We start from the raw sequence: 72,089 nt of genomic DNA on the forward strand, positions 1-72,089 counted from the left end.
GTAGTGTCTGTGCTGTGTTTACAAACTGTGATTAGATTTCATCATTAAGTGATGAATGATGTGTGGAAATAAGTCACAGTTACTTTTCCTAAATGTAGCAGGGATAAATTATGGAACTCAATTATTGAATAAGTTGATCAACACGAGGATTTCTTTTCCTGTTTTCAGGATGATAATTCTGAAACAATAATTGGACTATCCAGAAAAATAGGGTATCACTTAAAAAAAAGATTTTATTTGTTTATTCATGAGTGACAAAGGGAAAGACAGAGACATAGGCAGAGGGAGAAGCAGACTTCCTGCAAAGAACCCAATATGGAACTCAAACCCATGACTCCGGGATCATACCCTGAGCCAAAGGCAGATGCTCAACCACTGGGCCACCCAGGTGCCCTGGTTATCGCTTTTAAGCACTTCAGAAGGCAAATACTTCAGGAGTGAAACTAATGAAGTCAAAGAAGGAAGAAGTCTTCTGGGCTGTGGTAACTAGGGCAGCATTCTGAACAGAATCAAATCATAGCTGAAAACTTTCCTAATCTGTGAAGGGAAACAGGCATTCAGATCCAGGAAGTAGAGAGATCCCCGCCCCCCAAAATCAATAAAAACCGTTCAACACCTCAACATCTAATAGTTAAGCTTGCAAATTCCAAAGTTAAAGAGAAGATCCTTAAAGCAGCAAGAGACAAGAAATCCCTGACTTTTATGAGGAGGAGTATTAGGTTAACAGCAGACCTCTCCACAGAGACCTGGCAGGCCAGAAAGGGCTGGCAGGATATATTCAGGGTCTTAAATGAGAAGAACATGCAACCAAGAATACTTTATCCAGCAAGGCTCTCATTCAAAATGGAAGGAGAGATAAAGAGCTTCCAAGACAGGCAGGAACTGAAAGAATATGTGACCTCCAAACCAGCTCTGCAAGAAATTTTAAGGGGGACTCTTAAAATTCCCCTTTAAGAAGAAGTTCAGTGGAACAATCCACAAAAACAAGGACTGAATAGATATCATGATGACACTAAACTCATACCTGTCAACAGTAACTCTGAACGTGAACGGGCTTAATGACCCCATCAAAAGGCGCAGGGTTTCAGACTGGATAAAAAAGCAGGACCCATCTATTTGCTGTCTACAAGAGACTCATTTTAGACAGAAGGACACCTACAGCCTGAAAATAAAAGGTTGGAGAACCATTTACCATTCAAATGGTCCTCAAAGGAAAGCAGGGGTAGCCATCCTTATATCAGATAAACTAAAATTTACCCCGAAGACTGTAGTGAGAGATGAAGAGGGACACTGTCTCATACTTAAAGGATCTATCCAACAAGAGGACTTAACAATCCTCAATATATATGCCCCGAATGTGGGAGCTCCCAAACATTTAAATCAATTAATAACCAAAGTGAAGAAATACTTAGATAATAATACACTTATACTTGGTGACTTCAATCTAGCTCTTTCTACCCTCGATAGGTCTTCTAAGCACAACATCTCCAAAGAAACGAGAGCTTTAAATGATACACTGGACCAGATGGATTTCACAGATATCTACAGAACTTTACATCCCAACTCAACTGAATACACATTCTTCTCAAGTGCACATGGAACTTTCTCCAGAATAGACCACATACTGGGTCACAAATTGGGTCTGGACCAATACCAAAAGATTGGGATCATCGCCTGCATATTCTCAGACCATAATGCCTTGAACTTAGAACTAAATCACAACAAGAAGTTTGGAAGGACATCAAACACGTGGAGGTTAAGGACCATCCTGCTAAAAGATGAAAGGGTCAACCAGGAAATTAAGGAAGAATTAAAAAGATTCATGGAAACTAATGAGAATGAAGAGACAACTGTTCAATATCTCTGGGATGCAGCAAAAGCAGTCCTGAGGGGGAAATACATCGCAATAGAAGCATCCATCCAAAAACTGGAAAGAACTCAAATACAAAAGCTAACCTTACACATAAAGGAGCTAGAGAAAAAACAGCACATAGGTCCTACACCCAGCAGCAGAAGAGAGTTAATAAAGATTCGAGCAGAACTCAACGAAATCGAGACCAGAAGAACTGTGGAACAGATCAACAAAACCAGGAGTTGGTTCTTTGAAAGAATTAATAAGATAAACCATTAGCCAGCCTTATTAAAAAGAAGAGAGAGAAGACTCAAATTAATAAAATCATGAATGAGAAAGGAGAGATAACTACCAACACCAAGGAAATACAAACGATTTTAGAAACATATTATGAACAGCTATACGCCAATAAATTAGGCAATCTAGAAGAAATGGATGCATTCCTGGAAAGCCACAAACTACCAAAACCAGTACAGGAAGAAATAGAAAACCTGAAGCACATAATTTTTGACAAATCCCAAAGACTATCATTTACTACCCCAAATCTTAAAAAGTGTGAAGGCTAGTCAATTATTTCATTTAACACATCATTGCACAATGTAATTATTCATTTTATAATCATATTGAAAAATAAACCAAAAATTTCAACCTTTTTTGCCTCTTAAATTTTTCATATCATAATTTTTCTGTACACTAATTGTTGTGAGATTCATTTAATCTAAAATAGGTTTGACACAGGTGCTCTTTGCTTGTTTACTAAATGTGTTGGAATTCCACATATTCCAGAAACATTCTCACTTTTTCTTGAAAAACATAATTATTTATTTTTTCCATTTTTGGTATCTCTGTGAACCCAGTAAATGTTACCTTCTTCTGAGAAAAGCAATACCAAGAAGGCAATGATTAATGTTGATGAACTGGGGAGCTTATGCCCTGTCTAAAAGGTCAAAGTGCTTCTGAGACACAGAAGGTTGCTTCTGTGTAGGAATATAGCCCCCATATCACAATATCTGCCAGGTATTTTACTCCATGTCTGACTCCTGTTTGTACAGATGCCCAATATTTCGTGTATCCAGTTTATTAGCAAAGCACTGGATGACTAGTCCAATTCCTGGGAGCACATTCCTTTAAACTATATATTTGGATTAAACTATAATTATTCAACTATACATTTGGTTTCTTATTTCAATCTTTCAACTTCTAATATTGACCACAATTAATATGAAAGTTAATATTCTTTAGGTCAAATAAACAGATGCAGCCTTTGACAGAACTGCCCTTATTCTTGGGCAAAAGGGGCCCCTCCACTGGGCCACATTTGCCCCACTTGGCACTCCTGACATTTTGGGCTGTACAATTTCTTATTGTGGGTGCTGTCTTGTGCACCATAAGATGTTCAACCGCATCCCTGGCTTCCACCCACTTGTTGCCAGTGGCGTTACTCCTCATCCAAGCTGTGAGAACCAGAAGTGTCTTCAGACATTGCCAAATGGCCTCACGTGTGGTGTGGGGTGAATAATCGCCCCAGCTGAGATGCACTGCTTCGGAGTGCTCTTACAAATCATAAATACACATTGGTGCCTCCTCCACTGGGGATCTGGAGCTCAGTAATGGCACAGCAGGATCTAGAACCAGAAAGATCACTCTTGGAATATATAGCATTCAAGCCCCGGGGAAAGAGTCCATCACTTCACTTGCCCAAGGTCTTAGAGACAAAAGCAAATACTTTTTAATGTTGTTAGGTCTTGTGTGCTGTGCTTCTGCTGATGGTGGTGGTGGACACTGCTTCAGAGTGTTGGGAGGGTTAGACCAGTGGAGCTCTAAGGTTAGAGAAAAGACTAACTTGTCAAGCCCTCCCTTTCATGTAGCATGTGTGCAATGGATTCTTGAATGAATGAGAGTTGTTTCTTTTTCTTTTTAAAAAGATTTTATTTATTTGAGAGAGAAAGACAGCAAGCGAGCACAAGCAGGAGAAGTGGCAGAGGGACAAGGAGAATCAGGCACTGAGCAGGGAGCCTGATGTGGGGCTTGATCCCAGGACCCCTTGATCATGACTTGAGCTGAAGACATGTGCTTAAATGATTGAGCTGACTGAGTTGTTAACAAACCTAAATTAATTATTTCCTATTTGTCTCCTGGAATGGCTAGTAAATACTAAAGCCTTGCAGTCCCTGAAATGACTATGAAGCACTAGGAGAAATTCAAAAGTTCCTGAAATTGAAGTCACTATGGAAGGCTCTAATAATAACAACTTCAAACCTCAGCAGTTCAAACCCCTACTCAGACTAATTGTTCTAATGTTCCCATTAAGCCTCAAAGGGGAGAGTTTTCCTTTGAGGCCTGGAATTGCCAAAATCATAGACCTAAAACAAAAAGTTGCAAATCTTTTGAAAAGAAAAATGCTGTGAAGCGCTTGGCCTTAAGCAAACTGTGAAAGTGCCATTTGTATTATTTGAAGGCTTGCCTGAGGGTGTGCCATTCTGTCTGCAGTCTACTTTTGGCCTTCCGAGTCTGGAGAAGATAGAAACAAAGCTAAAATTAAGTTCGTCACTAAAAAGCCTGAAATGTTTGAGGCCGCAATTAAGGAGAGCACCTCCTTCTCAGAGAGCCCTACAAGAAAAATATTCATCACCCAGTGTTAATACTACTGCATCAGGGGTTGAAGATCTTAACATTATTCAGGTGACAATTCCAGATGATGATAACAAAATAATATCAAAAGTTGAAAAAGCTAGACATCTCAGAGAAAAAGTTAATGACCCCTTCAGTTGAAAATTTGCTGAAGCTATTGTTATGGGTTTCCCTGTGAAAGTGCCCTACAGGAAAATCACAATTAACCCTGGCTATGTGGTGGTTGATGGCATTCCTCTTGGAGTGTCATTCAAAGCCTCCAGTTACCTGGAAATCAACTCCATGGGAAGGACCTTAGATTCTGCTGAGTTCATTAAATTCACAGTCATTAAACCATTTCTAGGACTTGTGATTAATAACCAGTTAGTTCATCAGAGTGTGTCAAAGGCCCAGTGATGTAAGAATCAGCTGAGCCAAACCAGTTGGAGCTTCCTGCAACAGAAAAAATAAAGGAAACTGATGGAAACCCTTAGATTAAGCAAGAACCAGACCCTACATTGTAGATTCTTCCTTCCTAGTCTTGAAGTATCAGTGGGTCAGAAGAGCTATACAGACCTGTTACTTCCCCAAGCTGTGTAATATGCTTGTTGTAACAGAAATATCTTCCATAAAAACTTTTTCCTTCTTTTAGATAGAAATGTCTACTTTTCAGCAATTCTGTCAATTGAATTAAAGAGCAGAGTGACTGTAGATTTGGAATGGCTGGTTTACTGTGGAACGTATTATAAGGATTTTACAACAATGCTGGAAAAATGACAGGAATGAACCTCATCAGATATTTAATGTGTCAACAGGGCCTTCAACTATGGTGTTTATTTCCCAATCAAGTGACGATCTTACCTACTGGAACATCTCAGCTTCTGCAGCGAAGAAAGCACCTGTGATAGTCCAGTCCTTTAGTTTTTCTATTTGAAAAATCATTTAAATGATCCTTTTGTTCACAGCTCTCCTTGATGACTGAGTGAATAGTTAATATCTACATATTTGACTAAATCTTTTCCTAAGCTACCTATCATGGTTCATATGTTTTATTTTATCATAATTTAAAAACCTCCATCTGGATCAACTAACAGCCAGTAAGAGGTTAATATGTCAGCAGGTGGCTTACGGATAGAATACAGAGAATCTCTTCCACATTTATTTTTCATCCAAGTAAAAGGCATGGTGTACCAGAAGTTTATTTATTTATTTGTTTGTTTTTAAAAGTTTTTTTAATTTTAATTTTATTTTTTAAAAAGATTTATTTATTCATGAGAGACACAGCAGACACAGGCAGAGACACAGGCAGAGGGAGAAGCAGGCTCCATGCAGGGAGCCCGACATTGGACTCGATCCTGAGACTCCAGGATCACACCCTGGGCTGAAGGCAGCGCTAAGCCACTGAGCCACCTGGGCTGCCCTGTACCAGAAGTTTAAGATCAGTATGAATGTTTGGGCAAACTCAATGACACTAAACCCTCACTATAATGTAACCTAGACTGTGGTGTGGATTTCTTTGGAACACTGTCCCAGCTTGGCTCAGACTCAGGGGTTTTCATAGCCTTCATTATTTTATAACTCTACTTGTAACATTGAGGCTCTAGTGTGGGGAGTCAGGGGTCAATAAGCTAATTATGTACCCTCTGATATTCTGGACCATTTGTGGGAGAATCTTAGGTGTGTTGTGATTTCACTGACAATGAGAGCTGAAAAATACCAGCTATAAGAGAAGGTGGAGTATGTGATGGCCTAGAGTTTTCATTAGCTTTATCAGAATATTCACAATGGAGAATTACATTACATAGTAGCAGAAATGGGCATTTTATGTGTTGCTTATATTTTACCCTAAATTAAACTATAGGTATAGGGTAATAAGTAAAATGCATCTTTTCACAACACCCTCTCCCCTAAAAAAAAAAGAATAAAAAAGACTTGTGTTATGGCTTATCATGTAATCTACCCTGTAGAATGCTCTGTGGCACTGTAGAAGAATGCTTATTTGCTGCTGTTTTATGGAATGTGCTATATGTGCCTGTTAGGTCCGTTTGGTCTGTAGTATTTTCAAGTCTGCTGTTTCTATTTTCTGCATGATTTATCTGCATGAATTATCTATCCATTGTTGAAAGTGGGGTGTTGAAGTTTCTTACTATTATTGTTGCTGTCCGTTTTCCTCTTCAGGTCTGTTAATACTGCTTTATGTACTTAAATGCTCTTAACTTGGGCACATATACATTTATAATTGTTATATCTTCATATTAAATTGACTTTAAAAAATCATTTTATAATGTTCTCATCTCTTGTGACGTTTTGACCTAAAGTCCTGTTTGTCTGCTATAAACATAGCCACTTGTCCTCTTTAGGTTACATATAATGTAGAATGTCTTTTTCCTATCCATTCACTTCCAGCCATTGCATTCTTAAATCTTAAGTGATAATGTCTTGTAGTCAGCATATAGTTGTGTATATTTATTTTATCCATTCAGATATTGTATATCTTTTAGCTGGTGAGTTTAATCCATTTACATGAATTATGGATTCCAGAGCATGGTGGCAATGTGGTACTGTGGTCACATAAGATGAAGGATCTTATCCTACAAAATTTTGGTATTGGTGCTAGTGTGATCTTATTTATTTCCAAGGCCTTTGTGACAGGAGGACTTTGGGTTATGTATACATGTCTTTCCTCCACCACAGATATATACATTCATTTTGAACCTGAGCTATGTCCTAATCACTCCTGTATCCCCCATAGGATAATGCCTTGCACATGATAGAAAATTCCCAGCCTCCACTTCAGCATCCATAATTACCTCATGTCAACCTCTGGAAGGCTTTCCCTAGGAACAGTCTTCCCAGAGCCCCATGCATGTCCTTGTTCTTCAGGCTGTAGATGAAAGGGTTCATCATGGGGGTCACCTCAGCATACATCACTGTGGCTACTGAGTCCTTCATGGAGTAGGTGTGGAGAGGCTGCAGATATACCATACCAAGTGTCCCATAGAAGAGGGAGACTACAGCCAAATTGGGGGGGGGCACAAGTGGAGAAGGCTTTGTACTTGCTAGAGGCTGAGGGCATTCGGAGGATGGCTTTGACAGTGTGGACATAGGACATGATCACGAACCCTAAGGGGGTCAGGAAGATAAAGATGCCTGTGGTAATCAGCAGTATGTGAATGGTCTGGGTGTTGGAATAGGCCAACCTTAGCATGACATACATCTCACAGAAGATGTAGTGGATCTTCCAGGAACCAAAGAAGGTCACTCTGGTCATAATGAGGGTGTGGGTAAGGCCACAGATGACAGAAAGTGCCCAACACAAGGTGAGGAACAAAATAGAGAGTCCAGGGATCATGGCTGTGACATAGTGGAGGGGGTGGCAGATGGCCACATAGTGGTCATATGCCATTGTGGCCAGAATGAGGTTGTCCAGTGTCACCAGGAAGACCAAGAAGTAGAGCTGTGTTAGGCACCCTGCATAGGAGATGGCTTTGTTCTGAGACTGAAGGTTTGCCAGCATCTTGGGTATTGTATTGGTGACAAAGAAGAGGTCTGTGAAGGAGAAGTTGGCCAGGAAGGAGTACATAGGAGCGTGCAGATGGGGATCAGAGCCAATGGCCAGGATGATGAGCACATTTCCCACCCCTGTAACCAGGTACATGGACAGGAACATCCAGAACTGGACCTGTTGTTGCTCAGAACTATCTGAGATCCCCAAGAGTAGGAATTCAGAGACTTCAGTCTGGTTGCCTCCATCCATTTATCCAACTGTCTGCAACATCAGTACCATCAAATGTCTGCTAAATGTCCTTTGTTGAATAAAGACATTCAGATAAGCAAAATCAATGGCTTTCTTAGCATTAAAAATATCTTAATTTCATAAAAACATCATTAAAATAGACTAAATTTTATAATTTCTTTTTAAATAAGAAGGATTAAGAGACACAAAAAAAGAACATAGAAAGTCTTTATGCACCTAATCATTCCAACAGCTTCTAATTTGGCATACTCAATATTCTAGGGATTATGTCAATGTCATATGTGAAACGGTATCATACTGTACTCTTGCAGTGCTTAAAGACTCAAATGTTGTGTTGTGATAGTATATATTGCATACATTTTCAAAGACATTTTTTTAATAGTAAATTTATTTTTTATTGGTGTTCAATTTGCCAACATACAGAATAACACCCAGTGCTCATCCCATCAAGTGCCCCCCTCAGTGCCCGCCATCCAGTCACCCCCACCCCCATCCCCCTCCCCTTCCACCACCCCTAGTTCGTTTCCCAGAGTTAGGAGTCTTTATGTTCTGTCTCCCTTTCTGATATTTCCCACACATTTCTTCTCCCTTCCCTTCTATTCCCTTTCACTATTATTTATATTCCCCAAATGAATGAGAACATATAATGTTTCTCCTTTCTTTTACTTCTTTGAATGTTTTCCTTTTTTCTATGAATATACTGTTTTTAAACTTATAAACCTTATTTTCTATTTTAAATCTTTTTTATTTTTAATTTTTAAGCACTTATTTTAATTCCAGTTAATAAATATATGGTGTTAAATTAGTTTCAAGTATACAATACAGTGATTCAGTAATTCTATATACATCAGCCAGTGCTCATCACAACAATTGCACTCCTTAATCCCCATCACCTATTTCACCCATCTCCCACCCATCTCCCCTCTGGTAACCATCAGTTTGTTCTCTGGAGTTAAGCGTCTATTTCCTGATTTGTCTTTTTCTCTCTCTTTCTCTTTCCTAACTTGTTTTGTTTTTCTAAATTCCATATATAAGTGAAATCATATGGCATTTGTCTTTCTCTGACTAACTTATTTCACTTAGCATTATACTTACTTTCTAGCTCCATTCATGGCAAGATTTCATTTTTTTAAATGAATGAACAGTATTCCATTATATATATATATATATATATATATATATATATATATATATATATACCTCTCTTCTTTTCCATTTATCAATCAATGGATACTTAGGCTGCTTCCATACTTTGGCTATTGTAAATAATGCTGTGATAAGCATAGGGCTACAAGTATCTCTTTGAATTAGTATTCTTCTATTCTTTGGGTAATACCCAGTAGTGCAATTGCTGAATCATATGGTAGCTCTATTTTTAACTTCTTGAGGAACCTCCATACTGTTTTCCACAGAGGCTGCACCAGTTTCTCTTCCCACCAACAGTGCAAGAAATCTCTTTTCTGATGAACGGATAAAGAAGATGTGGTTTATGTATACAATGGAATATTACTCAGCCATTAGAAACGACAAATACCCACCATTTGCTTCCACGTGGATGGAACTGGAGGGTATTATGCTGAGTGAAGTAAGTCAATCGAAGAAGGACAACAGTGTATGTTCTCATTCATTTGGGGAATATGAATAATAGTGAAAGGGAATATAAGGGAAGGGAGAAGAAATGTGTGGGAAATATCAGAAAGGGAGACAGACATAAAGACTTCTAACTCTGGGAAAGGAACTAGGGGTGGTGGAAGGGGAGGAGGGCGGGGGGTGGGGGTGAATGGGTGACGGGCACTGCGGGGGGCACTTGACGGGATGAGCACTGGGTGTTATTCTGTATGTTGGTAAATTGAACACCAATAAAAAATAAATTTATTAAAAAAATAAAAAAATTCTGTAGAAAGATTGATATAGATTATGCAAGTTGAAAAAAGAGAGAAAATTAAGAGAGCCTCAGAGAAATGTGGGACATCATTAAGCACACCAACATATGTAGTAGGAGTACTGGAAAGAGGAGAGATAAAGAGAAAGAGAGAGAGAGAGAGTAAGACAGAGAGAAAGATACACAGAAAAATCTTTGAAGAAATAATTACTGAAAACTTCCCAAACTGGTTGAAAAATACACATCTAGAAGCTCAATAAACTCCAAGTATAATAAAAAGAGGATTCTGCAGATGTATCATTATAAAAAAGCTGAAAGGTGAATACCTGAAAGAGAAATCCTGAGAAGTCCTGAAAGCAGCAAGAAACCAATAACTACTTACACAGGAACCATAATAACATTAACAGCTCACTTAGCAAAAACAGTGGGGTCCAGAAGGCAGTGGGATAACATATTTGAAGTATTAAAAAAAAATGAAAAAAAAAAAGCCTATCAAACAAGAATCACATGTCCAGTGAAGCTACTTTCCAAAAAAGGAAATATAAAATATTTCTCAGGTCAACAGAACTGAAAGAATTTGTTCCTGCTTCACAGAAAATACTGAAGGAGTTATTTTGAACTGAAAGTATAAGTGACCCCAGGTGTAATTCACATACACACAAAAAACAAAGAAGAGTGGTAAAGGCAATTATGCAAATATAAAACACAGTATAAATGCTTATTTTCTCCTTTTTGCCTGAATCAATTTACAAACCAAGTCTACAGAATAATATGTATATGATATATTGTTGAGCCTATAGCCTATAGATGTATAATATGTGTGTAATATATTGTCAATAGCAGCACAAAGAATGTCAGTGGGATCAAAGCTGTACTGATGAAGGAAATGACTACAGAGGGTAAAGTAATAATTATAACAATATATTGTTCAGCTTGTAAACTAATAGATGTTATACTATAACCATCATAGTAGAAAAAAGAGGGAAAAGAGAATAGATCTACATAAGAATAACGTTCCTATACATCACTGGAATTAAGCTAGTATAGGCCTGAAGTGCTTCTCACATTTTAAGATGTATATAGAAGAACCTAGAGCAACCACTGAAACGAACAATCCAAACCTTAAAGAATATAGTTTCAAAATCATTAAAGAAATTAAAATGCTATATTAGAAACTATTCACTTAATGGAAAAGAAATCAGTTAAAGGAGGAATAGAGGCACAAAAAGACATGAGACGTGTAGGAAATGTTGCTATTTCTTGGTCTTTGTGTTCTTTGACACTTGCCCTATCCTACATTTTGCTTGAATGTCTGTTCTCCACAATACTGTGAGTGCTTCAAGAGCAGAGATGGTAGCATTACTTGTACTGCAGGACCTTGCATGGCATCAGACACAGCATAGGATCAACATAGGAAGGTGGAACTGAACTGTACAGGGTATTAGGCATTGTGTGCATTCGAGATAAATGAATGAAGTACAGTGATCAGCTCAATAACTTAAATGAATCAGCAATACTACAGATAAAATGCAGTAATTAGAAAAATCAGCCAGGGTGACAGAGGAAGTAGGCCTGTTCTGGAATTTCAATCTGGAATATGATGAATTTGAAGTAGCAGTAGGACAAACAAATGCAGATGTGTGGAAAATGAGTAACTCAAGAGATTAAAATTACTTGGGGCTCCAGTCTGGGGGAAGAGTAGAAGGCCCAGCAGTTAACAAATGAATAGATTGTTATCTTCACATGGGAATAGTTGAATCCCCATGTACCCAGTGTGGGTGGTACAGTGGCGGGGGGGAGGACATTTTGAATCTGAAGTTTGGGTTCAAGTCCTAGTGTAACATATACAACTGTTTTTCTGAACAACTACCCCTTTTGAGCACTGATTAGAAAATGTGTTGCGTTTTATATATGTTAAAATATTGTATTTAGTTCACACAATATCACAAGTTGACTCTAATATTCCAACTTCTTGAATATGAGTTAATGAGCTTACCAAGTTGCTCAACCAGGAACTGATAGAGTCAGAATGAGAGTGCCCCTCTTATTCCTCCAAAGTCCATGCTCTCATCACATTGCCATACAATAAATAAGACAATGCCTAGCCTAATGGAGGTTTGGAGAAGAGCTGAAATATTGTACACAGATGTACTTCTCCAACCTAAATGGGAGTGACTGTAAAGGAAGTCCTATTCTTAATTTTTTCTCCAATTTCTGACTATTTTCCACTTCCTCCAGTAGGAAACCCTGCTCTCAGGACAAAGAGACATCAGGGGCCCTAGTCACCTCTTCATCCCCAGCCTGGCTCTGCCCACCTGTGTCTGCAGAGAGTGACCTAGATGCAGATCCATTTGTGGCTGGCTCCTGGGTCCTGTTTACCTGGGGGAGAGATGAGTGACAGAAAGTAGCATCATGGACTTCCCATACATGGGGTACGATTTGTCCAAGTCAGCAGCTAGGGAGTAAAATAGAGATAAAGAGAAGAGCCATGCTATCTCCTAGAAGAGCTAGTGCTCTGCCAATGAAGGGGGCTGGTGGGGAAGTGGGGAAGGCATTCAAACATTATCCCAGAGGCTGAGTGGTCATTTCAGAGCTGATGCAAGCATTTAGTGGAGGTAGGTGTAGTTAAGATCTCTTTGAACTCTGAGATTCCAAACTGTAAGAGTAATCATGTGATAGACCTCTGGCATTTGAGTGAAAATGGGAGTAATTATTAGCACAGGCTCTAGAGACTTTTTGTATATACAGCTTCCCACATTTGTTATTTGTTACTGTAAAATTCACCTATGGTTCAACACCATGAATGAGATCATTTATTTTCCCAGTACTTAAGGGAGGGTTTTAACTGAAGAGATATGTCCAAGGTGGTGGAATGATTTAGTGGCAGGGATGAGGCTTTGACCAGGAGTTCCAAACCACATGTTTGCTTTGTTAGTCCAGAACTGGGAGGAGTAACCCTGAAAACTTGAGACTAGCAAAAGAAGGACTACTTGCCTCTTAGAAAAATAGTTGACTGATAATGGGGACTGATGGGCTAATTCCAGAGACCACTCCAAGACCCCTGCCCCCCAAATGGCCTAAGGATGAAAACAAGCATGATGGTAATTCCCAGAGTGACCCCAACCCTGAGCACACCGGCCACCACCTCAGTTTCTGTCCTGGAGACAAAGGTCTTTCACCTTCTTAGACCTTATCAAAAAGAAGCATACATACAAAGAAATAAGATACCAAAGGGGAGAACCAACAGATGAAAATGCATACAGGGACTCCAGACAATATAATAATCAGACACAGAAAAAAACCCCAAAGATTTTGGTTTATGAGCTAAAACCAAGCCTGAAAATTTGGATAGGAATTTTGACAAATTGACAAAATGTGAATAACCAGAACTCACATAAGGAACACATTGTTAGCATTTCACACTTATGTCCTCTTGCAGCCACTGTTCCTACAAGACTAACCACTCCTAATAGCATAATTTAGTTTTACCCATATTTTACTTTATATAAATGAAGGTACATCATTTGCGCCTATTTCACTTAGTGAAACATATATGTGAAGTTTATCCATATTGCTGCATGTGGTTATAAATAATTCATTACTGTATAATGTTCTGTTATGTGACTATACCACTAAAAGAAATCCATTCTATCTTGATAAGTACTAACAGTTTCCATTTTTGGCTGTTATGAATAGTGCAGCTTGCATACTCTTGGGCATCTATACTTTGTGCTAAGTGATTTATTGTTTTAACTTTAACATTTAGATGTGTTATTAATCTAGAACTGATTATGATATTTGGTGAGGTAGAGGTCGAGATACATTTTTCCCCCACAAGTGTGGATATCCAACTAAATATTAAATATGGTGTATTTTTCTGTTTTTTTATTTTAAAAATTATTATATTTTTTTTCCAAATTTTTATTGAAATTCCAGTCAGTTAATATATAGTGTAATATTAGTTTCAGGTGTAGAATTTAGTGATTCATCATGTGTATAGAACACCCAGTGCTTATCACCACAAGTGCCCTCCTTAATATCCATCACCCACTTAACCCATCCCCCTGCCCACCTCCCCTCCAGTACCTTCAGTTTGTTCTCTATAGTTAAGAGTCTGCTTCTTGGTTTGCCTCTCTTTTTTCCCCCTATGCTCATAAGACCTAAATGTGAATAGGAAACCATCAAAATCCTAGAGGAGAACGAACACAGGCAGTAGCCTCTTTGACAATGGCTGTAGTGACTTCTTACTAGATATATCTCCAGAGGAATGTTGAGGAACCAGAGCAAAACTAAGCTACTTCATCAAAATAAAAGCTTCTGCACAGCAAAGGAAACAATCCACAAAACTAAAAGGCAATCTACAGAATGGGGGAAGATATTTGCAGACGACATATATGATAAAGGTTTAGTATCCAAAATAATAAAGAACTTACAAAACTGCATACCAAAAAAACAAGTAATCTAGTTAAAAACTGGGCAGAGGACATGAATAGCCACTTTTCTGAAGAAGACATACAGGTGGCTAACAGATACTTGCTTACTTTAAACAAATAATAATGTGGTATAGTCTTCAGAGTAGAGATCTTCTACATCTTTTGCTAGATTTATTCTTGTTTGTGCCTTTTATTAAATATTTCCCAGATTTCAATACCTACAGAAAAATAATTGTCCATACCAATAATTATATTATGTTATCATATATTTACTAAGCTAGTAAAATGAGTACAACAGTGAAACATTATTGGTGAGATTGTGAGTAAAGAGTATATTTTGATGACAAATTGGCAGTATAGAACATGAACTTTAAAATTATTCATATGTATGTGTGGATGTATTTACTTTTAAGAATGTATGTGAGGAGAGTAAATCACATGAAAAGTAGTGCATGTTGAAATGATTTTTTTTAATATTCAAAAATTTGAATTAATCCTCAAACAGTACAGTAGGGTAATCTTTGACAAAACTATGGTGTGAGGGTGTGTTGACATTTCTTAAAAGGTATAGTTATGACACATGTGTTAACTGTGTTGTTACAAACATATTCACATACAAAATATAAATATGAAAGAGTAACATAATTTAAGTTAAAAGGTAGAACTAAAAATATTGGTGAATATTTACTTAAGCAGTGAAAGATGCATGTCTATCAATGAATTAGGAGAGAGTATAGGACAGTACAAATCTGTGTATTTTAAGTTAATTGGGTAAATTTTTACTTTAAATCTATCTATCTATCTATCTAGCTATCTAGCTAGCTATCTAGCTATCTAGCTAGTTATTTTATTGGAGTTAGATTTGCCAACATATAGTATAACACCCGGTGCTCATCCTGTCAACTGCCCCCCTCAGTGCCTATCACCCAGTCACCCCATTAGGGCCAACATTAGGCCCAGAGCCCACCAAAGGTCAAATCTCAATTAGAGTCTGTCCAAATTTTCTGTTGTATTGAATATTTTTGAAATATTTGGATCATCAGCCAGGGTTTAAAATTTTTACCACACAGGGATGTGTTTTAACAGGATTTGATATACATTTTGTTAAAGTGTTTGCAGTGTTTGTTCAGTCCTCCCAGGTATTCGAGGTGCACTGAAAGGGAAATTCTGTCTTCCTGATGCTGGTATCTGAAGAGTTCTGATGCAATCTGGATCCCTTTCCTTTCGAAGAGAAGTTTACAAAAAGCTTGCCCCAGAGCTTCAAGTCCCAGAACAGTCTAGGTCAGGAATTACCTTCACATAAAACCACCTTTCAAAGCATGGAGTAATGCAAGGGTAATGTTCATTTAACTGATAACTCTGGTTATAAGAAACATTCGGACAGGGCTTCACTTGTACTGGTATTTCCAGTGACATCCCAACACCAGTCTGCAAATATCCTCAGCAAACAAAGGATATTTTGGGGACTTGTTATGTATGTTGTACAGCAGAGAGATTTCTCATCTATGTGACTTCCAAATCCTGTAAACGAAGCATTTCAGTGTTGTCATTTTCAGCTATAGACCATCCCACGATTATTGCTTTTACTTTTTCTATTAAGAGATGGCTCTGTATGTCAATTATTTTTCAATAAAGTTGGGGAAAAGGGAAAAAATATGCACACGCCCGAGGCCCTGAACACTGGCTTGGAAGCCAGCAGGCCGGGTCTGCAGTGTGTCCAGTGTGTCGGGCGAGGTGTGTGTGGTAGATCCGATCTGCTGGCAGCTGTGCCCTTCCGCTACAGGAGGGCGGTGCTGCAGGGAGGTGTGGTGCGTCTGATGGGGGCAGTGAGGGCTGGGAGGCCGACTGCAGCTCACTCAGCCCGCCGGCCCGGACCCTGCCTGTCCTGTTTGTTGGCCTCCTTGACATTGTTATCATGTGCGATCAATAGCGGTTCAATGCACTGCACTAAAAAGTCCCAGGAGTAAGCAGTAAGACGTGGCTCTTGTGAGCCACGTTGGAGAAGGACGAAGTATAATCCTTGAAGAAGCCACACATGCAGCAGCTTGCAAAGATACTTCCAGGAAATAATCTGCATCCTTGGCCATGTAGAGTTTCTTTTTTCCCCCAAGCAAATCATCGGCCAGCCATCATGAAGCTCTGTTCCGGAGAGATAATACTCCATGAAATGGGCAGCTGTTGGAAGGCAGAAGTTCCACTGAAAGGTTTCTAATAATAACAGTTCCACATGTAGCAAATTTTGCTCTGTTAATACTAGATTCATATTAGTCATACAACCCAGGCTGTTGAGCTGTTCCAGCTTAGGCACGCTATCTTCTTTTTACTTGCTAAAAGTGGACAGGAAAGTGCAACTAAATGCAGCTGCTGGATAGAGAGGTCATATCGATCCATAAATGTCCAGCAAATAGACAGCAAGATGTCGGGCAGAAGGGCAGAGGGTGAAGCGATTGATTGCTCAGCAATGGCAATCAGGTCAGCAAACTACCTTCTGAGACGCAGTTGAGGGAATGGACTGGCCTTTGTAGGAAGGCAACTTCAGCTCCTTGTATCGAAGTGCTTGATGTCCCCGCCACCACTGTCCCTCCAGCTCCATGGGACCGGGCTGCGGCCTGGCCAGACGCAACTTCGGGGGGAACCTTGGCGCTCACAGCCCCAGCCCCATGGGCGGGGGAAGCCGGCCCGAAGCGCCCGCCTCAGCTGGGGCCCAGCACCCGCTCAGCCGCCTGTTCTCCATCTCTGTTTTGATCTTCTTTTATGTTTCCTTCCCTTCCCCTATGTTCATCTGTTTTGTTTCTTACACATATAAGCAAAATCATATATTTGTCTTTCTCAGACTGACTTATTTTGTTCGCATAATATCTTAGTTCCTTTCATATTCTTGCAAATGGCAAGATTTTATTATTTTTGATGGCTAATATTCGTATATGTTTCATATGAATTCATATATAAATAGAGTCATATATATACCACTTCTTCTTTATTCATTCATCAGTCGATGGACATTTGGGCTCTTTCCATAATTGGCTATTGTTGATAGTGCTGCTACAAAGGGTGGGATGCATGTGCCTCTTTGAGATGCTATTTTTATAACCTTTAGATAAATACCAGTAGTGCAGTTGCTGAGTCATAGGGTAGTTCTATCTGTAACTTTCTGAGGAACCTCCACACTGTTTTCCAGAGTGGCCACACCAGTTTGCATTCCCACCAACAGTGCAAGAGGATTCCCCTTTCTCTGCATCCTCTCCAACATCTTTTGCTTCCTGAATTGTTCATTTTAGCCATTCTCTGTGGTGTGAGGTGGTATTTCATTGTGGTTTTGATTTATATTTCCCCGATGATGAGTGATGTTGAGCATTTTTCCATGTGTCTGTTGGCCATGTGTATGTCCTCCTTGGAGAAATGTCTATTCATGTCTCCTGCCCATTTCTTAACTGGATTATTTATATTCTGGGTGTTGATCTTGATGAATTCTTTATAGATTCTGGATACTAGCCCTTTATCCGATAGTACATTTGGAAATACCTTCTTCGCTTATCTTCTCCATTCAGGACACTCATTTATTCTATCTGTTGTATTTCAGTTTTGTTGATTGTTCCCTTCCCTATGCAGAAGCTTTTTATCTTGATGAAGTCCCAATAGTTCATTTTTACTTTTGTTTGTCTTGTTTTTGGAGATATGTCTAGGTAGAAGTTCTCTCCTCTAAGATTTTGATGGATTCCTGTCTCACATTTAGGTCTTTCATCCATTTTGAATTTATTTTTGTGAATGGTGTAAGAAAATGGTCCAGTTTTATTCTTCTGTATGTTGCTGTCCAGTTTTCCCAACACCATCTGTTGAAGAGACTGTCTTTTTCCCATTGGATATTCTTTTGCTTTGTCGGATATTAGTTGGCCATAGAGTTGAGTGCCCATGTCTGGGTTCTCTATTATTGTCCATTGATCTATGTGTCTGTTTATGTGCTAGTACCATACTGTCTTGATCACAGCTTTGTAATACAGCTTGAAGTCTGGAGTTGTGATGCCTCCTGCTTCAGTTTTCTTTTTCAACATTCCTTCAGCTATTTGGGGTCTTTTCTGGATCCATACGGATTTTAGGATTGTTTGTTCTAGCTCTTCAAAAAACGCTGGTATTATTTTGCTTAGGATTGCATTGAATGTGTAGACTGCTTTGGGTAGTAGAAATGTATAGACATTTGTTCTTCCAATTCACGAGTATGAAATGTTTTCCCATTTCTTTGTGTCTTCTTCAATTTCTTTTATAAGAGTTCTTCAGTTTTCAGCCTATGAATCTCTTACATCTTTGGTTAGGTTTATTCCTAGGTATCTTATAGTTTTAGGTGAAATTATATATGAGATCAATTCCTTGATTTCTCTTTCTGCTGCTTCATTATTGGTGTATAGAAATGCAACATTTCTGTAAATTGATTTTGTATTCGATGACTTTGTTGAATTCATGAATCAGTCCTAACAACTTTCTTGGTGGAGTCTTTCAGGTTTTCTATATAGTGTATTATGTCATCTGTGAAGAGTGAAAGTTTGAGTTCTTCCTTGCCAAATTGGATACCTTTTATTTCTTTTTGTTGTCTGATTGCTGAGACTAGGACTTTCAGTACTGTGTTGAGCAATAATAGTGAGAGTGGACATCCCTGTCGTGTTCCTGACCTTCGGGGAAAACTTTTTCCCCATTGAGTATGATATTAGCAGGGTAGCTGGCTATCAACAATTGACTTCTACTGGAGGAGATATTATCTACAGTAATCACAACCTATGTCATTAAGCATGTAACCAGATACTTGAAGGGAAATAGACAAAAATAAAAAATAGCATTGCATAGATTTTTATTTTCTTATGGAATCTAATTACCTTATTGTACATGTATTTGCCAAAACTTTTACCAGCCTAGCTTTCCAAGTTTCCACAATAATCAATGTCTTATGAAAATATTGGCCTGAGCTGATTTTGGGAGCAATACAGAACAGTGTGAGCTGAGAGCCACATATATTATGAACTGGTGACAGTGTTCCTGAATGCTACAATAAATAAATTTGAACTTTATTCTGCAGGCATTGTAAGGCCGTTGGACATTTCTAATAGGGTGGTAGTTACATTCAATGGAAATTAATCTGATTGTGGTGTGCAGAATGGATAGAATGGGGGAGATTGGAGACTGAGGAATGTTTAGGAGGGGGTTTCAATCATTTATCTAAGAGACTATGAACTATCCATAAAATCACTCTTTCCTGGTCCCTAACTGTATGAATGCTACCATGCCACTAGAGTTCAGCACATATTAATGATGCCAGGCATTATGCCAAATGGTAAACATTGGTGTTGCAAAGATGAAATTGACCTGGTGAGAAACCTGGGTGTCATTATATACCCATTTTTCTTCTTCTTCATTTGCATCCAAGTACTACCAAACCCTGGTGATTTTTGCTTTGTTAGTATAGTGAAAACTTACCCATTTCTTTTTGTTTGTCCACTGTTCTTGATTCCACTGCCACTACCTTCATTCAGGACACTCATTTATCACTTAGATTTGGGCAGTCATTCTTCTTGCCTATAGTCATACCCACCTGCCATCTGGTCTCCTCACCACAGAAAGAATGGGCTTTTTACAAATTATATCTGATTTTGTCACTCCTTCAGGGTTTCTCATTACTCTCAGGATAAACTCTAAGCTTCTTCATATGGCCCGAAGACCCTTGATCATACTGGTGTTTATTATCGATATCTCCATTGATTCAAGAACCTCCTTCTCCATTCTACACCCTATCTGCACAATTATATTTTCAATTACTTAGAAGATCTAGATACTTTTTCAGCCTTGGGGTTTTTCCTATCTTATTCTCTTGTGCTAGAATAGAATAGTCTTCTCTTAGGTCTCAGCTCAGTTGTCATATCTTCAAGGTAATATTCCCTGACCTATCGTCTTACTAACAAACTCAGTTTTACATACCCCTTCTGGTTCTGTGTATTCCCCATCACAGCATGTGTCACTCTGGTTTGTGACAGTCTATTTACTTGTCTGTGTCCTCCATTCTACTGTATCTTTTTTAAAATTTTTATTTATTTTATGATAGTCACACAGAGAGAGAGAGAAAGAGGCAGAGACATAGGCAGAGGGAGAAGCAGGCTCCATGCACCGGGAGCCCGACGTGGGATTCGATCCGGGGTCTCCAGAATCGCGCCCTGGGCCAAAGGCAGGCGCCAAACCGCTGCGCCACCCAGGGATCCCCATTCTACTGTATCTCTAAGAGTAGCCTAAGAAAATGTCTATCTTGGGATCCCTGGGTGGCTCCCGGTGCATGGAGCCAGCTTCTCCCTCTGCCTATGTCTCTGCCTCTCTCTCTGTGACTATCATAAATTAAAAAAATCTTAAAAAAATGTCTATCTTGTTCATCTTTGAAATCTAGCATTAGCTCTGAGTCTGACACAATATAGGTGCTCAGTAAGTTTATGTTAATAAATAAACCTCAAGGAGGGACACCTGGCTCAGTGGTTGGGCGTCTGCCTTCGGCTCAGGACGTGATCCTGGAGTTCCGGGATCAAGTCCCATGTCGGGCTCCCTACATGGGGCCTGCTTCTCCCTCTGCCTGTGTCTCTCCCTCCCTCCCTCTCTCTCTGTGTCTCTCATGAATATATAAATAAAATCTTTTAAAAATCTCCTATATATTTCAAAAAAAAATAAATAAACCTCAAGAAATAGAAAGAATTGAAAGGGGGAATTGGATAGATGTAATATCAGACAGAGGGAATTGGCTGGATCTTTTGATTAGTAGTTTCACACATAGCTTTTAGTTAATAAAGTCCTGGTCATAGGAATATGTAAGAAACATTATGGTTACAGAGACACAAAGATGTCAAACAAAACAAATATACTTTTTCTAGGTAAAATTCTGGGAATGGAACACTGTTTCATCTGAGGAATTAACTCACAGAATCCGTTTTCCACCTTGCTCCTTTTTCCCTCCAAAGTTAAACATGTCCTATGAATTTGTCAGCCCTAGCTGCACCCACTGGAATTACTGTTCGCCAAGCAATAGTGGTATCTTCTTTTCTTCCTGACTATCAATATTTCTTACCAAACTATCTTTCTCTTGTATGTAGATACTGAAGGGCATGTTGCATGCTGTTGGCCCTCATTAAAAAAATCCATCAGGGGATCCCTGGGTGGCGCAGCGGTTTGGTGCCTGTCTTTGGCCCGGGGCGCGATCCTGGAGACCCAGGATCGAATCCCACATCGGGCTCCCGGTGCATGGAGCCTGCTTCTCCCTCTGCCTGTGTCTCTGCCTCTCTCTCTCTCTCTCTCTCTCTCTCTGACTATCATAAGTAAATAAAAAAAAATCCATCAGAGGAAAAAAAATTGAAAGCCCAGAAACAGCACAGTAAATAACAGATTTTGTTCTGCTAACGATGGTAGTGTCAACTGGTAGGAAAAGAAAGGATATTGAACAGATGGTACTGGGACAAGCTGGTTGACTCTATAGGGAAAACGAATTTAGATTCACACCTCACGGGATCCCTGGGTGGCGCAGCGGTTTGGCGCCTGCCTTTGGCCCAGGGCGCGATCCTGGAGACCCGGAATCGAATCCCACGTCAGGCTCCCGGTGCATGGAGCCTGCTTCTCCCTCTGCCTGTGTCTCTGCCTCTCTCTCTCTCAATCTGTGACTATCATAAATAAATAAAAATTAAAAAAAGTTAAAAAAAAAGATTCACACCTTACAGTGTTTACTGCATAAATTTCAGGTGGTTAAAGCATTATATATAGATACAACTATAAAGCAACTAGAAGAAAATACAGCGTAATAGTTTCTGATCTTGGGACAAGGGTGGTCTAAAAAACCCCAAAAACAATGGAACCAACAATAAAAGAAAAGAAAATGTAATCAAATTAATTTAAAAATTATCCTTTTAAAGAAAAAGGTCACACAGAAAGTGAAAAGACAAGCAACAATGTGGGGAGCTATTTTCAACATATATTATGGAACCAATATTCTTTTAAAAATATATTGGTGACAGGAGATTTAGAGAGTGAGAGAGCACACAAGCAGGGGGAGGGGCAGAGGGAGAAGCAGACTCCCTGCTACGTAGGTAGCCCGATGAGGTGTTCAATCTCAGGACCCTGGGATCATGACCCAAACTGAAGGCAGGCGCTTAACCAACTGAGCCACCCAGGTACTCCAAGAATTAATATTCTTAAAAGATAACCAATAATTTTTAATCAGTTGGTAAAAGATAACCCCCAATAGAAAAATGAATAAATAACCACTAACTCTTAGGTCACATCCAGCAAGGGCAGAACCTGGATCTAGCCTCAGTGTTTAATTCTAAGACCTGTGCTCCTTCTACTCCACTCGTGGTCTCCTTAAGTCACCACAATTTGTCTACTAGCAGGTAACATCTGCAGGGTCATCTACTGTGTGCCATTGACCAAAATGTGATCACGATAGGTGGTGTTTCCCCCACTCTCTCTTAAGAGTCCTCGCACTACTCTGGACCTATGTTTACTAGATTCTGTATTCTCCACAACCCATAGATAGAGCTGTCTGTGTAGTGGAGGAGTAATGGGGCTCACTGCATATTTGTACACAGCTGCATCCCTTCTAAGTACAGTTACTTCTGTGGTTCCCTGGCCTCCACAGCCGCTGGTTTTCCATTGCCTGGAGCTGACCCTCGCCTCTTCCTCAGTCAGGACAGGGGTGGTTTATTGGCTTAAGGCAGATCAAAAGGGTCTCAGAATCCCCACCCTTGTCAGAGGGAGTCTCTTGGCTGTTTCTGACTCAGCAGGCAGAAACCCTAACTTCCCCACTAGCTTTCTTTTTAACTCCCTAAGTCACAGACCAGAGACCATGCTTTCTCTTTTCTTTCCATGTTTGCTATAGTTTGCTCTCAACTTTGAGGCCATCTCTTCTGTAAAAGTACTCAGCACTTCATCCAAACATAAAACTCATTCAGAGCTTTGTCTTTTGGGGTCAGTGGGCATTTCCCCAGGCTTGTTATAAAATATAACTCCTGAGACTCAAATTCATTCTCATATTTTATATGGCTGTGTGCTTTTTTAACATATACATTTTCTGTGGTTGAGTGTTTATAATTTTTGGTGAATGTAACTTGGAATTCCTCTGAAGTCAGGTTCACATTTGAAAACAGAAACAAAATTTAGAGAACCCCTGTTCCCCACAAGTACATATAGGGAGGAAAAAAGTAAAAGTTACAAGGTTAGAAACAGGGAATGAGGTGGTAGTTGGGGACTGAATGATCAGGAACATTTCCAACTCTTATTCCTATATTGATCCTAAATATAACACTTTATTCCACTTCCCAAAATAATATATATATTTTTGGCTAGTACATTTATTAAAAATCCTGGAAGAATAAATGGGAAACCAATAATCTAATAATATTACAAATGGTTACTTGTTAGAGGTATGAGGATTGGGTGGCTGAGACACAGGAGAGGGAGAGACATTTTCAGATATATCTTTTAGCTCATTTTGAAGTTTGAACCATGTGTTTGTACTACGTAGGCTCACAAAATGTATAAAGTGAAAAACAGTGCAGTATAATGCAGCCTTTCTTTGCTGGAGGCTCTGTAAATAGTAGAGAAACTTCTTTGGTTGGAGCCATATCCTTTTAATGCTTTAATGTGGTGTGTGGGCATGAGTGTGTATGTTCATGTATTTGTGTATGTGTGTGGGTGTGTGAGTGCATTTGTGTCTCTTTCAGAGGCTAGAGGTTGAGTGCTCTTCTATAGCATAACGACTCTTACTGTCTATAAGAGTTTAAGGACCTGGCTCTCTGCCTCTAAAGTAGTGCACTATCATCATTGTTGTTACAGGACTGTTTGTGAGAGATGGGCAACCAGCTGACCACATTGTGGGATGGACACAGGAGAAAGGGGGAGAAAATAAGCAGAATGGAGTCATGTATCTTCCTCTCTAGCTCTTACCTGGTTGCTTTTGCCAATCACTAAGGATGTTACTGGCAGGCTTTAGTTATTTAATTTTTCTAAACCTGCATGGCATGTTTTGAATTTCTTTTGTAGCACATAAGAATGTGCTTCTGTTGAGAATTGTTTCATTTTTTTTCCAGCTAAGTGCCTGCTCGAAATTACTGTGACAATACCTGCTATGTGTTTTAGCTGTTACAAAAAGGAGACATATATGTAGCCTGGTATCAATTCTAGATTGTACAAATGTCTTACTTCCTCCACTAGAATCCTCATTCTGTATCATGGCTCCCTTTCTTGAAATTTAGTTGCTCTACAAGACTCTTAGGCTTGAATCTTATACTCTTAGATGATTTCATCTATTTCCATAACTTATCACTCCACTGTGGTCCATGTGCTGTTATTTTACTTCAAAATTTCCTAACTAACTTTAACTATTTAATTGAATACCTCCACAAAAATATCCCACAAAAAACTCTTGAAAACATGGAACTAATTTGTCTTAAATGAATTTTTGTTCACAATTTTCATTAAATGCACCATTGACTTTTTATTGAAGCCTTAATTCCTTGAAGCTATCTCCTTGCTTATTCTTTTCATACTATTCACCACATTCTATTGTTTCTATTTCCATTACCTTTGAGGTTAATACTTATAGCAATGGGACCAGCTGCTCTATGGAACAGATGCTCCAGGACATATTCAGTAGGGCTGATTATTAAATCTTAGTTTCAGGTGCAGTTGTGCTTGGGAAGGAATGAAGGGGTGTCACCCTGTTTGGAGTTTGCATCACTTCCTGAATTGCTGTTTACAGTTGACTGGGGGATAGGAGTACCAATCCCATACACAGTAAAAAAAATCTGCAGGTAGCTTTTGATTCCTCCAGAGCTTAGCTACTAATAGCCTACTGTTGGCTGGAAACCTTATGAATAATGTAAATAGTTTATTCACACATATTATGTATGTTATATGTACTATATACCGTATTCTTATAATAAAGTAAGCTAGAGAAAATAAAATTTTTATTAAGGGAATCATAAGGAAGTGAAAATGCATTCATAGTGCTGTACTATAAGAAGTTTGTGTATAAGTGAAGTTCAAACCCATGTTTGTTCAAGGGTCAACTGTAGATCCTCTTTCTATAGCTTCACTGTTTCTTTAGTTTCTTCTGAGCTGTATAATTTAACTCCTGGTCTCATCAATCTTCTCTGCTCCCTTACTGCTCTCTGTCTATCCAATCTTAGCTCAACACAAACTCTCATTATTACTTCATGCAGAGCTTTTATCTATCTATCATCTATCTATCTATTATCTATCTATCTATCTATCTATCTATCTATCTATTATCTATCTATCTATCTATCTATCTAATACCATAAATTCCCCTAGACCCACCATGCAGCCTGAAGTTAGGTCTTTAGTAATAACTCATATCTAACTACATGGTATCCCCAGTTTCATTCTCCTCACTCTCCCCTTTTGAAATTCCCTCTCATACTAAATTCTATCCTCATCTTTGCTGTTTTTGTTTATAACACACTGTTATTGCATATATATCTTTTCCCAGAAAGTTTATTTTTTGTTGTTTTAGCTATTTATACCCTTATAAAAGGGTATTAGTAACAATCTTTGGGGATTTACATTTTTAGATATTACTATTATGTAGCTCAGATTCAGTAAAATTTTGGTATGTCTTTGCAGGCCATTCAGAAGAAGGAATTTCTCTACTGGCTGGAGAGACTAACCCAAGTATCAAGGACATTTTCTTGCCTTCATACAATGGGAGGCAAAGAGGGCCATGTCTAGAACTATGTCTTGGGTGACTTTTGTATTTCCATGCCTAATAATAGAGCTTAACAGGAACCACAGCAATATAATAATAATAATAATAATAATAATAATAATAATAATAACAACAACAACAGTACTATTGTGGACTGAGACCCCTCAGGACTGAAGTTTTGGTTCGTCTATGCAGGCGAAGACCAAGTGGCAGCTGTTTGACAGCTCCCCTCAGAGATGTGAGTATCAGACATGTGATCATCCCCCTTCTGAGCTTCCAGTTTCTGGTAACACCACTTTTCCCTTTGTATTTAGGGGAAGTGATTTCTTCCTGCAGTTAATAATCTCTGGACTTTCATATCCATTTCTTTCTCCTTAGTCTTTTTCAGGACAAACCTATGTATCTACTTCCCTCTATTTAAAAAAATTTGTTATTATTATTTTTCTCTTCCAAGTTTTAATTTAAAATCAAGTTAGTCATTATATGGTCTCATTCATTTGGGGAATATAAAAATTAGTGAAAGGGAATAAAGGGAGAGAAACTGAGTGAAAATATCAGTGAGGGTGACAAAACATGAGAGACACCTAACTCTGGGAAATGAACAAGGGGTAGTGGAAAGGGAGATGGGCGAGGAGTTGGGGTGACTGGGTGATGGGCACTGAGCGGGGCACTTGGGATGAGCACTGGGTGTTATGCTAAATGTTGGCAAAGTGAACTCCAAAAAAAATTTTTTTTAAATAAATAGAATCAAGTTAGTTAACGTAAAGCGTAGTGTTGGTTTCAGGAGTAGAATTTAGTGATTCTTCACTTACATATAACATCCAGTGCTTATCACAACAAGTGCCCTCCTTAATGCTCATCTCCCATTTAGCCTATCCTTTCATCCACCCCCCTTGCAGCAACCCTTGGTTTGTTCTCTATAGTCTTTTATGGTTTGCCTCCTTCTCTGTTTTTATCTTATTTAATTTTTCCTTCCCTTCTCCATGTTCATTTGTTTTATTTCTTAAATTCCCCATGTAAGTGAAATCCTAAGGTATTTGTCTTTCTTTGACTGACTTATTTCACTTAACATAGTACCCTCTACTATTTCTGTCCATGTCATTGTGAATAGCAAGATTTCATTCTTTTTGATGGCTAGGTAATATTGTAGTGTATATATACACCACATCTTCTTTATTCATTCATCAGTAAGCAGACACTTTGCACTCTTTCCATAGTTTGGCTATGGGTAATAGTGCTGCTATAAACATTGAGGTGCATGTACCCCTTCAATTCTGAACTTTGGTATCCTTTGGATAAATATTTAGTAGAGCAACTGCTGGAGTATGAGGTAGTTGTCTTTTTAACTTTTTGAGGAAACTCCATACTGATTTCCAGAGTTTGTATTCCCACCAAAAGTGCAAGAGGGTTCCTTTTTCTCTGCATCCTTACCAGCATCTATTGTTTCCTGTGTTTCTACTTCCCTGTATTAAATCTTCTTGGTTTAACAATGCCAATTGTGATTTGTGTTTCCTGAATGGGCCTAAGCTGACCAACCCAAACTGACATACCAGCTATATACTGTACTAAAATACTAAGTCTTTTCTAGACTTAGTCCATCTCTGGACATTAGTGTGTGAAACAATTTAAATTGTAGTATTAAAACTATTTCAGGACAGCATGTTTGACAGAGTCAAAGAGAAATGACGTGACATACTGGTACAGTGATTTTTATTTGCATTATATCCACACACATAGATTCTTGTGATCACTGTAGATACAGTAGAGGAAGTTAACTTTTCTTGTCCAAATTAAACAGAGGAATAGTGAAACATTGATATAGAGCAGCTAAGTGGTATGGAGTTCTCCTAAGAACCTACATTCTCAGGCCTTCTTTTATATTCTTCTCTTTGGCACTTAATCTTTCACTATGGGAAATATTTGAAACATCTCATATCATTTGGCCTTCTTCTTCTTACCCACCAAAATTAATCTTATTGCATTCATTATTTAAACATAATATTGCAGGATTCATATATTCATTTCATACAAATTTATTAAATAATGACTATATGTCAGCACTGCCTAAGTGCTAAATATACAACAGTGAACAAAACAGATCCCAAATTTTCATATTCTCATGAGGAGAGACAGGCAATAAATTTATATAACATTTTCATTGGCCAACCTTGAAAATTCTCTACATAAAATACTTCCATTCCCTCTGTTTTGGTCAATCATTAACACAGATTCATATGCATTAGTAATCAATTTTTTTTTGGTTGAAAAGAAAATTGGGATAGTTCTCATTCTTGGTGTTTTAGAGACCCAGAATGCATTAAATGGTGAATAACATCATTTTTTGACTTCCAGCTTCTTCCAACATGGACAACTAGCTGACAATGTGAATTATCTATAGAAAATAATAATTTTATATTTTTACAGGCAGTTAAAAATAGTAGATAATAAAACAGCTTGCACACTTTCTAAGATACACTCAATTCACCTCTTGAAAGTGTCATGCTGTTTGGAAATATGATATTTAGGGGCAATCACTTATATATTATTAATATTTTGAGGAAGTCTTATAATTTCCTCACAAACTGAATCAGATCATAGGTTGTGGGGTTCCTTGGTAGGTACTTAATGACCTGCTAGATTATCTGTTTCTGTAGGAAATATCACCTACATGTCAGGGCTGATCATCCAGAATCAAAGTCTCATCTTTCCTGTGACATACTGGAGAAACAAGGTCATATCATTTTCAATACTGTTCTTTTTTCTGCATCTACTTGGCACCCCAATTTTTTTGTCACTGTAATTTTATTTCATGATGTAATTAATTAAGTCAGCTATTTTTTTATTTTAAAATGCAATAACTCAATTAATGAGTATCATTTTGTTAAGATTATAGGTAGAATGTTATGCTCTTTAGAAATAGTCTAGTTTAGGGATGCCTGGGTGGCTCAGTGGTTGAGCGTCTGCCTTCAGCTCAGGACAATTCCGTGTCTGGGGGTCGAGTCCCACATCGGGCTCCCTGTGGGGAGCCTGCTTCTCCCTCTGTCTATGTCTCTGCCTCTCTCTCATGAATAAATAAATAAAATCTTAAAAAAAAAGAAATAGTCTAGTTTCAACAACAATACAATATGAACCAAAGTCTTTGCCAAGGTCATTTCCTTTAAAGATTTTCCTGGATAGATAAATAAAGCTTTTAGTCTGAATATATCTATAATTATGAAATTACAGTTCAGAGAGTGATATTTTCATTTGTTCATCCCATTTTTACACCAAGAATCATGGGTATACTTTATATGACCAAGACTGTGAAAGATACAGTGACTAAGAACTCTTAAGACAATTCTTGCCCTCTGAGGCTTGTAAGCATAGTAGGGATAACTAGCACAATAGTAAAAAAAAATTGACATTTGAGCAGTGATTTATAGTCTTTAAGTCATGGTCTACCGTGATCCTCAAACTTGTGACCATGGTGGGGCAGATACTATTATTCCAAATATTTGTTGTAGAAGTGGAGCTTTAGAACTTTTCAACTTTACTCTGATTAGAGTAGATTATCTGGGACATGAACCCAATATTTCTGTGCTGCTAAAAGGACAGTAATCTGTACAAAGAGATAAATTAATGAGATGTGTAATAAATTGTATCTAGATTTCAGAGAAGAGCTGGAAAGATCAAAGGCAGCTTCTTGGAGGGGATGAACTTTAGGGCTGGATTCCCAAGTGCATCATAACTGGTAACTGTATTTTCTAATATGGCCTCATATTTTTTATAAGGAGATTCTCTTGCATAATAGTATCCTCAGGGCAGCCTTCATGTCTCGGTTTCTCAAACTATAAATGAAAGGATTTAACATTGGGGTCACTGCCATGTACATAACAGTTATGATTGCATCCTTTAAGCTGTAACTAGATAGAGGGCGGAAATACATGCCCATGACTGTCCCATAATACAGAGAAACAACTGTGAGGTGGGAACCACAGGTAGAGAAGGCCTTGAGCACACCTTTGGTAGATGGGACCCGTAAGACTGTGGAAAAGACCTGGACATAGGAGATAATGATGCATAGTAATGGCACGGAGAAGACACCAACCCCTAGGTACATCATCCTCACATTAAAGATGATGTCAGAACAGGACAGCTTAAGCAAAGGGGTAATATCACAGTAGAAGTTGGCTACTTCCTTGTTGCCACAGAAAGACAGCCTGGCTGTGAGCAGAGTGTGGGGGAGGGCATTGGCATTACCAACCACCCAAGACCCAACAACTAGGAGGACACAAGTCCATGGGCTCATGATTGTTGTGTAATGAAGTGGGCGACTGATGGCCACCGCACGATCATATGCCATTGCAGCCAGGATATAGCTATCTGTGTTGCCCAAGGCAATCATAAAATACAACTGTGTTAGGCATCCACCAAAGGAGATGGCTTTGCTGTGCAAGAGATGATTTGCCAGCATTTTAGGGATGGTTACAGAAGAGAAGAGGATGTCAACAAAGGAGAGGTTGGCAAGGAAAAAATACATGGGATTGTGAAGGCGAACGTCAGAGCGAATGGCCAAGATGATGAGCAAGTTTCCAATCAATGTGATGGGGTAAATGAACAGGAAGAGGGTAAAGAAAAAGTCTTCCTGGTCCTGCTGACCAGTAACTCCCAGGAGGATGAATTCCAGGGTAGAGGATTGGTTGTCTTCTCTCATGGTTCCTTGTTAAGAAAGGGGGAGAAGAATCCAGAATTATTAGTGGAGTTACTGGAATGATCTTCCTTATCCATTAGTTTTGGTTCAAGTGACCAGCAATCTCTATGATGTATTTACTGACTCCAGAGATAGCCGATATTTTGGGGGAATTATCCTTGTTGGTCAGTGGGACTGATTAACAAATAACCCTTGACACTCATGTCTAAGAAGTGAGCGATCTATGAATCAAAGATGCCCATCCTCCTCCATCCCAGAACCACCTCTCAAACACCTAGGATTTAACCAATCAACAATTACTTTATATATTGTATGTGCTAGATACTTTGCTAGGCTTATGGAAAAAGCACAAACGTGCAAAATACATTTTTAATTCACTTATTCAACATGTAAGACATAGTCTTTGCTCTCAGGGACTTTACAATACAATGGAAAAGCCAAAAGTCACATGCTAATTGTATTACACTTGACAAGGAAGGGGCAGCAGAATGCTGCTAGTGCTGACAAAATACACTGGTGCAAGGGACATGTTATTAGAAGGACAAGCCATGAAATTGGGACTTGTCCAATGCCCAAACTAATAGTGATCCCAGAGTCCCAGAAGTAGCAGGTGTCTATGCTGACATTGGATGATTGTAAGTCACTCAAATCACTGGATTTAGGTCCTAGCAAAAGCAAGCCTAGTGAATTTCTTCCCCAATGTCTCCTTTTCTAAGAATAATTTCACCACCTCCTTTGATAGGGTGTGAAACTCTCTAATATTGATAATATTCCCTTCCCTCTTTTTATTATTTCTTTTGTGGAGTCATCCAACTCCCTGGTCATTTTAACTAGTGCTAAGTAAACTCTCAGGCCTATCTCTGTAGGCTTGATCTCTCTTTCCCATATTTCTACATGCAGCTATCTTGCCAACATGTCTGTCCAAACACTGTACAGTGCACATCCAACCTCAGTAGTTTGCAAGCTTATTTGAAAAGGAAAACCATACTTTTTTTATTTCAGTAACCCCAGAGAGACTGTTGTGGAAAATTGTGTGAACTTGATATTTCTTGGGTTAAATCAAGGCTTATAAAAAAAAAAGGCTTATTTTTTGGCCTCCCCACATGTGGGAGGTTCAGAAGTACACTCATCCAGTGTATACCTCACTTTTACATCTGATCTTGTTGATTGTTCCTTCAAAATAATTCTTATTTTAAAGGGATGCCTGTGTGGCTCATTGGTTGAGTGTCTGCCTTTGGCTCAGGGCATGATCCCGGGGTCCGGGAATCAAGTCTGACATCAGCCTCTCATCGAGGAGCCTGCTTCTCTTTCTGCCTGTGTCTCTGCCTCTTCTGTGTGTCTCTCATGAATAATAAATTAAAGATCTTTAAAAAAATAAAAATTATAAAAATTTTAAAAGCACATAGCTAAACCTAATACCTAAGAAATGGGAATATCTAGGTATGAGAAACAAGAAGAAAACTCAGAGCAAGCCACAGTTGATGCTGATCTTGAGAACTTGGGTTCTAGAGCCAAGGTCTGAGTCTTAATGCTGCTACTACATCTCTGTGTGACTTTAAGCAATTAAATTCACCATTTTCATCTGATAAAATGGCAAAAATAATTCTACTTACCCTTGGAGGTTTTGTGAGACTCAAAGGAAATAATGAAGGCAGTGCAGTTGCTGTCTCTATCCTTGATTTGTCACTTATAAAGACTCACTTCTCCAACAGTCACAGCTCCTACTGGAGCCAGCTCAGATGCTGTCAAAATGGTTTTGATTATGCAGCCTTCATTCCTTATCCACAAATGGGAAGTTCATAGCCAGCTGCTGTAGCACTTGTTAACATACCTCCTGGGGGCCACATGTGCTGCAGAAAGGGCCAGTAGTAGGCATGGAGGGTGGGTTTCTGATCTTCTGTACCTTAGATGATAGAGCTAAGACAGGGGTGGTTTGGAAAGAACCCTGAGTTTCCTAATCATGGAGCAGAAGGAGTGACTGTTCTAGATGGGGCATGAAGATGAGGAGGACTCCAGCTTCCTCCTCAGGAAACAAGGTGGTCACAGAATAGAGAAAATTGGGAGTTATTTACCAGGTTATAATATCTCTTGAAACATGACTCCCTCGGGTCTTCATTCTGGCCATAGAGTAATTGTTGAGACTCATTACACACTCCTACCCCAAGGAGTGCCCTGAGGAGACACTGGTTCTCAAGAGTAATCTTTCCCAGGGTTCTTTTCTGGAAGGAAGGATGGGCAAAAGAGTTTCCCAGAGAATGTGTCTCCAGGGTCCAAGCTCTAAACTGATCTCTTCTAGCCATTTTTTTTTGGAATATTGGCCCCCATCCTCTGCTTCAGCACAAATTGGAATGTCCCTTTAGGTGCTGCAAAGACCATGGTACAATTGAGAAAAGCAAAATAATCAATGAAATGAAACAATAATGAATTGAAAAGAAGATATTTGCAAATCATATATTTGGCAAGGGGTTAATATCTGAAATATTTAAGGAACTCATAAATCACACAGACAAAATGCAATGAAAAAAATAGGCAGCAGATGAATAGGCATTTTCCAAAGAAGACATCCGAATGGCCAACAGGTATAGGAAATGATGAACAACATCACTAATCATCAGGGAAATGCAAATCAAAACCACCATGAGATGTCACCTCCCACCTGTTAAAATGGTATCATCAAGGAGATGTTGAGGTAACAAAGTTGGCAAGTATGTAGAGAAATGGAAACTTCTGTGCATGTTGGTGAGGATATAAATTGATGTAGTCACTATGGAAAATAGTATGGAGATTCCTCAAAAAAGTTAAAAATAGAACTACCCTATGATTCAGCAATCTCTTCTGGGTATATATCCAGAGGAAATGAAAACAGGATATTGAAAGGATATCTTCAGTCCCATTTTTACTGCAGCAATAGTCACAATAGCTGAGATATGGGAACATCCTAAGTGTCCATCAACAGATGAAGGGATAAAGAAGATATTGTGTGTGTCTCTCTCTGTCTCTCTTTTTCTTTCTCTCATTTATACACACACACACACACATATATATATATTATAGATATTTGATGGAATATTATTCAGCCATGAGAAAGAAGCAAATTCTGCCATTTGTAGTAACATAGGTGGACTTGGTGGGGTCTAAGTGAAATAAGCCAGACACAGAAAGACAAATAATGAATGATCTCACTGTAGGAAAGTCACAGTCATAATAACAAAGAGTAGGGGATAGTTTCTCAGGGCCTGGGGGTTGGGGAAAAAGGGAGATCAATTTTTATATGTTGAGCCATCTTTGCATTTTAGGAGTAAGTCTCACTTGGTCATGATGTCTAAACCTTTTAATATGCTGCAGAACTGTTTGCTAGTGTTTTGTTGAGGATTTTTCCATCAATGTTCATAAGGGATATTGGTATGCAGTTTTCTTTTCTTGTAGTGTCTTTGTCTATCTTTGGTATCCTCACAAAATGAGTTATTAAGAAGTGTGCGCTCCTCTTCAATTTTTTGGAAAATTCTGAGAAGTATTGGTATTAGTTCTTCTTTAAATGTGTGTTAAAATTCACCAGTGAAGCTCTTGGGCCCAGGGATTTTCTTTATTGGGTGATTTTAAATTTCTTGTGTAATCTCCTTACTAGTTACTGGTCTATTCTGGAATAGATTGCTTCTTCATGATTTAGTTTTGGAAGGCTGTGTGTTTCTAGGAATTGTGCATATAATTGTTTATAATTCTCTTTTATTATTCTTTTTTTTCCTGTGGAATTGGTAGTAATGTCTCCACTTTCATTTCTGATTTTAATAATTTGAATCTTCTTTCTTTTTTCCTTAGTCCATCTAGCTAATTTTTTGGAATTTGGTTGACCTTTTTGAAGAACTAACTTTGGTTTTATTGATTTTTTCTATTGTTTTTCTATTCTCTATTTCATTTTTCTCTGCTCTAATCTTTATATTTCCTTTCTTCTGCTAGTTTTGGGTTTTAGTGTCTCCTCCTCCTCCTCCTCCTCCTCCTCCTCCTCCTCCTCCTCCTCCTCCTCCTCCTCCTCCTTCTTCTTCTTCTTCTTCTTCTTCTTCTTCTTCTTCTTCTTCTTCTTCTTCTTCTTTCTTCTTCTTTTTAACAGTTCCTAAAGTTGTAAAGTTATTGATGTGAGCTCATTCTTTTATTTATTTATTTATTTATTTATTTATTTATTTATTTATTTATGATAGGCACACAGTGAGAGAGAGAGAGAGAGAGGCAGAGACACAGGCAGAGGGAGAAGCAGGCTCCATGCACCGGAGCCCGACGTGGAATTCGATCCCGGGTCTCCAGGATCGCGCCCTGGGCCAAAGGCAGGCACCAAACCACTGCGCCACCCAGGGATCCCCTCATTCTTATTTTTTAATGTAAACAGTTTTAGCTATTAATTTCCCCTTTATCACAGCTTTTGCTGAATTGCATTATTATATACTCCAATACAATTTAAAATAGGAATTTTTAATGTTAATCAAAATAAGACAGTTTGGAAAGACAAATACTATTTGATTCCCCTCATATGTGGATTTTAAGTAAGAAAAAAAATGAGCTTAGGCCAAAGAAGATAGAAAGGAGCAAACCACAAACTAACTGTATGAAATCATACTGGTTATTAGAGGGGAGGTTGATAGGAGCATGGATTAAATAGGTATTGGGAATTAAGCACTTCACTTGTGATAAGCATTGGTTTTTTATGGAAGTTTTGGATCACTAAATTGTACACCTGAAACTAATATCACATGGTATATCACCAGAAGAAATGTGTGGGAGATATCAGAAAGGGACACAGAACATAAAGACTTCTAACTCTGGGAAATGAACTAGGGGTGGTGGAAGGGGAGGAGGGCGGGGGGTGGGGGTGAATGGGTGACGGGCACGGAGGGGGACACTTGACGGGATGAGCACTGGGTGTTATTCTGTATGTTGGTAAATTGAACACCAATAAAAATTAATTTATAATAAAAAAAAATAAATGTAATTTAAATGAAAACTTAAAAAAATTGGAAGTTCAACTCTAAAAAAAAAGAATTTTATCAATGAATACCCTTATCTATACCTCATCCTCATTTATACTGAAGTTATGATAAGTTCAGTATAAATGCCTCCCTGCCCTATTATGAAATAAGCTTTTTATTAGAGATACATATTATATCATGTTACTGAAACATCAATTGATTTCCCAATTAATGATAATTTTTAATGAGAAATAGGTTTTTTTAAATAAATTAATTTTTTATTGGTGTTCAATTTACCAACATACAGAATAACACCCAGTGCTCATCCCGTCAAGTGCCCCCCTCAGTGCCCGTCACCCATTCACCCCCACCCCCCGCCCTCCTCCCCTTCCACCACCCCCTAGTTCGTTTCCCAGAGTTAGGAGTCTTTATGTTCTGTCTCCCTTTCTGATATTTCCCACACAGAGAAATAGGTTTTGAATGAAGCATTCTTATGGATGATACCAGTATTTTTCCTAATATGTAATTTCCTAATTAACTTTTCCTAGTATGTATTATTCCTTGCATTCCTGGAATAAACTCCATGTGGTAAACACATTGTGTTCTCTTGATGTTTTATTGAACGGTTCTCATATTTTTTCAGAATTTTTGCATCAATATTTCCAAGTCAGATTCATCTGTGGTTTTAGTTTTGTGCAATATTTGTCACATTTTAAAATCAATATTCCACTTACTTTAAAAAAGACTCAAAAGGTTTTCTTTCCCTTCTATCCCCTGACTGAATAACTGTCTTTAGAAGACACCCATCCTGCTATCTCTTTCTTCAGGAGAGAGAAAGCATGATTTTAGAGTAGAAATGTTTCCTTTGTTTTGCTTTTTACCCAAGTGCATGGCCCAATGAGACACCATTTAACAATGTCTATGACCTCTTGGGAAACCAGAGGCGTGAATGGCATGTGATAGCTATGATTTATGTTACTGTTGTCTCTCCTTGTGAATTCCTTGGCATTTTTTGTAGTGACATTGGATACATTTGGATGGATTGAATAACAGTGATGAGAATGGGAACTGAGACTAGAAGGATCACTTCTCTTTCTTCCTTTAAAGTCATGACGGGGGCAGTCCGGGTGGCTCAGCGGCTTAGCACCGCCTTTAGCCCAGAGCATGGGGACCCAGGATAGAGTCCCACATAGGACTCCCTGCATGGAGCCTGATTCTCCCTCTGCCCATGTCTCTGATTCTCTCTCTCTCTCCTCTCTGGGTATTCTCATGAATAAATAAATAAAATCTTAAAAAAAAATAAATTCATGATGGTTAAAAGAGGTACTTCATGTGTAGAGCCTCACATATGTCCAAGCACATAAAATTGCTCCATAAGTGGTAGATAACAATTCATTATCTTTATAATTAAAGAAAAGTAATAATAAATATTGTTTTTAAATGACAGGGATGCCTGGGTGACTCAGCAGTTGTGTCTGCCTTCAGCTCAGGGTGTGCTATTGGGGTCCTGGGATTGAGTCCTGCATCCGGCTTCCTACAAGGAGCCTGCTTATCCTTCTATGTCTCTGCCTCTGTCTCTGTGTCTCTCATGAATAAATAAATAAAATCTTTAAAAAAATAAATAACAAAAAATAATAAAGTTTGATAACTTTTATTTGAGTCCATGTTTCCCACCTCTGCCCTATAACCTATAACTATTATTATGGCTGGACTGTCCTCTCTGCTTGTCAAAATCCTAGTTATGACTCCTTCACATATCCTGACTTCTTTAGGTATCTCTCATTATTTTATATCTTCTCTGTAGGCTAGCTGATGAGTCAGGAAAACACATTGGACATCAAGAAAAGTGGGCTCAAATCCTCACTTGCTTCTTTCTAACTGAAGACATCTGGTAAGTCACATTACCTTTCAGAGATTTGTTTTTTTCCTCTATAAAAAAAGGGTATTATTGTCTATGCTGCAAGACTGATTTGAAAATAGAGACAATCATATATGTGAATAAAGTATATATGCATATACATTTAAACAAAAACTAAATGAACTGCTTGCTTTTTCTGAAACTACATGGCATGCGGAACTTCCTTTGTAGTGCTCATCACTTTGTCCTTGTGATGGCTATCGTTTCATTTTCTCCAAAACAAATATTTGTCCGCTCAGTTGTATAATGACAATGCACTGAAAATACACTGTACTACGGGCTATTTTAAAAATCCGTTAATTTTTTTATTTTGTCAAATTTTATTTAAAATCAATTAATTAACTAATAATGTATTATTAGTTTCAGAGGTAGAGCTTAGTGATTCATCAGTTGCATATAACACCCAGTGCTCATTACGTTAAGAGCCCTCCTTAATGCCCATCACCCTTTTACCCCATCCCCCCACTCACCTCCCTTCCAGCAACTCTGTTTCCTGTAGCTAAGAGTCTGTTATGGTTTGCCTCTCCTCTGATTTCATCTTATTTCCCCCCCCCTTTCCCTATGTTCATCTGTTCTGTTTCTTAAATTCCACATATAAGTGAAATCATATGATTATTGTCTTTGACCAATTGACTTATTTCACTTAGTATAATACTTCCAGTTCCAGCTAAGTCATTGCAAATGGGAAGATTTCTTTTCTTTTCTTTTCTTTTCTTTTCTTTTCTTTTCTTTCTTTTCTTTTCTTTTCTTTTCTTTTCTTTTTTTTCTTCTTTTCTTTTCTTTTCTTCTTTTCTTTTCTTCTTTTCTTTTCTTTTTTTTTTTTGATGGCAGAGGAATATTGAATTGTATGTATATACCAGATCTTCTTTATCCATTCATCTGTCAGTGGATGTTGGGCTCTTTCCATATTTTGGCTATTGTGAACATTACTGCTATAAGCATTGGGGCGCATGTGCCCCTTCAAATCCCTGTTTGTATCCTTTGAATACAACATACTGAGAAAGACACATAGCCTGACTTGCAGCGCTGACATCAGTCAAGATTGTACAAGTTTCTTCCTTCTTCCACTAGAATCCTTATTCTCCATTATGGAGCCCTTTCTTAAAACTTAGACATTCTACAAGAATCTCCTTAGATGACTTCATCTATTTCCAAACTTTCCTTATATCAACTCCACTCTGATTCATGCTTTGTTAATTTTGCTGTGATACTTCATATCTTCACTGTACAATTTATTGAATACTTCCACAAGATTGTGCCACAGGAACTCTTTAAAATCTGCCCTACGTGGGAATAATTACAAAAAAAGTACTCTCTTCTTGACTATTTTCATTGCAGGCATTCTTTACTGTCATAAAAGTTGCTCTATTTTGTTTTTTCTATTTCTTCATTACTTTTGCATCTAGATTATTTTTTATTTTATTTTGTTTTATTTTATTTTTGCATCTAGATTCTTTGTCTATATTTTCACTGTCTCTTCCTAGACTGCTCTGAGGTTCTCAATTAAACTCGTGGTCTTCCCACTCCCTGTGACTCCCTTACTATTCTCTCTCTCTAATCTTCGATTAGAGAGAAGCTCCCCTCATTGCTTCATGCAGCTCTTTTCTTCTTCTTCTTCTTCTTCTTCTTCTTCTTCTTCTTCTTCTTCTTCTTCCTTTTCTTCTTCTTCTTCTTCTTAATATATCTACATCTATCTGTCTATCCATCATCTATCTATTTATTAATTTGTTACAGGAAATATTGTAAACATGTATCAATCCATCACCCAACATGAAAGTTGCACTTTGGTAATAATGTCTATCGGTTGCTACCCCATTCCATTCCCTTGAGTCTTTCCTCTTAAATATCCTCCATTCTGAATCCTATACTCCTTGTTCTCATGCTTTTGTTTTTAATGCATTTTTAAATATTTATTTATTTGAGAAAGAGAGAATGCACCAACAAGGGGGGATGCAGAGGCAGAGGGAGAAGCAGAGTCCCCACTGACCTGGGAGCCAAATGCAGGACTCAATCCCAGGACCTTGGGATCATGACCTGAGGGGAAGGGAGATGCTTAACTCACTGAGCCACCCAGGCACCCTCTAATGCATTTTTATTACATCTATGTCTATTGTCACAAAGTGGGTTTTTGGCTCTTCAGTTGTTCACAACTTTATGAAAAGGTGATTAATAATTATCTTTCAGGATTTACATATTTTAGTTTATATTATTATGAAAAGATTAACCAAATTGTAGCAACACTTTATGGGCCTTTCATAAAATAAAGGATTTCTCTACTAGCTGAAGTGATTGATTCCAATTAGAAGGACAGCGTGTTGATACTACATAATGAGGTGCCAGAAGGACCATGCCTATAGCTATGTTTGGGATGCATTAGCATTTCCATGAACAGAAAGAGAATAGAAACTACATAAACAGCCCTCTTGCTCTCCCAAGAGAGGAAGTACAATTGAGGACTCAGATGTTTCAGGAACAAAGTGGGGTCACTTCAGCAGGTGCAGATCAAGGGACAACAGTTTTGCAGCTCTTTTCAAAGATCTGAGCATCAGATATGAAGTCATCCCTCTCTGAACTCCCAGTTCTGGTAGCAACACTGTTTCCTTTTTTTTTTTTTTTTAAATATTGCAGGTTTAATCCCTAACATATCAATAACTATATTAAGTGGTTTATTTATTTTTTTATTATAAATTAATTTTTATTGGTGTTCAATTTACCAACATACAGAATAACACCCAGTGCTCATCCCGTCAAGTGTCCCCCTCCGTGCCCGTCACCCATTCACCCCCACCCCCCGCCCTCCTCCCCTTCCACCACCCCTAGTTCATTTCCCAGAGTTAGAAGTCTTTATGTTCTGTGTCCCTTTCTGATATCTCCCACACATTTCTTCTCCCTTCCCTTATATTCCCCTTCACTATTATTCATATTCCCCAAATGAGTGAGAACATACACTGTTTGTCCTTCTCCGATTGACTTACTTCACTCAGCATAATACCCTCCAGTTCCATCCATGTTGAAGCAAATGGTGGGTATTTGTCGTTTCTAATGGCTGAGTAATATTCCATTGTATACATAAACCACATCTTCTTTATCCATTCATCTTTCGATGGACACCGAGGCTCCTTCCACAGTTTGGCTATTGTGGACATGGCTGCTAGAAACATCGGGGTGCAGGTGCCCTGGCGTTTCATTGCATCTGAATCTTCGGGGTAAATCCCTAACAGTGCAATTGCTGGGTCGTAGGGCAGGTCTATTTTTAATTCTTTGAGGAACCTCCACACAGTTTTCCAGAGTGGCTGCACCAGTTCACATTCCCACCAACAGTGTAAGAGTGTTCCCTTTTCTCCGCATCCTCTCCAACATTTGTTGTTTCCTGCCTTATTAATTTTCCCCATTCTCACTGGTGTGAGGTGGTATCTCATTGTGGTTTTGATTTGTATTTCCCTGATGGCAAGTGATGCAGAGCATTTTCTCATGTGCATGTTGGCCATGTCTATGTCTTCCTCTGTGAGATTTCTCTTCATGTCTTTTGCCCATTTCATGATTGGATTGTTTGTTTCTTTGGTGTTGAGTTTAAGAAGTTCTTTATAGATTTTGGAAACTAGCCCTTTATCTGATATGTTATTTGCAAATATCTTCTCCCATTCTGTAGGTTGTCTTTTAGTTTTGTTGACTGTATCCTTTGCTGTGCAAAAGCTTCTTATCTTGATGAAGTCCCAATAGTTCATTTTTGCTTTTGTTTCTTTTGTTTTCGTGGATGTATCTTGCAAGAAGTTACTGTGGCCAAGTTCAAAAAGGGTGTTGCCTGTGTTCTCCTCTAGGATTTTGATGGAGTCTTGTCTCACATTTAAATCTTTCATCCATTTTGAGTTTATCTTTGTGTATGGTGCAAGAGAGTGGTCTAGTTTCATTCTTCTGCATGTGGATGTCCAATTTTCCCAGCACCATTTATTGAAGAGACTGTCTTTCTTCCAGTGGATCGTCTTTCCTCCTTTGTCGAATATTAGTTGACTATAAAGTTCAGGGTCCATTTCTGGGTTCTCTATTCTGTTCCATTGGTCTATGTGTCTGTTTTTGTGCCAGTACCACACTGTCTTGATGACCACAGCTTTGTAGTACAACCTGAAATCTGGCATTGTGAAGCCCCCAGCTATGGTTTTCTTTTTTAAAATTCCCCTGGCTATTCGGGGTCTTTTCTGATTCCACACAAATCTTAAAATAATTTGTTCTAAGTCTCTGAAGAAAGTCCATGGTATTTTGATAGGGATTGCATTGAACGTGTAAATTGCCCTGGGTAGCATTGACATTTTCACAATATTAATTCTGCCAATCCATGAGCATGGAATATTTTTCCATCTCTTTGTGTCTTCCTCAATTTCTTTCAGAAGTGTTCTATAGTTTTTAGGGTATAGATCCTTTACCTCTTTGGTTAGGTTTATTCCTAGGTATCTTATGCTTTTGGGTGCAATTGTAAATGGGATTGACTCCTTAATTTCTCTTTCTTCAGTCTCATTGTTAGTGTATAGGAATGCCATTGATTTCTGGGCATTGATTTTGTATCCTGCCACGCTACCAAATTGCTGTATGAGTTCTAGCAATCTTGGGGTGGAGGCTTTTGGGTTTTCTATGTAGAGTATCATGTCATCGGCGAAGAGGGAGAGTTTGACTTCTTCTTTGCCAATTTGAATGCCTTTAATGTCTTTTTGTTGTCTGATTGCTGAGGCTAGGACTTCCAATACTATGTTGAATAGCAGTGGTGAGAGTGGACATCCCTGTCTTGTTCCTGATCTTAGGGGAAAGGCTCCCAGTGCTTCCCCATTGAGAATGATATTTGCTGTGGGCTTTTCGTAGATGGCTTTTAAGATATCGAGGAAAGTTCCCTCTATCCCTACACTCTGAAGAGTTTTGATCAGGAATGGATGCTGTATTTTGTCAAATGCTTTCTCTGCATCTAATGAGATAGATTTCACAGATATCTACAGAACTTTACATCCAAACTCAACTGAATACACATTCTTCTCAAGTGCACATGGAACTTTTTCCAGAATAGACCACATACTGGGTCACAAATCGGGTCTGAACCAATACCAAAAGATTGGGATCGTCCCCTGCATATTCTCAGACCATAACGCCTTGAAATTAGAACTCAATCACAAGAAGAAGTTTGGAAGGACCTCAAACACGTGGAGGTTAAGGACCATCCTGCTAAAAGATAAAAGGGTCAACCAGGAAATTAAGGAAGAATTAAAAAGATTCATGGAAACTAATGAGAATGAAGATACAACTGTTCAAAATCTTTGGGATGCAGCAAAAGCAGTCCTGAGGGGGAAATACATCGCAATACAAGCATCCATTCAAAAACTGGAAAGAACTCAAATACAAAAGCTAACCTTACACATAAAGGAGCTAGAGAAGAAGCAGCAAATCGACCCGACGCCCAGCAGAAGAAGAGAGTTAATTAAAATTCGAGCAGAAATCAACGAAATTGAGACCAGAAGAACTGTGGAACAGATCAATAGAACCAGGAGTTGGTTCTTTGAAAGAATTAATAAGATAGATAAACCATTAGCCAACCTTATTAAAAAGAAGAGAGAGAAGACTCAAATTAATAAAATCATGAATGAGAAAGGAGAGATCACTACCAACACCAAGGAAATACAAACGATTTTAAAAACATATTATGAACAGCTCTACGCCAATAAATTAGACAATCTAGAAGAAATGGACGCATTCCTGGAAAGCCACAAACTACCAAAACTGGAGCAGGAAGAAATAGAAAACCTGAACAGGCCAATAACCAGGGAGGAAATTGAAGAAGTCATCAAAAACCTCCCAAGACACAAGAGTCCAGGGCCAGATGGCTTCCCAGGGGAATTCTATCAAACGTTTAAAGAAGAAATCATACCTATTCTACTAAAGCTGTTTGGAAAGATAGAAAGAGATGGAGTAGTTCCAAATTCATTCTATGAGGCCAGCATCACCTTAATTCCAAAACCAGACAAAGACCCCACCAAAAAGGAGAATTACAGACCAATATCCCTGATGAACATGGATGCAAAAATTCTCAACAAGATACTAGCCAATAGGATCCAACAACACATTAAGAAAATTATTCACCATGACCAAGTAGGATTTATCCCCGGGACACAAGGCTGGTTCAACACTCGTAAAACAATCAATGTGATTCATCATATCAGCAAGAGAAAAACCAAGAACCATATGATCCTCTCAGCAACACTGTTTCCATTTAGATCCTTCAATTTTAGTGGAAGTAAGTTCTTCTTGCAGGGTAATAACTTTGGGGTTACACCAGCATCCCTCCTTTTCCCCTGTAGTCACTTTCAGAATACACTCATGCATTAGATTCTTTGTTTTAAGTCATTTGTATTGAAAAAAAAAGAGTATATTTGTTTATTCACTTGATTTTTTTTTCTGCTGATGTTTGAGGGTTTTTTTTGGGGTGGTGGTGGTTATTGGAGTTCAATTTGCTAACATATAGCATAACACCCAGTGCTCATCCTGTCAACTGCCCCCCTCAGTGCCCAGTCACTCCAACCCCCCGCCCACCTCCCCTTCCACTACCCCTTGTTCATTTCCCAGAGTTAGGTGTCTCTCATGTTTTGTCACCCTCATTGATATTTTCACTCATTTTTCTCTCCTTTCCCTTTATTCCCTTTCACTAATTTTTATATTCCCCATAATGAATGAGACCCTATAATGTTTGTCCTTTTCTGATTGACTTATTTCACTCAGCATAATACCCTCCAGGTCCATCCACATCGAAGCAAATGGTGGGTATTTGTCATTTCTAGTGGTTGAGTAATATCACTTGATTTTTTTAGATTCTACAAATGAGTAAAATCATATGGTTTTTGTCTTTTTCAGTTTGACTTATTTCATTTACCATAATGCATTTCTAGGTCCATCGTGTTGCTGCAAATGGTGTGATCTCATTCTTTTTAATGGCTGTCTAATATTCCAGGTGTGTGTGTGTGTGTGTGTGTGTGTGTGTGTGCGTGCGCGTGTATGTGTGTGTGTGTGTGTATTACGTGTTCCATATCCATTTGTATATCAATGGGATGGGCATAATGGGTTGAAGAGGAGTAGGAAATACAAGCTTCCAGTTATGGAATAAATAAGTCATAGGAATAAAATGTACAGCATAAGGAATATGGTCAGTGGTATTGTAATAATAGCATTCTCTGGCAACAGATGATAGCTACACTTACGCTATACATTACATTTATGCATAGTGTAATGTATTAACTTGTCAAATCACTGGGTTGCACACTTGAAACTATGTAACTTATCAACTATACTCAAATAAAAACATTTAAAAATAATGGATATGATTTCTCTTTCTTAAATGATTGGAAAATAACTTTCTGAGGGGCATTTGGGTGGCTCAGTAGATTAAGTGTCCAACTCATGGTTTTATTTTATTTATTTATTTTTAAAGATTTTATTTATTTATTCATGAGAGACACAGAGAGAGGCAGAGACACAGACAGAGGGAGAAGCAGGTTGTATCTTAATGACCAACTTTGGGAGAAATAGAATGATGTGTTAAGACAGGTCTCACCCTCAAAGTTTGCAAGCAAAGTGGAAATGATGAAATGTAGTAGTCTAAGAAAATTGACATTTGAATAGGGCCTTACAGCTTTCAAAGTATGATTCACACCTTATGACAGACAAGGAAGACATTCTTATTTTTATTCTATAGTTATGGAAGTTAAGTGCTAGTAGCACAGTTGGGACATGATCCCAATATTCCTTTGCTGTAAAAGGAATAATAACATTTACATATTGACAATCCTAATAGGATGTCTTATGAAACTGTTACAAGGTTTCTGAGAAGGGAAATTCAGTGGCTGGAAAGAACAAAGGTTGTTCCTTGAAGGGGGAGGACATTGGGGCTGGATTTTCAAGTGCATCCTAATTGATGAATCCAGTTGATTCTCCAATATGACCTTACCTTGGTTATAAGGAGAGTCTTTTGCTGCAGAATTTCCCCAGGGCAGCCTTCATGTCTTGGTTTCTCAGACTATAAATGAAAGGATTTAACATTGGGGGCACTGTGATGCACATCACAGTTATCACTGCATCTTTTAGGCCATAACTAGTCAGAAGGTAGAAATACATGCTCATAACTGTCCCATAATACAGGGAAACAATTGTGAGGTGGGAACCACAGGTAGAGAAGGCCTTGAGCACCCCCTTCCTGGATGGAACCTGCAAGTCTGTGGAAAAGACTCAGACTTAGGAGATGATGATACATAGTAATGGCACAGAAAAAACACCAACCCCTAGGTATATCATCCTCACATTTAAGTGGGTGTCAGAACAGGATAGCTTGAGTCAAGAGACAATGTCACAGTAGAAGTTGGCTACTTTCTGGTTGTCACAGAAGGGCAGACTAGCTGTGAGCAGAGTGTGGGGGAGGGCACTGGCATTTTCAACTACCCAAGACCCAACAACTAGGAGGACACGAGTCCATAGGCTCATAATTATTATATAATGAAGAGGATGACTGATGGCCACCGCATGATCATAAGCCATTGAAGCCAGGATATAACTATCTGTGAAACCCAAGGCTAACATGAAACACATCTGTGTTAGGCATCCCCCAAAGCAGATGTCTTTGCTCCCTAAGACATGGTTGGCTAACATTTTAGGGATGGTTACAGAAGAGAAGAGGATGTCAACAAAGGAGAGATTGGCAAGGAAAAAATACATAGGGTTGTGAAGGCGAATGTCAGAGCGAATGGCCAAGATGATGAGCAGTTTTCCAATCAATGTGATGGGGTAAATGAAGAGGAAGAGAATGAAGAAGAAGTCTTACTATTTTTTACTGTCTACTAACTCCCAGGAGGATGAAACCAAGGGTAAAGGACTCATTGTCTCCTCCCATGGATCCTTCAGCAGAAAGGAGAGAGCAATCCAGAATTATTAGTAAAGTTACTCTGTATAATGATCTTTCTAAACCACCACATCTGACTGCTGTGGTTGTGGTGTGGGGCTACACGTGGGGCTTATTCAGTTCCTAGATAGCCAATAAGTAGCAGGGGTAAATCCCTGTTGGACAGGGATTAGCCCTGGACACTCATGTCTACAAAGTGAGTAATCTTGAATCAGAGTTTCTCATCTACTCAAGCCCAGCATCATCAACCATACACCTAAGGTTTAATAATTTAACAGATAAAGTTAATGTTCTATGTGATAGAAATTGTGTTAGGCTTTTTGGAAATCACGAATATGTGAAAACACGGTTTATGCATCCATTTAGTCACACATGACATAGTCCTTGCTTTGAAAAAACTTAGAACAAAATTGGAAGCCAAAACTATGCACTGATTTTATTACACATAAAAAAAGGATGGTAATTTGATAGCTTTAAAAAAAACTCTCCAGTGCAAAGGATGGTCAGAACAAGGAATATCTGAGAAAGCTAGGAATTTTTCCACTGACCTTTGAGAGAATGAGCCCAGACCCAGGAGATAACAAGTGCCTGCTCTGGCATGAGAAGATTATAACTCACAAGATGACTGGAGTTAGGTCATAGTAAAATACATGAATTTACTTCCCTCATATCCATTTTTATCTTTTAAAAAAGATTTTATTTATTTATTCATGAGAGGCACAGAGAGAGAGGCAGAGACACAGGCAGAGTGAGACCCTCATATCCATTTTTTAAAAAATTTATATATATATATATATATATATATATACATATCTTTAATTGGAGTTCAATTTGCCAACCTATAGCTCATATCCATTTTTAAAGTAGACATTCACCTTTGATAGGTTTCCTCTCTATTCCAAACCCTTTAACATATGTAATCACAGTGTTTTTTTTCTCTTCAACTTTCTCTTACCTTTTTCTTCCCCTTTGGTGACTCATCCAACTCCATCGTGGCTTCAGCTACTGCTTAGGGGAATCTTAGTTCTGTATTTGTAGGCTTGATTTTACATAATTCCACATTCTCTCATCTTGTCAACCTGTCTGAGCCAAGTCTGTATATTTAATCTAAGTAGATTGCAAGCTCTTATAACAGAAGAATCTCTCTTGTCTACTTTATCCCTTGTAAGATAATTGTGGAATATTATTCATTTTATGTACCAATAAGTTTGCAGCTTATAGTTCTTGAATTATGTGAAAATTTATTTCATGGGTTTCCCACATAGGGGATGCTACTTGGCACTATGACTTTTACCAAGTTATCCCTCACCTCTGCATTTGATCCTATTGATTCTTCATTTAAAATATTTTGTACAATGCTTTTCTACTTACTGTCTCAGTGCTTTAGCTTGACCGCCATTATTTTCTGCATGAAATCTTATAATGATTTATAATCTTATAATCTTATAATTGATTCCCTCTTCTTTGATCCATCTTAAGGCATATCAATGGTGGTAGAGAATACTAAGCTGCTCACCCAAATATAAGTTATTCTCTTCTTCCTGGACACTTAGTTTGACTACATTTCCCAAATTCTACATTGATATGTGGGCATATGACTGAGATCTAGGCAATCTACTCATGTGCTCCAATTCTGGTCTTCCTCCACGCTCTTTACACTATTGACAGCTGGATGCAAATGAACAGGAAGCTAAATGGGATGGTGGAGTCACATAATGGAATGAGTCTGTGTCCCAAGTTTTCAACATGTAGGAGAGCCCCCATCCACCAAGAAGACATGCTAATACCGGGCATGTAGGAGAGTAACAAACTTTTATTCTTTTTAAACCATTACACATAGCTTTTGCAGTATTTGCCACTGTTGTCCAAGAAATTCTAAGTAATTCACTAATATTTCTAATTAATTTAACCTATAATTAATTCATTTACCATTTCTCAGTGTCTCCTATAGTGTACATGGGAACTGTATGTTAGGCACAGAGGATGCAAGTAAAATTATCATTCCCCCCGGTATTATGTGCTTTTTCCAGCTCTGCACCTGGATATGGTTTTGTCTCTTGAAATGGTTTTCCATGTGTTCACATGAAATCATAATATCTCATTGTTAAGAAGATTCTATCAACTCTGGAGGGCTCAGAGACTATGGTTACCTTATATGGTAAGGAAGTATCATATTTTGAGTTGGAGCTCTTGGCATAATGGCAGGTTTAGTGATGTCAGCAGGTCTCATTCCAATTTAAACACCTAGAAATCTAGATAAATTATAAAAGTTTTTAAAATTTCTTGTATAAACCTAAGAGAAAGAAATGATAGTATGTAGGCATGAGAAACAAAAGAAAGAGCAGGAGTTATAAGCCTGAGATGGTGGCTCCTTGGGGATTCAGCCAGCAATGAGGCTCAAAGTCTGGGGTCTGGAGAATCATTGCCCCTTATACAAGAGAAGTGCCACAGAGCCATATAGGGAAAATTTAGTTTGAGCCTTCTGCACAATATGCTGGAAGCCTTGTCCTATTTTGAATTGAGCAGTAGAACACATTTTGCCACAAAGAAAATGGAGCACATTTCAAAGACAAAGTACTTATACATTTGAGGAATGCTTCAGGGCAAATGAATTATATATCTTTATTAGGAGGATCAGATTAAAGCAGGAAAATCAGTCTGGAAAAGATGCTTGGGTTCATATGTGGAGGATTTTGAACCAATGCAAACACTTCGTTCTATATTCACTGGGAGGTAGGATCAGAATAGTGGGGGTAGGTTGCACTAACTCTTTGTGATAATAGGCATATGCATCTTTTGTTTAATGTAAATATAGATATCTGGACATATAAATAAAGCGATCAATAGGGCAACATTTTGGAGTGACAATCTGGTACAGAGACAACCACAAGGAGATAAAGGAAGTGAAGGAATGTAAGAAAAACTGCACCAGAAAAGAATGAGAAGGTATAATCATGGCAGGAACTAAAGAAACAGAGAACCCAAATAGGGGGCGCTGAGCAGTCATGAACTGAAGATGTAGAAGCACAGAGCAAGATGTTGGAAGTGATAATGGGGAGAGATGATTCTAGCAAAGCCCAGGAGGAAGAGGTGGCAGACAGAATCTTATCCTCCCCAGAGGAGGAGTAGGACATGTACCAACGTGAATGTCAGAGGCAGTGACAGCCTCAAGTTCCCTGGAAGGACATCCAGTTCCCGGGCAATACTGGCCATTAATTGGTCTTCTTGGGAAGTGTTTGTGCCCTGAGAACTCCAGCATTTGAGGGTGCTGAGAACAGTCAGGATACAGGAGACAAAGTGCTTCCCCCTTGGCATCAGTGGCAGCAGACAAGGCCAACAAAAGTCCTCTGAATGCTTTCAGTGTCCCTGATAGTTCATATCATGAGTGTTTTGATGACAAAGTAACATAATTTTCATAACAGGTCTGATTAATGATAATTATCTAATGACTTAGCACTAAGGGGCCTCTTAGCCAACATCCTTGAATGTGGGAGTACAAGGTACTACACTACTACCTCCCCTATGAAACAATGGGCTCCTGCAGGTCCACCCACGTGCGTGCACACACACACACACACACACACACACACACACACACACACACACTCCTTCAGGAGTCAGAAAAAGCTCAGACCTGAGAAAACCAATAGAAACATTTCTTGTTCTTGTTTTTATGGGCAAGAACCCATAGGTAGCCACAGTTAGAAGGGGAGGGATTCTCACCACTGCCCCCCAACTTTCTCCCATTTGTCCACCAAATCTTAAGAGTCTAATTCTGGAGCCAAGGTGTGAGCTCTTGTTTTGCTCCTACCTCTGTGTAACTTTAGGTAATTCAATTCAACATTTTTTCATCTGATAAAATGACAAAATAATTCTCCTTACCTCTGGGAGTTTTGTGAGAGTTGAAGGAGATAACACAGGTAGTGCTCTATATCCTTTGATATCACTGTTAAAAGACTTCAACATCCACAGGAGTTGGGCTCTCCACTGGGGAGACAGCTCAAATACTGTTAAAAAGGATCCTGAGCGTGGGGACTTCACTCCTCTTACACAAATGAGGAGTTTACAGCCAGCATCTAATGTTTGTTAGCACTCATTTTGGGGGGCAGGTATGCTGAGTAGTGAATCTTCTGTTCCTGGGGTGGAGAGGGGCTGGGATGTCTTGTAAAGAGGAGCCACTAGCTTCCCATGTGTAGACAGAGGGGTAGCAGGAGCTGTCCTGGATGAAGCATGAAGGTGAAGACTCCAGTTTCCTTTTCAAGGAGGAAGGGTGTGTTATAGCATCAAGAAAATTATGAATATTGGGACACCTGGGTGGCTCAGCGGTTGAGTGCTTGCTTTTGGCTCAGGGCATGATCCTGGGATCCCCAGATTGGGCTCCCTGCATGGAGCCTACTTCTTCCTCTGCCTATGTCTCTGCCTCTCTCTGTGTCTCTCATGAATAAATAAATAAAATATTTAAAAAAGAAAGTTGTGAATATTCACCAGGTTATAATGTTTTGAAAAATGACTCCTCAAGTTGTTCTTTCAAGTCCAAATCCAAATTATTGTTGAAACCTGTTTACATACTCCTATACTTATCTTCTGAGAGGACACAGTGGCCCTTAAGTGTAATCTCCCACAGTTCTCTTCTGGAGGAAGGATAGGTAAGATGGTATCAGGCAGTGTGTCTCTATGGCCCAAGCCCTGGATTGACTTATTCTAGCCTCTTTGTTGAAATGTGGGCCATTCTGCAGTTCAACACAAACTTGGAACCACCCTCAAGATACAAGGACTATGCTATAGCTAGTCATTCTTCCAGGCTACTCTGAAAGCTTTGTGGTGTTAAGTGTGCAAAGAAAAAGAGTTTACTTCATTTCTCCTCTAGGATTTGACTTGGGGAGAGTTTTTGTAGGTGCTGTATTTTCTGTATCTAGCATGCTGATGGCATTCACATAGATGGATGGGACTTAGATGTTTATCTAGTCTGCTTCATGGGTGTGTCACCGCTATAACATGTCTGATTAATGATAATTATCTTATGACTTAGCACCCTCTGTGGCAGAGAGGTCCTTTCCTTTCTTAGAGGGCTGTGGTGAAGACTGAGCTCTGGCTAGGTATCCATCCAGCATCTGTCTCTTACTGGCTGTAACTGACCTCAGATAGTTATTTAACATACCTTTTCACATTTAAAATAGGAGCACTACTACTGCTAATACTTCCCTACAATACTACTAATACACTCATAAAGTTTTTATGAGTTTCAAATGAATTAACAAGTGTCCTTAGGAGAGCCTAGTGAATAGTACTTAATTAAATAAGAGGCCCAGTCAGAGTTAACTGTGTATTTTATTTGTTATTATTATTAACTCCTGATCTACTCCAGTAGTTTTTGGACACCTCTCAAAAATCTTCCATGAGACTGGGCTCATCTACCACAGATGTTAATACAACATTGTTCCACCACACTTTGCTCTAGCCATGTTTCGAGTCACATCATTTAATGATAATGTTACTGCCCTGTGCTCAAATCATGTTCCAATGCCCAGGACTTGGGATCCCCAGACTTGGATACTGTGACATGTCATGATAACATTTCTTCCTAGTAATCACATTTTGGTTTTTTTTATAAATTAATTTTTATTGGTGTTCAATTTACCAACATACAGAATAACACCCAGTGCTCATCCCGTCAAGTGTCCCCCTTAGTGCCCGTCACCCATTCACCCCCACCCCCCGCCCTCCTCCCCTTCCACCACCCCTAGTTCATTTCCCAGAGTTAGAAGTCTTTATGTTCTGTCTCCCTTTCTGATATTTCCCACACATTTCTTCTCCCTTCCCTTATATTCCCTTTCACTATTATTCATATTCCCCAAATGAATGAGAACATACACTGTCCTTCTCCGATTGACTTACTTCACTCAGCATAATACCCTCCAGTTCCATCCACGTTGAAGCAAATGGTGGGTATTTGTCGTTTCTAATGGCTGAGTAATATTCCATTGTATACATAAACCACATCTTCTTTATCCATTCATCTTTCGATGGGCACCGAAGAGTAATCACATTTTGATGTTGACTTCCTTTACAGATTCTCTTGCTGCTTCCATATTTTGATTACTAGGAGCCCATTAGAGGCAAGGAATTGTGCAATGTTATTGGAGAGAACTATGAAGAAAATTATATTTAATACTAAAATATATGCAAATATTATCTGTGGACAGTGACTACAGCTTTCATTAAACTTACAAAAGAATCTTTGACCATCTCCTCCCCACAAAGAGAAAAACTTCTGGATGGTGAGAGTTGCTAAATTAAGTTGTCTTTTGGCAGATCCAGGCTTGAGTAAATCCCTTATCATTTAAACATTTTTAAAGGAATAACTTATGAAATGTATTTGCAGAATAAGAGAAAAAGCAACAACTTACATACTGTAAGAAAAACTTATACCTGCAAACAGGATAAGAAAGGAAACAAAAATTTTTATGTTATTTTTTTAATGTTAAGACATGAAAAAATATAGCATAAATCAGAAGCAAATGTAGATGAAAATGAAACTCATAGGGAAACAGCAGACTGAAATGATTAAGAATGAAAATAAGATTTTAATTGACTTTTTAGGCAGAGATGACATCAGAAAAAAATAAGTAATGTGAAGGACAGACTTCAGAAGTCCTTCCAATGAAGATTAAAAAAAAGAATTTAAAACAACAGTGTAAATTAGCTGGAATTAAAATAAATACTTAAAATTAAAAAAGGAGGAGTTTAAAGCAATAAATGAGAAGAGAAATCTTCGGTGTTGGAAAGAATGTAGAATTCTGATTTAAGAATTAATAGTTGCTCCAGAGGGGGAAAACCCAGAACAAATAGGACAAAAGTTGCAGCAAAATGTAATATTGTAGAGAACCCAAAGTGAAATTCTAACCACAATCTGGAGAATATTAATGACAATATCCCTAGATGTATCCTGGTAATATTTTTTGATAGGAATAACATTTTTTAAATAAAAATTTCAGTGCCAGGAAATAACAGATTTCTTAAAAAGAGATAGAAGTTCAAACTTGCAGGTTCCTGGGTGGCTCAGTTGTTGCCACTGAGGTGGGTGCATCTGCCTTTGGCTCAGAGTGTGATCCTAGGGTCTTGGATTGAGTCTAGCATCAGGATCCCTGCAGGGACCTTGCTTCTCCCTCTGCTTATGTCTCTGCCTATCTCTCTCCCTGTGTCTCTCATGAATAAATAAATAAAATCTCAAAAAAAAAAAAAAGAAGTTCAAACTTGCTTCAGACTTCTCCCTACAGCACACTGATGGCATAAAATATGAAGTATTATCAGAGTTTTAAGACAAATATCTCACAACTCAAAATTCTAATTCTATACCCAGTTAGGTTATTCCTGTCATAAATATGTTATAAAACTAAATGAATATATTGAAAATACTTTTTAAAAAATAACGTTTTGTTAGCACAAATTTAATTATTGTGAATAACCAGCATTTTAAATCTCTGCATAATTTAGCAAAGGCCATGTATTTGAAGACTGGGAAGGAATGCAGGGAATAAAGCATATTCTGATTCTTGTGTTAAGTCATTCTTTTGTTTTTGACTTTATAAACGAAAAAATGAAAGTGTAAATATCTACTACTTTTTTTTTGTATACTTTTTTTTTTAATTGAAGTTCAATTTGCCAACATATAGTATACACCCAGTGCTCATCCCGTCAAGTGCCCTCCTCAGTGCCGGTCACCCAGTTACCCCATCCTCCCTCCCACCTCCCCTTCCACTATCCCTTGTTCTTTTCCCAGAGTTAAGAGTCTCTCATGCTTTGTTGCCCTCTCTAATTTTTCCCACTCATTTTCTCTCCTTTCCACTATGATCCTTTTCACTATTTTTTACATTCCCCATTTGAGTGAAACCATATAATGATTGTCCTCGGATTGACTTACTTCACTCAGCATCATACCCTCCAGTTCCATCCACATTGAAGCAAATGGTGGGTATTCGTCATTTCTATTGCATATAGAGACCACATCTTCTTTAGCCATTCATCTGTCGAAGGACATCGAGCCTCCTCCCACAGTGTGGCTATTGTGAACATTGCTGCTATAAATATTGGGGTGCAGGTGTCCCAGATTTTCACTGCATCTGTATCTTTGGATACTAAATACCCAGTAGTGCAATTGCTGGGTCACAGGGTAGCTCTATTTTTAACTCTTTGAGGAAACTCCACACAGTTTTCCAGAGTGGCTGCACCAGTTCACATTCCCACCGATAGTGCAAGAGAGTTCCCCTTTCTCCACATCCTCTCCAACATTTGTCACTTCCTGTCTTGTTAAATAGACATCTCTTAGCAGAACAAAAAAAAAATAGAAGTAACTGTATCAAGTCAAATCAGCTGTGGTCTATATGAAATTATAGAAAGAGATTTGTATTTTCATATTTTCAGTTTAAAAGAAAAAATCTCCCAGAGTCAGATACCTATTTTAACTTTAAATGGAAAGGGAAAATGAGTTTTATACCAAGGTTCTTAGAACTGTCGAAGGAAGCAGGTACTAAATACAGTTCCAGATAACAGAGGCACAAATTTGAAAACATAATTTAGATAATTCAGTAATTAATAATTGAAGCCATTGGTTTAACATGCATGACAGACCCTTATGAATTGAAGATTTCATTCCACAGGATATAAAAATCATCCTTGAAATCAAGTATCTTTGAAAAGATTTCTTTTCAAGAATATTTCCATATTTAAATGACAACAGAATAAGATACATCTTAAAAATTTCCCACAAGCTTTTTTTTTTTAAAGAAATTTTCTTTTTTTAAAAATCTTTATTTATTTATTTATTTATTTATTTATTTATTTATTTATGATAGTCAGAGAGAGAGAGAGAGAGACAGGCAGAGGGAGAAGCAGGCTCCATGCACCAGGGGCCCGACGTGGGATTCGATCCCGGGTCTCCAGGATTGCGCCCTGGGCCAAAGGCAGGCGCCAAACCGCTGCGCCACCCAGGGATCCCCTCCCACAAGCTTTTTTTTTTTTTTTTCCACAAGCTTTTATACCAGAAAAGAGAATAAGATAGGCTGTGCATGTTCTTAGCTTAACATCTTATCACAGTGCATCAAGTGGACCACACCTTTACACATAGAGCTCAGAATTTCATCTGCATTCTGTAGCTACAAAGAGCAAATATCCTTTATTTTTATTTCCTCTATGACTTTTTAAAAAAGATTTTACTTATTTTATTCATGAGAAGCACAGAGAGAGAGAGAGAGAGAGGCAGAGACACAGGCCGAGGGAGAAGCAGGCTCCTCTCAAGGAACCCGATGTGGAACTCGATCCCCAGACCCCGGGATTACTCCCTGAGCCAAAGACAGACTCTCAACCGTTTAGCCACCCAGGCATCCTTTTTCTATCACTTTTGTTAACAAGGAGGACCTACATCTTTAATGCTAAACTCAGGGGCCATTAGTGACATTGAATTGTATACTGGATGGACAGCTTCCATTTGCTCCTCCGGATTATTCTTCTTTCTCCACCCTGCTCTGTGCTCTGGGAATTGACCAGTATGAATTTACCAATGGGCTATCTTATCCTGTGCCTTCTGGTTGGGCTTAGCTGATGGAGAGCTGCAGCAGAGATTAGAGGCAGGGAAAAGAGTGAGGTTGGAGAATTTATTCCTAAAAATACCAAGTTGTGGTTGCTGCATCCTTACATAAAAGTCACAGCTCCAGCCAAGCAGCTTCCTTTGTATGTCTTTGCACATCTCTCTGTCTCCCTATCTCTCTGTGCTTTGATAGCTGCTTCCTCCCCTTTAGACCTGGGGTATAAAGTCCTTCTTAATATTTCAAAACTGATTTCTGAATGAAAAGTGTGCTTGTTGCCATTGAGATGTCATTGCTTCTAGCTCAGTAGACAGAGCTAAGAAATACATGTAGGTGTATATACACATAACGCATACACATACTTCTCTCTCTACATATCTAAAGTATATCCATCTATATCTATAATCTATCATCTATCTATCTATCTATCATCTATCTATCTATCATCTATCTATCTATCATCTCATCTGTCATCTATCATCTGTCTAATATACCTATCATCTGTCAATCTGCCTATGTACCTGTCTTAGAACCATAAATTTATGCGCATACCTCCAATCCCAGTCCTGTACACAGGGTTCATTCTAGTTCTTCCTCTTTCCATATTTGAAATTCTCTCCTGCAAGAGTAAGAAACTTGGCTCTTATTATCCACAATTGTAGAATATTCATAAAGTAGCTTCAGAATTGCTAACTCATTCCACTGTGGAAAACAAATCATTAACAAGAATAAAATATAATATTTGTGGTTAAATATGGCATTAACCTGAGGGTACAAAGTCAAAATACTATATTTAAGAGCTAATTGGCTTAGTTTTTCTCTTATTTTTTATGTGGTTCTATTATTCATTTGAAATAGGTTTATTTGTTTCTGTTCACATTCTATTTGGGTTGGTTTTATCCTATTTTTTATTTCATATCTATACCTATGACAATACTATATGTGTATCTATATCTATTTATATCTACTTCTATGGAGTGTTTTATAATCTGGTAAAATTATTCCACCCTACTCCTGCTGTATTTGAAATGAATCATATAACTACACTGAAAGGGGTCAGGAAAAGTAGCCTAAGTAATTCTTGGACACAGTATTTTGACTATATATCCTCATATTAAATTAAAAAAGAGACTGTAAATACATATACTCTAGTTATTTATTTGTTTTCCTTAGTGGCATGGGTTAGCAGTTCTGAGACAACCTTGTGCATGTTCTAAGATTGAGCTTTCCTTTTCAGTTCTTTCCTGGAGGAAGGGCAAGGAAAGCCCTGGCTACAGGGATGCTGGTGGGGTGGAGTTGGTGGGGTGCTACTCTAGGCTCTAATCACGTGTGCAGCAGCCATAATCAGATACCAGTGCTGGACCTTCTGGGGGAGGGCAACTGCTGGTAATCCAGGAGCCAGTGGTCAGCAGGGATCTGCGGTGGAGCAGCATGGATGTCCAGAGTCGAGTTTTCTGGAACCCATTACTCTTGGTGCTCCTTAGTCCTCAGAGTCTTCCATTATGTTCCAATATTTGTTCCTCTCTCATCCCTCCACCAAACTTATAGTGACCTTCTCATAAAAACCAAGAAAAAAAAATCTGATAATGACCATGGCTTCATACATTTTCTCCTGCCCCAAGGGACTATTCCCTCCATACAACATATCCTAATTTTAGCAGAGGCCTTTTGTGAATTAATTAAAGAGTGTCATTTCAGATGTCAGGAGATTTTTTGGTTAGATGGGGTTGCTCTCTAGTTCAGCCCAAGAGACAGGCAGTTAATATCTTTTCTTAGAGGAAATCCCAATACTGCTGGACCACATCCTTCCCCCTTCCCAGAAACTGGTCCTGAGGAGATGTAAAGGGTCTAGAACTATTACTGAGCTTCAAACTCCCTCAAGATCCCTAAAGCACTCATACTGAGGCTACCTGGGAAACAAATAAATAGCACAAGTTCCCTTATGGTCCAGAGCTGAGAACCCTAGGATTATACCAGTGATCTTGATGTTAATGACCAAACACCCTCCTGCCTGCAACCCTGCTGCACAGTGACAGTGTCAGAGTTTTCATGTTAATTTCCAATGATGTAGAAGATGGAAGAAGAGGCAGTGGGTCATTGCTGATGGAGGCTGAGACAGACACAGGCAGGAAGGTAAGCTTTACAGCTGGAATGGGACAAGCCACAGTATAGCCCCCATTGAGCAACGACAAACAGACAAAACATGTCCTAAGTGCAGTAAGAACTATGAGGATAAATAAGGCATGCTTGCCATCTCTATAAAGGGTCAATGTCAGGTAGGGAAGAAAAGACCTGAGTGATAATGGAAGTATAACAAAATCTTGACATTTGCACTCTTTGGGAGGAAGGATGATGGTAAGACTTTTCCACCAGAAGACAAGAGATACGCAAGGAAGTTTATGAAAATCACCAAATAAGGGGCACAGAAAATAGATGATGGGGGAGAGCAGACCACAGAAGATCCCTGCAGGCTGGTGCTTCCAGGAATTCTTCACAAATAAGGACAGCAGGTGGGGTTAGAGCCAGTCCCCTGGGCAGGGTATAGGGACTGGTAGGTGAAGCGTTTCCTTTCATGCACAGAAAACCACAGGGTGAATATTTTAGGATAGCTGTGGTTTTCAAACTCTAGCCCCCATGGGAAGACTCAGAAAGTTGGGCACCATCAAAAAGGGTGTCTGTGTCTGACTGAGAATTAGGTGGTCTCAGGTTTGGGTGGGAATAGAGAATTTCTACTCCTCTCTTCCTCTACATCAAGGCAAGCCTATAGTTGGTCATTGCTCCTAGTTGCAGACAATACAAGGTTCTGGACTTCTTTACTGTAGGTCAGTGGATAGAACCCCTCCCCCCACCAACACGTGAATTCAGGGAAACTACCTTTTTGTTTCTCCTCATGACTGTGGGCCTCAATTTTCTGGAGGTAAAATGGAGGAACTTAATTATACATGTTCCAGTGTTTGTGCCTGCATTCACCCAGGCATTGTGTATTTATGAACATCTCTCTGGTGCCAGGCATTATCTTAAGCACAGATGAGAAGACACAGTGGCCCTGACTTCTTGATACTTTCATTTTGGTGGTGAGACTGGATTTAATGAAGTAAGTGTTATAAGTTATAGTGGTGTTAAAATATGAGCAGTGGAGGTTAATATCATAACACCCAGCAAGCTGAAGAAAACTCGGGGATGTTTATGCAGAGTCCTTGTGGATGCACAGGACTTAAATGAAGGAACAGGGGTGGGAGGTGGTGGTGGTGGAGACAGTGTTCCAGGCAGAAGGAATGGCAATAGAGGATATCCAGAGATGAGGACTAGGGGCTGGGGTTGAGGGGAACCTGTGTATCCGAGAAGCTGATAAGTACCATATTTGATGCTGATAGAGCAGGGCCAGTACCAGATTGATGATGGTGGTGTTGAATGGACAAGTCACAGGTAGACCACTGGGGACAGGCAGGCACTGATGGAAGGATCAGGAAGCCCAGGGTGGCATCTGTCTGATCACAGGGAGAGCCCTGGATCAGAATGGGCCAGTTGGCCAGTAGGAAGGTATTTGAGACCAAGTGTCAGCTCTGTCCAGCCCCAGCCTCTCTCCTCCACAGCACAGGACCAGAGCCTGACATGCAGAGTCACAAGATAAAGAGCAATCCAGATTCTGCTACTTAGTGTGTGACCTTGGGGCACCTCGCTCAGCTGTTAGCAAAGTCTGTGGCCTGTGTCTGCAGGGGATTCAGGAGGTTCCCTGGGCAGGGCTGCTAAAAGGACTCACTGAATGGAAGTTCCTTGCCTTCAATGGTCTCTCCACCACCGTTGTCCCCTCGTCAGCAGGGAGGCTGTGGCAGGAACTTGCTTTGCTCAGGTTGCCTGTATAGGAAAGGCTCTTCACTCAGGGTGAGGGTCTGGCCGACCAGCCACGTAACTCACTGAGCTGGGTCCTGCCCTCCTCAGGTAAGGGAACATGGCCCTCAGAGATGGCTGCATCCTGGTGTCCCTGCCCTGCCGGAGATCCAGGCCCTTCTCTCCTTGGCTTCTCAGGGTGACCATCTCCTCTCTGCTCCTGTCTACTGCTTGCTCGGACCTGTGGCAGCGTGGACAGCACAGCCCCTTCTACACAGCTCCTCTCCCCTGCTCTGTCTCTGTACACTCTCCTGCCCTGAGCCTCTAAGCTTTCCAGGATCCTCCCCAGTGACAGGATCTGTCCTTCATGACAATGACCTGTAACTCCTCAAAGGTAACTTTGCTTTCTTCCTCTCTTCCTTTTGTTAATGGGAGGAGCATCAGAATTAGAGGTGCTGTGAAGGGTGCCAGGTTCATCCTTCCTTTATTTTTTTTTAAAGATTCTTATTTATTTATTCATGAGATATACACAGAGAGGGGGAGAGAGGCAGAGACACAGGCAGAGGGAGAAGCAGGCTCCATGCAGGGAACCTGACACGGGACTCAATCCTGGGACTCCAGGATCACGCCCTGGGCTGAAGGCAGGTGCTAAACCGCTGAGCCACCCAGGGATCCCCTTCATCCTTCCTTTAATTCAGGGATCCTATCACCGGTGTCTGGGGGATGCTGTTCAGGGACTGATGATGGGGAGCTCCACCATGACAGAGCAACACACTCCACTTTGCATCAGGTTCCTATTTTACCTTGTGAAGTTGCAAGTCTGTGCACTTAGTACAGTCCAGACATGTTTTTAAAACAGCTTTAATATTAATAATGCATTTCCCTATATTATTACCATGAACATTTAAACCATGTTCTTCAAAACATGATTTATTTTTTTAAAGATTTTATTCATTTATTCATGAGAGACACAGAGAGGGAGGCAGAGACACAGGCAGAGGGAGGAGCAGGCTCCATGCAGGGACCCCGATGCGGGACTGGATTCCTGAACTCCGGGATCACTCCCTGAGCCAAAAGCAGATGCTCAACCGTTGAGCCACCCAGGGATCCCAAAACATGATTTAATGAAGGATAGTTTTTTCCTTCTTCTATGGTGCAGATGCCACCCTCCACTTGCCCCCACACTGCCACTTCCCATACCCTGAGGATACTGTGCTTCCTCTTACCGCAACTCAGATGTCTTCCACCTGGAAGCCCCCCTTACCAATAATGGTGAACCAAATATCCCTTCACTGTGCTGTGTGGCATACCACAAGACCCTCTATCACATCAGTTTGCAAGTGCATATTGAGTTTCCAGCCTGCGTCCACCCCTCTTTGAGGCAAGGAAGACATAGCCATGAACAAGCCAGACAAGGAATTTCATGAAGGGGGAAAAAGACGATGAAAAAGTAAACATATAAACAACGTGACCTTATCATATAAAGAGTACTATGAAGTTAATGAGCATAGCAACATGGTGGAGAGCACACAATGGCATGTGAGAGTGGTTTTTAAAATAAAGATGTCAAGAAAGGATTCTCTGAGGTAAAGAATTTGAGTTGAGATGTAAAAGTTGAGACTCGGTAATTAAATTGGAATTGTGTTATATTTATATTTCAACTTGGGGAGGATTAGAATTTTTATGTTATTAAATTCTTCCCAGCTAAGAACATGGTATGTCTTTCCATTTTTTATATACTGATTGATTTTCTTTGATCAAATTTTATAGTTTTTTTTCCCTATAGGTCTTATGCTTTATTTGTTGCACTTAGGTCTAAGTATCTCAGGGATTTTGTTCTTGTTCCTGTGAATTTTTCCTTATTTCTGTTTCTAGCTTGTCTTTGCTAGAATGGAGAAAATCTATCATCTATATCTTCTCCTACCCAGCCTCCTTTACATCATCTTTCTGAATCCTCAGATGCTGACATTATCCTCGCAGTTACTTCACACTCTCTATTATTTGCTGGCTGACTGGATGCCTTTAGCAGAGCTCCTTTTTTAAAAAAAATTAAAAATTTTTTTGTATATTTTTTATTGGAGTTTGATTTGCCAACATATAACACCCAGTGCTCATCCCATCTAGTGCCCCCCTCAGTGCCCATCACCCAGTCACCCCAACCCCCCCTGCCCGCTTCCCCTTCCACTACCCCTTGTTCGTTTCCCAGAGTTAGAAGTCTCTCATGCTTTGTCACCCTCTCTAATTTTTCCCACTCATTTTCTCTCCTTTCCCCTATAATTCCTTTTACTATTTTTTATATTTCCCGTATGAATGAAACCATATGATTGTCCTTCTCTGATTGACTTACTTCACTCAGCATCATACCCTCCAGTTCTATCCACACTGAAGCAACTGGTGGGTGTGTTAGTCTTCTCTGATGGCTGAGTAATATTCCGTTGTATATAGAGACCACATCTTTTTTATCCATTCATCAGTTAATGGACACCGAGGCTCCTTCCACAGTTTGGCTATTGTGGACATTGCTGCTATAAACATTGGGGTGCAGGTGTCTCAGTCTTTCACTGCATTTGTATCTTAGTGCAATTGCTGGGTCATAGGGTAGCTCTATTTTTAACTCTTTGAGGAACCTCCACACAGTTTTCCAGAGTGGCTGCACCAGTTCACATTCCCACCAGCAGTGCAAGAGGGTTCCCCTTTCTCCACATCCTCTCCAACATTTGTGGTTTCCTGCCTTGTTAATTTTCACCATTCTCACTGGTGTGAGGTGGTATCTCATTGTGGTTTTAATTTGTATTTCCCTGATGGCAAGTGATGCAGAGCATTTTCTCATGTGCATGTTGGCCAGGTCTATGTCTTCCTCTGTGAGATTTCTGTTCATGTCTTTTGCCCATTTCAGGATTGGATTGTTTGTTTCTTGGGTGTTGAGTTTAATGAAGTTCTTTATAGATCTTGGATACTAGCCCTTTATCTGATGTGTCATTTGCAAATATCATTCTGTAGGTTGTCTTTTAGTTTTGTTGACTGTTTCTTTGGCTGTGCAGAAGCTTTTCATCTTGATGAAGTCCCATAGCTCATTTTTGCTTTTGTTTCCCTTGCCTTCATAGATGTATCTTACAAGAAGTTGCTGTGGCCAAGTTCAAAGAAGGGTGTTGCTTGTGTTCTCCTCTAGGATTTTTTTTTTTCTCCTCTAGGATTTTGATGAATTCTTGTCTCACATTTAGATCTTTCATCCATTTTGAGTTTATCTTTGTGTCTGGTTTAAGAGAATGGTCCAGTTTCATTCTTCTGCACATGACTGTCCAATTTTCCCAGCACCATTTATTGAAGAGACTGTCCTTTTTTCAGTGGATATTCTTTCCTGCTTTGTTGAATATTAGTTGACCATAGAGCTGAGGGCCCATTTCTGGGTTCTCTATAACTTTTTATTCCCCCAAAACTTAACTATAACAGCCTGCTGTTGACCAAAAATCTTACTTACGACATAAACACTCAACACATATTTTGTATATGTATCATATGCTATTTTCTTACAATAAAATAATCTAGAGAAAAGAAAATGTTATTAAGAAAATCAGGGGCAGCCTGGGTGGCCCAGCAGTTTAGCGCTGCCTTCAGCCCAGGGCGTGATCCTGGAGCCCTGGGATTGAGTCCCATGTTGGGCTCTCTGCACAGTGCCTGCTTCTCCCTCTGCCTGTCTTTCTCTCTTTCTCTCTCTCTGTCATGAATAAATAAATAAAATCTTAAAGAAAAAGAAAATCATAAGGGGGAGGGGTGCCTGGGTGGCTAAATTGGTTAAGTGTCTGACTCTTTGTTTAGGCTCAAGTCATGGTTTCAGGGTGATAAGATCAAGTCCTGCATGAGGCTCTGGCTCAACAGGGAGTCTGCTTGAGATTCTCTGCCTCTTCTCTTCCCCCTGATTGCTCTCTCTCTCTTTTTCAAAGTAAATAAATAAATCTTAAACAAAAAAGAAAAAAAAATCATAAGGAAAACACATTTACGGTTCTGTGCTATAAAAAAAAAATCTGTGTTAGTGGGTTCGTGCAGCTCAAACTTGTGTTTTTCAAGGGTCAACTATATACACTCCCATTATTTGCCATGCCGTTTGCACTCCCTCCCTGTGGAAGGTTATAGTTGTTTCCCTCCCATGTCTGGTTAGCCATGATACTTGTTTTAACAGTGAAATTGAGTGGACATGATGTGTACCAGTTCCAAGCAAAAGCTGTAAGAACCATTGTGCATTTTTATAAGCTCTTTTTTTCTCTTAAGAATGGCATGTCCCAAATAAGGGCTGTTTCTTCAGACTGAATCCCAGAGTGAAGAAGATGTATGAGGCAGCACTAATCAGAGCTACATACAATTTGCAGTTGACGTGCAATATAAATGAGGAAATAAACCTTTGTTTTTTGTAAGCTATTGTGATTTGAGGATATTTTCTACCACAGATTTACCAAGAGAAAAATGATTAACACAACATTTATTTTTCTTTGTGGACTGTGGTTGGCTTATATTTTTCATCTCTACCAGTATTACTTTTGGTACCTTGTATTCTCCAAAGATTATTCATTTCACCCAGCATTACACACTTACTTGCATGGACTCTAGCTAAGTAGTCTTGTGATTTTTAAATAATTTCTTTTTTCAGTTTATGTCCTCCTTTGTCATTTTTTTTGTTTATTTGTGTCTTTCTCTCCCTGCTTCTTCCCCTTTATTTTTGCTTGATTAGGTTAGCAAGTGACTTATCTCTTATATTGATTTTTTTTCAGTATATACAAATCACATACCACCACAATATATCCAAAGTATACAGTTCAACAGCTTCTTTATATTCTGTATTCATTGAATTGTGCTACAATCACCACAGTAAGTTTACAACATTTTAATCACCCCAAAAGAAACCCTACATTTATTAGCTATCACCCCCCCTTGTCCATCCGTCCAAACCTTAGGCAGCCACCAATCTACTTTCTGTCTCTATAAATTTGACTATTTGGGAAATTTCATGTAAATTGAATTATATAATATGTTGTCCTCTATGTCTGGCTTCTTTCACTTAGCAAAATGTTTTCAAGCTCCACCCATGTTGTAGCATGTATAAGTACTTCATTTCTTTTTATTGCCAAATACTCTTTCATTTTATAGATATGCTATATTTTATTTATCCATTCACCAGTTGGTGGCCATATGGGTCATTTTCAGTTTTTGTCTGAATGAATAATGCTGCTATGAACTTTTGTGTACAAATTTTTGTGTAGAGATATGTTTTTATTAGTCTTGTATAGCTAGGAATGGAATTTCTGGGTCATTATGGGTCAATTCTATGTTTCACCTTTTGAGAAACTACTGTCAGACTGTTTTTCAAAGACACAGAAACATTTTTATCCCCACTAGCAGCATATTTCTCTCCATCCTCAGCATCACTTGTTATCTGTTTGAGTGTGTTTTGGTGTCATATCTAAGAAACTATTGCCTAATCCAAAGTTATGAAGATTTATGCTTATATTTTCTTCTAAGATTGCTATAGTTTTAACTCTTACAGTTACATGTTTGATCCATTTCAAGTTAATTTTGTATGATCTAAGGTAGGGGTCCCATTCATTCTTTTGTAGATAGATACCCCATTGTCCCAGCACTATTTGTTGAAAAAAAACCAAAGAAGTATTTTGTTATTGTTTTGTTTTTACTTTGTTTGTTTTCTGATTTTGGACTCTACTTTTGCTTTAATTTTTTTCCAGTTCATTTATTTTTATTGATCATTTTGCTTCAGATGCTTAATTTGTGTATAATTTACTGTTATTCATATAAGTATTTAAAGCAATGAATTTTCCTTTTAGTACCATGTTAGCAATATTCCATAGACTCTGGTACATAATATTACTATTACTATTTTCTAAGTATTCTGAAATTTAGATTTTATTTCTCTTTTGACCTCAGAATTATTTAATAGAGATATTTGCAACATTTTTTTTCCAGGTTGAAAGGCTATTTTTGTATTTTGGCTTTGTTATTAACATCTACTTTTATTGCAATTTTGTCAGAGATCATTAATCAAATTTCTGCTTTTGGGGATTTTTTGAGGTTTTCTCTGTGGCCTTATGTATTTTTTTTTAATACACTCTCTAGGAACTTGAAAGTAGTATTTATTACTCTTACTGGAACACACTAATATAAATTATATATACACATTTATATAGACATACATATGTATGTACATTATGTATGTCTATATAAATGTGTATACATAAATATTTATATACATATTCATATGCATGTATTCACACACATATCTTATTGTTTCGTATTCTTTCTACTTACTTTTTTTTTAATTTTTTTTTGTTTTTTTATTTATTTATGATAGGCACACAGTGAGAGAGAGAGAGGCAGAGACACAGGCAGAGGGAGAAGCAGGCTCCATACACCGGGAGCCCGACGTGGGATTCGATCCCGGGTCTCCAGGATCGCGCCCTGGGCCAAAGGCAGGCGCCAAACCGCTGCGCCACCCAGGGATCCCCTTACTTACTTTTTAAAAAAGTGTTTTTAAGGATAATTTTTTTTTTAAGTAAACACTACCCCTGACATGGGGCTTGAACTCATGACCCTGAGATCAAGAGTCACATACTCTACTGACCAAGTCGGCCAGGCACCCCTATTCTTATTTACTTTTTAATGACTTGATCTGTCTTGGATGATAGATGTTTATTTAAGTCTGATGTGTCTTTTGAGACTAATAGCCCTGAACCTCTGCTCTCTTTGCACCTGGAGTGACTTCTCTGATTGCTGAATTTTGGGTCTCAGCTTCTCTGTTCTCATCAGGAACCTGATCACTTTCAGAAAAACTCACTTTGTTCTGTTCTTCCACATTTTATGTTTAATGAGGGCAGGTTGTTCTCCTCTAGAGAGGCCCATGACTGTCCAACTGAGCCTGTGAAGGGCAGATTTAATTTGGAGGATTTAATTTGGTTTTAATTTTGGAGGAGATAACAAAACTCACTTAGTGAACACAACTAATATAAATTCTCCAACCTGGTCTTTTTCAGTAACAAAGTTGATTCTTTTTCTCCATATGACTAACTGTCTCTGACTAACCCTCAGTTGGTTCTATACATGGGAAAGGAGCAGAATTTTCATATATTGAGCCTAATTAAGCACTGATAGCTCTTCCTGCTCAAATGGTTTTTGCAGTCCTTAAAATGTACCGATGAAGTTCAATTCTTTACTTTCTATTCCTTATACTCCCAAATTTGACTTTTAGTTCTCTTCCTAGCATTATCTCAGCCTACAATTCCTCCTTCACCTCATATTCGAAATCTTCCCATCTCTGAGCCTATCTAGGGCATTCTCTTGCCTGGCCTTTATTCAAGAGTTTGCCTCAATATGTTGCCCACATCCATTGGGTAAGATTCTGAACTACATTCCTTTTCTGCCTCAGTTTGCTTTGCCTCAGAAGTGTGTGTGTGTGTGTGTGTGTGTGTCCATGCGTGTGTGTACATATGTACATACATCCAACCAGTTTTGGAGATTTTGGAAATTAGATATTATGATTCATTCTTTGTCATTACGGATAACTGAAGAAGAGTTATTGTACGTATCTTTATTAAATAGCTGATTTTTTTAAATTATTTATTTATTTATGACAGTCACAGAGAGAGAGAGAGAGAGAGAGAGGCAGAGACACAGGCAGGGGGAGAAGCAGGCTCCATGCACCGTGAGCCCGACGTGGGATTCGATCCCGGGTCTCCAGGATCGCGCCCTGGGCCAAAGGCAGGCGCTAAACCACTGCGCCACCCAGGGATCCCTAAATAGCTGATTGTTAAATTGATTTCTGGCAGAATGGATAATATGAAAACTATCTTCAAATACTCAGTTTTAGGCATGGTGGATCAGAACAGGTAGTCTGGAGTCTGAGAGTGATTTATGAGAGTTGAATGGGTAAAGAACCCTGAATCAAAATATAGGATTTTAGCTTAGACAGTTATGTCTATCCCATTAGACTGAAAATTCTCAGGAGGTAAGGGTTATCAATATCCTATTTACCTGGCACTCTAACAGGTCCAGAGCTGGTGCTTAGTCTCTGTGGAATGAATGAATGAATGAATGAATGAATGAATGAAAGCTTCTTGCCACCCTAGAGAATATAGCTGAAGAAATAGCAATTACAACTGAAGAAATCTAAGGCAGAAAGGAGTATAGAGAAATAAACCAGGAAAAAAATTACTTTCTCTTAAATTGTATCTCTCACACTTCATAGCACATTAGTTAAGTTTTAGTAAAAATGTACAGTGCACATAGTATGTGATCAACAAATACACTAAGTTCATTCTTCTCTAGAGTTCAGAGAATGGCACATCACATTCATCAATCATATAGAGTAAAGTATGTTTAGAGAGTTTTAATGGATCTCATTTGAGGTCTCTTTCTCAGACTTCTGGGCTCATGGAAGGAGGGAACCAGACCAACAGCTTTGAGTTCCTCCTCTGGGGACTCTCAGAGCAGCCAGAGCAGCAGAATATCCTTTTCCTGCTGTTCCTGTGGATATATGTGATCACTGTGGCTGGAAACCTGCTCATTGTCCTGGCCATTGGTACTGATGCGCATCTCCACACACCTATGTACTTCTTCCTTGCCAGCCTTTCCTGTGCGGACATCCTTTTCACCTCCACCACTGTGCCCAAGGCCTTGGTTAACATCCAGACCCAGAGCAGGTCCATTTCCTACACGGGATGCCTGGTTCAGCTCTACTTCTTCTTGACTTTTGGGGACATGGACATCTTTCTCCTGGCCACAATGGCCTATGACCGCTATGTGGCCATCTGCCACCCTCTCCACTACAAGATGATCATGAGCCGCCGGCGCTGCACCCTCCTGGTTACTGCTTGCTGGATCCTTACGAGTCTTGTTGCCATGACCCACACTTTCCTCATCTTTCGACTTTCTTTTTGCTCTAAGAAAATCATTCCTGACTTCTTCTGTGATCTGGGACCTCTGATGAAGGTGTCTTGCTCTGACACTCAAGTCAATGAGCTTGTGCTCCTCTTCTTGGGGGGAGCAGTCATTTTAATCCCCTTCATTCTCATCCTGGTCTCTTATATGCACATAGTTTCAGCCATCCTCAGAGTCCCCTCCGCCCAGGGAAGGCACAAGGCCTTCTCTACCTGTGGGTCACACCTTGCTGTTGTTGCTCTGTTCTTTGGAACAGTGATCAGGGCTTATCTGTGTCCTTCATCATCTTCCTCCAACTCCATAGAAGAGGATACAGCAGCTGCTGTCATGTACACAGTGGTAACTCCCCTGCTGAACCCCTTCATTTATAGCCTGCGGAACAAAGACATGAAGCGTGCCTTGGGGAGATTTCTCAGAGGCAAAGTCTTCTTTTCACGGGGCCAGTGACTTCTGTAGTGCTACTGCAAGGTGCCCCCCACTCCCTCCAGTGAGGAATTTCACAGAAATTTCTACCTCAGGTTTTTTACTTCTTACTCCCATATATGCTTTATCACCACTCCCTCCTTCATGAGTGATGTTATTGAGGAAAATCAAGATTTTACATCATGTTTTAAAGTTAGTATGTTGGGAGTTGCTTATTTACTCATTTATTTTACTTATAACTTTTCACAAGGAAAAATGCCTTTTGCAACATTTCTAATTCTAAAAGTGTGCAGCCTTTTATGCCAGTTCACTAAAACTCAATTAGTGAGGTCATGGAAAGTGGGTTAATGATAAAAATATTAGCAAATAAGGTCAATATTGGATGGCAAAGAGTTTACAACTTTAAGTATATATGCACACATATACTTTTTTCTTACAAAAATAGGAAATTATATGAACAATGCTTCAAGATCATGAGTCAAAAATCTTAGTAACTATTAAAACAAAGCTCTCAACAATATGGAATGATCTATGTCATTGTCAGTGAGCAGATTTTTTAACAGTTTATAATGAGAAGATAAAATAAATAAATTTAAATTAAATATTATAGCAACTAGTGTGTAGCTACTCTCTGAACTTATTCCTTATCTGCTTAGGTAATAGCTGATTGTGAATGCTGATTTTCACATTTGCAGTAAAGGAATCTTGTGTGTTCTCAAGGTTCTTTCTGATGAAACTTGTAGCCTCTAGCCTCACTCAACCAAGACCAAATTAAAGATAACTGAGGCTTATGAATTTTTATTTCTACAGTGGAAAAGTCGCAATTCCATACCATGTCTGAGAGTGAATACAAAATCATTGTCTAAAGTTGAGACAATGGCAGGGTGCTTGGGTGGCTCAGTGGTTGAGTGTCTGCCTTCTGCTCAGGTCATGATCCCAGAGCGCTGGGATCAAGTTGTGCATCAGGCTCCCTGCAGGAAGCCTGTTTCTCCCTCTGCCTTTGTCTTTGCTTCTCTCTCTGTGTCTCTCATGAATAAATAAATAAAATCTTTAAAAAGAAATAAATAAAGTTGAGGCCATGGAACAAATTCATTGCAGAGCTTTGTAAGGCAAGAGTCCTAGACTGATGCCCAGGAGTCAGATCTTAACCTCAGTGCTTCCACTTATTTTTCTATGTCTAGTCTTCTCTTCTTTGAAATAAAATTATTGATATTTTTTTCTTGCCTACCTAACTGGAACTTTGTGGGAGAAAATGCATGTGGTTTGTCTTTTTTTTTTTTTTGTCTTTTAAAACAGAGAAACTCCAAATGATTATAGCTTTAAACAGCTGGGCATTTCTTTCTTTCTAATATACATGTAAGCCGTCCAAGTGTGAGATGCTGGCTACAAAATCATCAAGGATCCAGGCAGCTTCTCTCTTGGTTTTCTGTAATCCTCAAAGAGTGGTTCCACAGCCATTAAACTTCTGCCTTGGTCTTCATTTCAACCAATAAGAAAGGATAAAGGGTCAACTGGAGGACCCAACTTTTCCCACTAAGGACAAAATCTGGAGAAGGGCCACATACCTCTTCCATTTATATCCTATTGGCCAGAACTTGGTCACTTGGCCTCATTTGGCTGCAACTGGGCCTGGGGAATATATTTGGTGGCCATATTCCCAGCTAATGTTATATTAGTATGGAAGAAGAACAAACCTTGTATTAGAGGAAAACCACCCATCTCTGCTACAGTTGGGTGCCATGATGGAACTCATGAAAACAGGAGAGTTTATGGGCTCTCAGTCACTCTCTAAATCTTCAAGACTGTTGGGATACAAGCTAAGGAGATGTCTTCTTCCTAGTGACCACAGAAATCATCAGTGAGTGGCAACAATGGGAGTGGCTGATGGTAATTACATGAAATCTGAGACATTCTTTTTCAGAATCACCCTGTCCCCTTCTCCTTCTCTTGGTGAGTGTCTAGAGGGACAGAAGCTAGGGTCTGACCTTTGGCTTTTCTGAATACCTATTACCAAACAGGGTAATGATATTCCTGGTGAACATGAGTTCAGATGTGAAATTAACCTGACATCTGCAAGTACAAATGGAATTAATATAAATGAAAAACACATACCTCATGAATCTAAATTGCTGGAAAAGAGAATTTAAAATAAATCTGATGAATATATTCAAGTATATTAGGGAGGATATTAATAATATGAAACATAAAAAGAACAAAGTGGAAGTATTAGTTATTAAACATATTAGTTGAAGTAAATAATTCAACAGATGAGATAAATCTCAGAATGGATACAAGTAAAGAATGAATTTGTGCTGGGAACCCTGGGTGGCGCAGCGGTTTGGCACCTGCCTTTGCCCCAGGGCGTGATCCTGGAGACCCGGGATCGAGTCCCACGTCGGGCTCCCGGTGCATGGAGCCTGCTTCTCCCTCTGCCTGTGTCTCTGCCTCTCTCTCTCTCTGTGTGACTATCATGAATAAATAAAAATTAAAAAAATATATTAAAAAAAAGAATGAATTTGTGAACCAGAATCATAATATCAGATTTCTTAAGGCAGCAAGCAGTGAAGAATAG

At 39.0% G+C, this 72,089-nt stretch overlaps 3 protein-coding genes and 3 pseudogenes across 3 annotated transcripts; 2 read left to right on the plus strand and 4 right to left on the minus strand.

Annotated features, from left to right (window-relative positions):
• The first annotated feature begins 3,244 nt into the window (after nt 1–3,244).
• Nucleotides 3,245–4,986, plus strand: LOC129497457 (general transcription factor II-I-like; annotated as a pseudogene).
• A 2,287-nt stretch (nt 4,987–7,273) lies between these two features.
• LOC129514064 (olfactory receptor 1D2-like) lies at nt 7,274–8,255 on the minus strand. The gene is given in 2 exon segments (XM_055332637.1): nt 7,274–7,489; nt 7,491–8,255. Coding segments are annotated over 2 exon segments (945 nt in total). The 5' UTR covers nt 8,220–8,255.
• Nucleotides 8,256–15,794: 7,539 nt separating this feature from the next.
• LOC129497535 (cyclin-J-like) lies at nt 15,795–17,127 on the minus strand (annotated as a pseudogene).
• A 12,904-nt stretch (nt 17,128–30,031) lies between these two features.
• LOC129517797 (olfactory receptor 1A1) lies at nt 30,032–30,961 on the minus strand. Its single transcript, XM_055337913.1, has one exon. The coding sequence runs from the start codon at nt 30,959–30,961 to the stop codon at nt 30,032–30,034; it is 930 nt and encodes a 309-aa protein (XP_055193888.1).
• A 14,847-nt stretch (nt 30,962–45,808) lies between these two features.
• On the minus strand, nt 45,809–46,739 carry LOC129517724 (olfactory receptor 1A1-like; annotated as a pseudogene).
• Nucleotides 46,740–68,581: 21,842 nt separating this feature from the next.
• Nucleotides 68,582–69,541, plus strand: LOC129503416 (olfactory receptor 1P1-like). Its single transcript, XM_055315466.1, has one exon. The coding sequence runs from the start codon at nt 68,588–68,590 to the stop codon at nt 69,539–69,541; it is 954 nt and encodes a 317-aa protein (XP_055171441.1). The 5' UTR covers nt 68,582–68,587.
• The last annotated feature ends 2,548 nt before the right edge of the window (nt 69,542–72,089 follow it).

The sequence above is a fragment of the Nyctereutes procyonoides genome, unplaced genomic scaffold, assembly GCF_905146905.1.
Source record: "Nyctereutes procyonoides isolate TBG_1078 unplaced genomic scaffold, NYPRO_anot_genome, whole genome shotgun sequence".
Classification (NCBI taxonomy): domain Eukaryota; kingdom Metazoa; phylum Chordata; class Mammalia; order Carnivora; family Canidae; genus Nyctereutes; species Nyctereutes procyonoides.

Coding starts and splice junctions, on each gene's coding strand:
- LOC129503416 (XM_055315466.1), top strand. CDS start 68,588: ATGGAAGGAGGGAACCAGACCAACAGCTTTGAGTTCCTCCTCTGGGGA.
- LOC129517797 (XM_055337913.1), bottom strand. CDS start 30,961: ATGAGAGAAGACAACCAATCCTCTACCCTGGAATTCATCCTCCTGGGA.